The sequence below is a fragment of the Sorex araneus genome, chromosome 6, assembly GCF_027595985.1.
Source record: "Sorex araneus isolate mSorAra2 chromosome 6, mSorAra2.pri, whole genome shotgun sequence".
NCBI lineage: Eukaryota > Metazoa > Chordata > Mammalia > Eulipotyphla > Soricidae > Sorex > Sorex araneus.
The window spans coordinates 102,269,564-102,341,652 of NC_073307.1; the positions used below are offsets into that span (position 1 = coordinate 102,269,564).

General features: G+C 44.9%; 1 protein-coding gene across 1 annotated transcript; it reads right to left on the minus strand.

The window, feature by feature from the left end:
• Positions 1 to 3,367: 3,367 nt before the first annotated feature.
• LOC129405914 (T-cell ecto-ADP-ribosyltransferase 2-like) lies at positions 3,368 to 18,788 on the minus strand. Its single transcript, XM_055143635.1, has 4 exons — positions 18,674 to 18,788; positions 7,287 to 7,366; positions 5,918 to 6,674; positions 3,368 to 3,468 (listed from the first exon to the last, which is right to left on the minus strand). Exons 1-4 carry the CDS (start codon positions 18,786 to 18,788, stop codon positions 3,368 to 3,370), a joined length of 1,053 nt encoding a protein of 350 aa, XP_054999610.1.
• Positions 18,789 to 72,089: the final 53,301 nt, after the last annotated feature.

Consider the following 72,089-nt stretch of genomic DNA (forward strand, 5'->3'; position numbering starts at 1 on the left):
TTAAAGCAATGTTCTTTCTGTATGGACGTAGGAAGACAGTATTATGCTTTGTAACCTGGGAATTGGTTGACTCCAATAATATTTACTACTGGGCGTCTGCTTTCTTGACTCAGTTGCACTTAGTTCCTAGCACCCCAACAGCAGGGTCCCAACAAGGGACGGAATGGACACAGGGCAAGCTGTGAGCTACGCTTGCATCAAAATGGGCCAGGCCAAAGCACCACAACACTCAACTCTAAGTTGAGGGCATGATCATGGACAATGCTGTCATGATCCAAAGGTAATGATGAGATTAGGACCCTGGTGGGTTAGGAAGATTAACCTGGCCTGAGGACTGTGGTCTGGAATACATAGTGAGATGTCCTCAGGAAGAACCAAACTTTAAGGTTTTATCTCTTACTGTGCTGATACAGAATGGCATTGCTAGAAATATTAGAAGTAGATTTACTACAACTATTTAAGTGGATTACTAGTTGAGGAAAGAAGAAAGCGACACACCCTTGTTTGGATCCCACCCTTGAGCAGATCTCCTAGTATCTTCTTAGATGAGATTTTGTCCTTGAGGAGTGGTCTTACCTCTTTGTTGATGTGTTCATGTTCTGACCCACCCTTGTGTCACCACCCTATGTTATTGTTATATAAACTAAGACTGTAGGAGAAGTAAGAGGGAAGACACAGAGTAGGGGAACACACAGAAGGACGGGAGAACACGAAAAAGCACGGGAGAAGACATAGAAACAGAGGAGACACAGAAGGAGAGCTCAAGGCAAAAGAAGTAAGAGTGACCAGGCTTGGGAGAGAAAGAAGTGGGGACGAGAGAGAGACAGAGAGAGAGAGAGAGAGAGAAGCAGAATGGGAACGGAGATTGGAATAAACTGCAACTAATACCGAACAGCCTGGCAATCGAACAGCCTGGCAATCGTTACTTCCTTCGCCTGCCCATCTTCACCACCCTCCCTGGGGTGGGGGAAAGGCCGTGAGACTACCGAACTACTGAACGCAGGCGGCAGGAGGATAGAGCCCCTTGGCCCCCATCGTCTTTTGTGAACACACACAACAGGTTTCTTTCTAGCACCTTCCTCCTCCGCCCTTTATAAAAGCTACCTGGGGAACTTTATTCCTTTGCTGGTAGGTGTCAACTCTCCCGCTGTCATCAGTAGTATTTGAACAGCAGCGGCTTAATACAGTCTAGTGGCCAGTTCCAGGCCTCCCTGTCTCTGTTTGTATTTCAATTTCAAATTACATTCAAATGAGCATTCACACGTGTTCTTAGTGGTCAGTGGCCTACTCAGGTCTTCCTAATTTTCCTTTTGTCATTTCTCACTGATGTGTAGATCTTCCTGTTTTAGTTTGCTTGTCTTATTTTCCCTCCATGGGTGCTGGGGAGCTCTGAGGCTACACCCTGACTCAGAGGACCATGCTGGGGCATATACCTGGTGCCTGGAATGCCAGCAGTGCACTCCCGCCCTCTCAGCCCCCCCAGTCCCATCTACAGATGATCTTTACCTTTTATCTACATCTTGCAAATGTCCATATCCAATCAACTTCTGCAGATCAAGTTTGGGGTTCTTTGGCCATTCAGTAGCTTGGTCATTTGATTATTATGTCTTTGCTTTGTTGAGAATAAAACAGATTCACAGAGACACTTGGGGGGACATGAAAAGAGAAATACTTGATCCCATTACATATGGCGCACCCCTGAGAATGGTGGTAAACATCATGAGCTTTTAACGACTCCTGTATTCAGGACCCCACCTGAGGACTGTGCTCACGTAGGTGGGATTCACGCTCGTCCATGTGTGAGACCCTATGGGGTCTCTGTCCCTCTGTGGGGATGATGTCACTGCCCCCCCAGAGCAGGGCCTCCAGGCCCTGGCACCGAGATATTTCCTGAATGACAGTGTGGTTTCCTCGCAGGTCTACCTCTATATCAGCCTTTCAAAGACAATTATGTCATCTATCAGTTTCCGATGGAAAATTAACAGAGTCACCACAGAGGGTGATTATGCGGCTTTAATGAGTACACATGTAACATGCTTAGGATAATGAGTGTCTAGTGCAGAGTGAGCACTGGGGTTAGTCATTTATAATGTCAAACTTACTGACTTTCATTACAGTTTGTGCTTCTCAGCTTATTCAGGAAATCTGTTCCCAATAAGATTCTCGTACATGTTCTTGCTTTCTTGGGCACTTTTTTGCTCCTTTTGGAGTAAGGTGGGGTCATGTGGCTTCATTTGATAAAGGAAATACCAAGAGCAGAGATCAGTTCTAGGGACAAAGCCATCTTCCATCAAACACCCTTTCCTGCTCAGTGACCTCTGAAGTCTTTTGTGGGCAGAGATCCAGCATCCTGCTACTCTGGGTGATCAGGGGCAGTGCCCCCAGGTGACTGACCATGGCATGGCCAGAAATACTCGGATTTCTTCCTACTGGAAAGTTATACACATATTCCTCAGGTCCAGTGTTTCCCTAAGTGGCTAAGAGAGCCCCCTGGAGGTACTGCAACAACTGTTATGGTGGTGGTAGTCTTGGGTGTAATAGGGGACGACCAAATATGCTCGGGAACCTCTGTCCTCTTTCTTACTCACATTTTGGTCTTCCACCACTTTGGGGTCACTTTACTCCATGTGCTATGTAGGAAACCAGTTCACGACTTCCTGCTCAGGACTGACCTTGGCAGCGCTGGGGGGCCCATCTGAGGTGCTGGTGTTTGGAAACAGAACCTGTCACATGCATAGCAAGTGCCATAAGTCCAGTACGAGCTCTCTGGGCTGGGAACTATTATTAAAGTGAATTTTCAGGGCTTGATAATTGCTGAGATTTCAAAAAGGCTAGTGAAAAAAAGTCCTGGCTTACTCAACCTAGAACTACAAGAATTATCCGTGAGAAGTCTAAGCCAGGAAATATCTCAATTATGAAAAATGCCAACATCAAATTGACAGCCTTGGGATACTTTTTTGTCCCCCAAGCACATAATATAAACTGTTGAAACATCAAGTGGCAGAGAAGCAATTGAAGTGTGATTCTCATCATTTATTTCTTTACGTTAGAGCATCCACCACAATTAAATTGCATTTTAATACCTTTAATATACTTATACAAAATGCGTTTTGAAAACAGTCGGTGTCTGAAAAATGATTTTTTAATCCTAGAAGAGAGTCAGAGATGGAGAATGATCTCACGGAGCAAAACTGGAGAGAGACCATACACTTCTGTGATTCGACCCTGTCAGTAGCTGTCTGGGGATCCTGGGGTCATGAGCACTAACAGAGATCACCCCAACTTCTCATGGTGTTGCGGACGCTGGCTGGCCAGCCCATTCCCAGCCTCTTGCCCCCTCTGACACCCTCCTCAGGAGCCCTCAGAGTCAGGCTCCGACAGAAAGGTCACAGTTCTGCAGGAGCAGCAGCGTCAGGAGGAAGCCTGGAAGAAGCAGCAGGACCTTGGAGCTTCCCCGGATTCCTGTAGCTAGGGGAGAGACAGGAAGGTTACTCACTCTGTGGCAGATCAGGATTGACTCTCTCAAATGTTTCCTAACGTAAAACAAAGGAACAAACCAACCAAGAGAGGGGCTGGAGCGGTAGTGCAGAGGGTGCTGACCTTGCATGTGTCTGACCTGGGTTTGATCCCTGGCACTGCATTTGTTCCCCGGAGGCTGCCAGGAGTGATCCCTGAGCCCAGAGCCAGGAATAAGCCCTGAGCACCACCAGCTGTGGCCCCCAAAACAACAACCAAACAACCAACCAAACAGAAAAAAACCAAGAGGGTGAGCTCAGGGGGGCTTCCCAGGGACAGGCCAGCAGTGAAAATATCCTCCCGCCCCACAGGGACATGTGAGAGAGGACACACATGCTCTTCTGTCTCTTAAGGTCTCCTAGAGTTGTGAATGCTCGAGGTCCAGTGACCCCCGACCTCTGCCCAGTGCTCCTCTCAGGCTTTGCACCCTAAGCATCTAAGCATCAGTGTTTTGGTAAGAAATCTCTCCTCTCAGGCCCACAGCTGCCCAGCTAGGGTGGAGCTGCTCCTGCATTTTTCTCACCTCAGGACGATGTTTCTGGGTCGCTATTTTACAGCAACATCTATTTAAACTCCTTTTGAAAGAAGTCTCTATTTTACAGCAACGTCTATGCTATGCTCTCTGCCCCACTAACAGGTGTTCCGGGTAGGTTTGTCCCTGTGGAATCTGGTTTCCTCCCGTGGGATTCTCTCTCTGCCGAAATCTGAACACGGATCACTGCGCCCAAGACGGAGCCTGCAGTTCTCCCCCGCTGCACAGTTACCCGGCCATGCTGTCCTCAGAAGGCTGGTTCCAGGGCAGAGTTCCTCCGTGGGAAACCCCAGATTCTCTGTGTTTCTATGTCTAGCCTTAACATTTTTCTTACTCCAACACCCTTTCAGAGCACACAAATGAACCTGTAGACACTTTCTGGATACTGAGGGCCTCAGTAGTTCAACCCACTTTTGATTATACCCTGGATCTCAAAACATTTTAGTTCTTGGGACTCTGATGAAAGCTTGGAGAGCAGATGAATGAGGAGACAGACTCTGCTGGAAAGGTCGTACAGCAGGGCAGGGCGCTTGCTTGCCTTACTCAGGTTTGACTCTCAGCACCCCATAAGGTCCCCTGAATCCCATGGAGTGGTTCCTGAGCACATTGCCAGGAGTAAGCAATGTGCTCAGCACTGCTAAGGAATGGCCCCCAAACAAACCAAGAGATAAACAAATGGCTGTGGTCAGCTCTCTAGACTTAAAAAAAAAAATTGTTATCTTAGAGGTGATAAGACTAGGTATGTGGGGCTGGAGAGATAGTACAGTGGGTAGGGTGTTTGCCCTACATGTGGCCAACCTGGGTTCGATTCCCAGCATCCTATATGGTCCCCTGAACACTGTCAGAAGTAATTTCTGAGTGCAAAGCCAGGAGTAACTCCTGTGCATCGCTAGGTGTGACCCAAAAAGCCAGAGCAATAGTACAACAGGTAGGGTGTGAGGCCGACCCCAGATAAATCCTGGCATCCCATGTGGTCCACTGAGCCTGCTAGGAGTTAGTACTGAGTGAAGAACCAGGAGCAACGCCTGAGTACTGCCAGGATAGCCCCCCAAATTAAACAAAGAAACAAATTTGTTTGTTTGTTTGTTTTTGGGTGACACCTGGCTATCTACAGGGATTACTCCTGGTGGTGGTGGGGGGACCACATGAGATGCTGGGAATCGAACCCGGGTGGCCGCAAGCAAGGCAAATGCTCTACCCGCTGTGCTATTGCTCCAGCCACAAACAAATATAAAAAGGCAAAAAAATCCCTTTCCATTCTATGATCTCAATTCTAGCACCTGCTCTCTCACTCCCTCTCCCTCTGCCTCTCTCCCTCCTCCCCCCACCCCTCCAAGCAGCTCTAATGAAATTTCTTCCAGCCTAGCAGGAAGCTGCACATTTCCCACTTTGGAACTCTCAGGGTCCTCCATCCTGCTTTCTGACCACAGCACTCAGTCTCTGCAGCCTCCTCTCACTCCCTGCGAGCATCCCTCCGAGGTAACGCCAGATCCTGACCACCTTCCCTCCCCAGGCTGCCTCTCAGTCCAGGTACCCCTCTTCTCCCAGCATTATTACTGAGGAGGCACCCCATTCTGCTTTTTTTTAGATCTCAGTCCCCCTGCTTTTGACCTATGACCCAGGACACATTTGTAATTTTCATGACTCCTGTTTCCTGGTGCCTGTGGACTTTTCTCACCCCTCTGCAGAGCAGGAAGCTTAGGAGGTTGGCTGGGCCAGGCACTGCCTCAGCTGTTCTCTTTTCCACGTCTGCAGCTCTGAAGTTTTAGGACTCTAATACTTGGCAACACTGTGCCTCTGGGCCCGTTGTTGGTCCTCCTATTTCTGAGAGGTCCCAGCCCTCCCTCCCAGAACACAGACCCGACTCACCTGAGCTGCTGCCAGAGGAAACATGAAAACAATTGTAGGTACTCTTCCCCTTTTTTGGATTTCCAAGAAAAAAATTATTATGGTTTTTAGTAACTTTCTGATACACCTCGTATCCTGGAAGCAGTACTTCCTTTTCATTTCTATACTTAGAAAAAGCTTCAATATACACACCCAAGCAAGTTTCAATGATAAACAGTGTCCCAGAAGGCCCACTAAATTGTAGAGCTATTTCCTTACTCAAAGATGTTGAGGTGAATTGCCCAAGACGCACAGTACTGCTCCCGGAGTACTGAAACTTGATGGGACAACCCCTATAAACCTTGTAACACTTCCCTCTACTAAGAAGCTGAAGAGCTCTTGTCAAATAATAATGGAAGGCTTTGAAGTGAAAGCTCTTTGGATTTTGCCCGAATTCTCTGACAGCTTTGTTAAAGTCTACTGCAATCTCCCCAGTATAGGCCACTAGGGCTATTCCATAGGCATCCCGGAATGATTTTGGAATCATCTCTTTGATCTCTTGGGTGTTCTTTATTTCCTTCCAGTGTTTCTCTGCATTTTTCCATTCTTCTTGAAATTTTTGATTCATTTTCAGTTCTTCTTCCAACAGCTGGGGTGCGATGTTGTCCATTTGTTGGGTACAGCCTTCATACTGGTCATCAAATGCATTGTAAGCCATGTCTAAAATGCCCAGACACGATGTGGGTTGCTGTTCCAGGCCAGTCACCTGCAAAGGAGTAGGTGTCCCTGGGCCCATTTGCTAAGAAACCAGCAGGTAAAGGTTGAGGCCCAGCCCTGGCATGGACTCCTGGCTCACCAAGAAATGTGCCAAGCTCCGATCACAGGGCCCACAGGTGAACCATGTGTGAGTGCAGGCTGATTGCACTCTAAGCAGTATAAAGGGAAAGGCTCCGGGGCTGGAAATAACTTGGGGATGCTCAGGGCCTACTGTTGGCAGTGCTTGGGGACCATAACATGCTAGGATTAAAGCCAGGGAGCCAGCACACAAAACATACACTTCAGCACTTTGAATCATCTCCCTGATCCCCACACTATTAAAAAAATTCAGGGTGTGGAGAAGCCGGTACGATAGTACTGTGAATAGGGTGTTTGCCTTCCACGTGGCTACCCAGGTTCTATCCCCAGCACCTCATAAGGTTTCCTGAATCTGCCAAAACACAGATACAGGAGTAAACCCTGAGCCCTGTTGGGTATGTCTACCCACCCCGATAAAGTAAATTAAAAATATTTTCAGATTTCCTTCTCCAAATGGTTTTTCTACAGACTTACTGTGGACTCACTCTTGTTTCAGAAAGTGAGCGGGGAGCAGGGTGACAGTGTGTGTGGGGGGGGATTGGAGGGTCTGTGTTACCTGCTGCAGTAGACATGCAGTTAGGATCACAAGGTGAACAGTGGCTGTGAGGGCTGCCATCTCCTCCAAAGCAGAAATCCCTACAGGAAAACACAGGGCATAGACTCAGCTTGTGAACACAGATTCCTTGTGCATAGATTGACCCTTTAGTCCTGTGTTTGTGAATCTCTGCTGCAAATACCAATCAGGCTCCTTTTCCTGTTGCTTTTCTTAACATCCAATCAGGGTTTCCTGCAACAGCTCTGCCTGGGTCCCGCACAAGAGACAAGGTCCACTGTAGTGAGCGGGCCTTCAGCATATAGCTTGCAGTCAAGCATTCACATTAACAGGTTGAGAAATCCATTTTACAAGAACCGGAGGACTGGGACATTTTTTTTTTTCTTTTTGGGTCACACCCGGTGATGCACAGGGGTTACTCCTGGCTCTGCACTCAGGAATTATCCCTGGCGGTGCTCAGGGGACCATATGGGATGCTGGGAATCGAACCCGGCTCAGCCGCATACAAGGCAAACGCCCTACCTGCTGTCCTATTGCTCCAGCCCCGGGACTGGGACATTTTTACAAGAACAGGATGGTTAGCAAACAGGAATAGATAGATCAGCCTTCTGGATAACTACTGTTACCTCCCCTACTTGCCCCGGGTGCCATTAGTTACTTCTAGTTTTGCCTTAAGGCCATGATGCAAGTGGATTGAAGCCTAAGCAGACATAAGCACTGTGGAGTTACAGTAAAGTGTCTTTTGCTTTTGCTCACATCTCTCTGTATGTGTGTGTGTGTATTTGTCTCCCCTGTCCCTATCATTCTTGGACCCTCTGTTTGTCAACCCCGTTATCCAGTTCTGCGGGACTGGACAGTCCACTAGGGGGCTGGGATAGAAAAAACCAGCTGTCCTGGTAAAAGGTAGATCTGTGAGTTATGAAGGTATGGAGAGACAGAACAGGTCACTGCAGCCCCCTTCATTGATTCTGACACTGACTCAAAGAAATTCTTGAGGTCCCCTCACCACTATTAAAATCTGTGCTTCTCAAATTAATTGGTTTCACACAGAAGGCAATCCTTCTGTATATCTGTAGATACAGCCTTTGGCTGGGAGAACTAATATGCATTGAGCCTTTGATGGCTTCTTGCTTCAAGAAAGATAAAGTTGGTTGTGCATGGAGCTGGGAGGGAAAGGGGAGATTCATTTTCTTATTCTGGCAGAGCCCTTAGCCCAAGGGTCTGTGTGAAACTCAGGCACCCACAGTACTGCTTCCAGAATCCTCTGCATAATTTCATGATTCACAATAAAGTTTTAAATTTTGAAAGTGGTGGTTGTACTGCATATCTGTGGTTTCCTATATTTCCTGTTTGGCAATTTCTTATTCGTTGTTTGTTTGTTTGTTTGTTTGTTTGGGGACCATACTTATTGGTACTCACAGCTTCTCCACTGTATTAATGCTCCAGTCCTTTTTTTGTAACTTATTTTGGGTCACACCTGGCAATGTTCAGAGGTTACTCAAACTCTATGCTCAGGAACGACTCCTGGTGGCTTCTGAGACCATATGGGGTCCCCATATGGGTGCTGGGGATAGAACTTAAGTAGCCTATATACAAGGCAAGCTTCCTACCCACTGTACTCCACTCCCACCATTTTTGCAAGTTCTTGACCTCACCTCCCTCTCTGTAATATTTCTTTCTTTCTTCTGTTTTGGCTCGGGAGCACAACCAGGAATGCTCAGGGGTTGCTTCTGGCTCTCACTCAGGAATCACTCATGCTCAGGGAAAATATTGGATATCAGGGATCAAACTCAGGTTGGCTGCATGCAAGGACTATAATTTTTCTTTTCCTTTTTTTTGTTTTTTTCCTTTTTGGTTTTCTTTGCTTTTTCCTTTCCTTCTATGAATTTAAAACCCCAGCGTTGCTCAGGGCTTACTCCTAACTCTGTAGTCAGAAATTACTCCTATTAGTGCTCAGGGGGACCATATGGGATGTTGAGGATCAAACCCTCAAAATGCAAGACAAGTGCCCTACCTACCGTATTATTGCTCCGACCCCAATTTCTTACACATTGCTGATTGTGGCTTTTGTTCTTGACATATATCCCACTCCTGCCATCACCCCAAGCTTTAGCTCTTCTTCCTGTCCTATTGAGGTAGGCAGGTAGGTGAGGGACTCCTGGGATTAAATTTCAGACACTAATAAAACCTGGCTCTGGTGTAAAGAAAATAAATTCCTCTCTTGCCAGTCTTAAAGCAGTAGGTCCCCTTTGGAGATGCAAGAACTGAGCCTGAAAAACTATCACTGACACCAGTATCCGCCTAGACAACCTGGAACCCTTCAAAACAGTAAAGTCCTCCTAGACAACCTGGAACCCTTCAAAACAGTAAAGTCCTCCGTAGGAAGAAGAGGCTGTGATAAGACTGAAAGATCTCCAAAGTTCAAAGTTCTTCCCCTTTCACAATACCCTGATAATCCATGTGTGAAGAAAACTCCAGCCCAGGCAGGATCCATGTGTAACCTCCTCCCGAGAACCATTAAAACTTCTCACCCCTCTAGAGAAGCCTTTGTTGTCTCTTTGTATTTATCCACTATACATTCCTTCTTCCATCCATCTTATTTCATAACTTCACCTATTTTGCTTCATTGTCTCCTGAAATACTTTTCCGTGAGAATAAGACCAAGTCTCACACTTTGTAGATCAGGTGCAACTTGATGGTTGCACCTGTGTGCTAAGTGTCTACACCCTGAAGGTGCCCATTCCAACTTTCCTGTCCTAACCCTCCAGGAACTTCCTTGGGGAGCTTGGGCTGGGGTTTGAGCAGGAGGGCAGTGGCAGTCCCTTTATCAAGTCTGAGAACCCCTCTTTTTCCCAACATCTCCCACCTTCCTCCTATATCCTGGCTCCAATATCTCCTTAGGGACTCTCGAACCTTCCTTCACTCAAAGACCCTTCCCTATAGAGGACAGAATTAAGAGTTTTTGAGTACCTGTTTTCCTGTGGCTCCTTGCTGATGCAGTCCTGGTCACCTCAGATAAAACACCTGAGAAGTGAATGCCCTTTTATATTTTGGGGGATGTAGTTTCACTTTCATAGGTTAAATGGAAGGAGGGAACAATCCCATGTATTTTGTTATCATTAACTTTCTTTGATCTGAGATTTAGGATCTCCAGGTCTTTGTGTTTCCTGCCTGTGACCCATGAAATGTGTGTGTTAATACACCTATCTATTTAGGTGTATTAACAAGAAAAGTGTGACCCGTGAAATACACACACACACATATATATATATGTGTGTGTGTGTGTATTTCATATATATATATATATATATATATATATATATATATATATATATTGACTGTACCTGACAAGGCTCAGGGGTTACTCCCGACTCTTCAGTCAGAAATTACTCCTAGAAGTGTTGGGGTACCATATGGGATGATGGAGATCGAACCAGAGTTGGCCATATGGAAGGCAAGTGTCCTATCACTCCAGCGTCCCTACCCCCCACTCCCCGTGCCAAATAATTTTTGTCGAGCAGCACAAAAATTTTCTAGTACCATTCTAGATTTTATAGGTGTGTCTCAGGCAAACACAATATTCGATGATTCACATGACTAGATTTAACTGAAGACAAAAACTCCTACTGGCATGTTAGGAGGAATAAACCATGAGGGCAGATATTGGTAGGGAGAGTTCTGTCAAGGGGAAATGCTGCCTTGGGCAGATGCTGGACATCTGAGCAGAAAGTCTCACCACTGCCATGGAAGCCCTGCCCCAGAGAGGCTGCCAGTCACACTCGGGTACAAGGGGCATTTGAGGGAGGCATCACTAGTCGTTTTAGTCCTCACAGTCAGACTTCTCTGGGTGATGTTGCTCTTAGAAGATTAAATGTACTATTTCTTGGACAATCAAGACCTTTACCAACTGACTGATAAAGGTCAGTTTTTTTTTACACCCTACAGGCCAGACATTTTATTATATTGTATTTATTAATATGCTTTGTGTTTTAGCAAGATTCAGTCATTCTCAGGGATTGCTCCTGACTCTGTGGATTACTGTACGAGATGCTCAAGATTGAACCTGGGTCGGCTGCATGCAAGGCAAGCTCCCTACTACTGTACCTTCTCTCCACCACCAGACCAGGCTGGTGGAAATATCTTCTGTGAGAGATAATTCTTGCATAAAAGTTCATATTAAGAGCCAGAGTTTCTTTTTATTAACATAGCACTAGTGACCAGAGTCATAAATTAGAGGGGTCTTCTTTGTAGAATTCGCTATTTTGTTTTGGGGTCACACCTGGTGGTAGGTGCTCAGGGCTTACTCCTGGGCCTGTGCTCAGTGATCACTCCTGGTAGGCTGGGGGACCATGTGGGGTGTCAGGGATCAAACCTGGGTTGGCATTTTGAAAGGCAAGCACCTTATGTCACGTAATATAGCTCTGGTTCCTAAATATAGGGTTTTTTTTCTGTTTTGATTTTTGGGTCACACCCAGCGATGCTCAGGAGTTACTCCTGGCTCTGTATTCAGCAATTACTTCTGATAGTGCTTGGGGGACCATATAGGATGCTGGGGATCGAACCCGGGTCGACCGTGTGCAAGAGGAACACCCTACCTTCTGTACTATTGCTCCGGCCCAAAATAGTTATTTTTGATGTCTCTTTATGTTTTATTTATTTATGGTTGAATCCCCCTTGGCACTAGAGCCCCATTACTCTTTGAAGCTTGCCCCCAAGATTGGCGGACATCCTTCCCAGCTTAGGTTTTTGCTGATAAAACCTTTCTTGTTTAGTATGTTGTCTCTGTGCTTTTTCAGACGACAGGCAAAATAGATAGGTGTATTAACACGAAAATGAAGAAATCTGCTGAAGATCTTTCACAGTTACCTGGAGGAGGTTAGTTTCTGACGAACATAGCTGAATGATGCCCATGGACAGGTGGATTGTATGAGGAGATCCTGAGAGGCTGAGAAAAGACGAGGAGAAGCGAAGTAGGCTTCTAACACATTGCTTTCGTGTTTATTTGGGGATGGGGGTTGGAGCCACACCTAGAGGTTCTCCCGGCTTATTCCTGGTTATATGCTCAAGGGTTACTGCTGGTAGTGCTCGGGGGACCATATGCCATGCCAGGGATTGAATCAGGGCTGACCATGAGCAAGGGAAGTGCCTGAACCCTTTAGTATATCCTAAGGACTGACCAAGTATTTGAACACATTGTCTAGCAGAGCAATGCCAGAATTTATGGTGAAGAGAATTTCAGAATCACTGAATTTGTGGTGAAAGATTGCCACCTGATTTATGGTCCCTTGTAAGATTTCTCCAGTGGCCTAACTCCATAAACTCTCCCCTCACTGGGACACAGGTACATTGTACGGAGACAGATTCTCTGAAAAGATTGTTCTGTAGACTTCTGTAGAGATAAATAAGCCCTGTGTGCTGCTCAGGACTTGTAGCTCACTCAGTGTGTGTGTCTGGTCTTGTCCTGACACTTCTCTACCCAATCTGCGCTTTTCTAGTCTGAAATCGTGCTGCTGGGTCTGTCTCAGACTGTTCCTCTGCACTGCCCCCTGGGTCTCAGTATTTCTTTTCATTTATTTATTTATTTATTTTTATTTTTCCTTTTTTTTTTTTTATTAGTGAATCACCGTGGGGGTACAGTTACAGAGTTATACATTTTTGTGCTCATGTTTCCCCCATACAAAGTTCGAGAACCCATCCCTTCACCAGTGCCCATTCTCCACCACCAGTAAACCCAGCATCCCTCCCCCCTCCCCAGTCCCATCTCCCCCCACCCCACACTGCCACTATGGCAGGGTATTCCCTTTTGTTCTCTCTCTCTGATTAGGTGTTGTGGTTTGCAATAAAGGTGTTGAGTGGCCATTGTGTTCAGTCTGTAGTCTACATTCAGCACGCTTCACCCTTCCCCCGCATGACCTCCGGCCACATTTTACTTGGTGTTCCCTTCTCTGAGTTACCCAGAATGAGAGACTAGCCTCCAAGCCATGGAGACAGCCTCCTGGTATTTATTTCTACTATTCTTGGGTGTTAGACTCCTACTCTATTATTCTATATTCCACAGATGAGCACAATCTTTCTATGTCTGTCTCTCTCTTTCTGACTCATTTCACTTAGCATGATACTTTCCATGCTGATCCACTTATATGCAAACTTCATGACCTCATTTTTTCTAACAGCTGCATAGTATTCCATTGTATAGATGTACCAAAGTTTCTTCAGCCAGTCATCTGTTCTAGGGCACTCAGGTTTTTTCCAAATTCTGGCTATTGTCAATAGTGCTGCGATGAACATATAAGTGCAGATGTCATTTCGACTATACTTTTTTGCTTCTCTGGGATATATTCCCAGCAGTGGTATTGCTGGATCAAATGGAAGCTCAACCTCTAGTTTTTTGAGATTCGTCCATATTGTTTTCCAAAAGGGCTGAACTAGTCGGCATTCCCACCAGCAGTGTAGAAGGGTCCCTTTCTCCCCACATCCTTTCCAACAGTGGTTGCTTTTGTTCTTTTGGATGTGTGCCAGTCTCTGTGGTGTGAGGTGGTATCTCAGGATTGTTTTGATCTGCATCTGTCTAATGATTAGTGATGTAGAGCACTTTTTTATATGCCTTTTGGCCATTCATATCTCTTCCTTGGGAAAGTTTCTGTTCATTTCTTCGCCCCATTTTCTGATGGGGTTGGATGTTTTCTTCTTGTTGAGTTCAACCAGTGCTTTATACACCATTGATATCAACCCCTTATCTCATGGGTATTGTGTAAATAACCTTTCCCATTCTGTAGATAGTCTTTGTTGTTGGAGACTGTTCAGGACCCTGAACAAAAGAGGGCCCCCCCCCACCCCGCAACCTTTATCCTAGACAAACCAGAAAATTCCATTACCAGCGTTTGCATAACCTGAGGCACAGGTGCCCTTGTGACAAAGGAAATAGCTAAACTCAAGAAGTAAAAGTAGCCCAGGGAGTTAACCACGAGACCCCAAAAGCCCATAAAGTAGATTGCCTTCCTTTACACTGAAAGCCTTGTACATTCCTCCTGACAGATGCTCCTGCCAGATAAACCCTTGTCTTCCCCTCCCCACTATTTCTCAACCGACTCTTGGAGAATATTGTAAGCCCACCAAATAACACCCCGAACCTTTCCTTATTTGGTCTGAGAAGACACTTCCCTGATGATTGACAACTCATGTACCAACCCCCTGCTAAGAAAGGTATAAAACCAGCATGGCTGGTAATAAAGACGCTCTTGATCAGCACGTGTTGTCTTGAGCCCCTTTTTACTAACCTCACCAGTTTTATTTTCAGATCGGGACCGCTCATAGAACCCACCCAATTAGAAACGATTTCCACTGTTGTCTCTCTGCGGGCCGGAGAGATTTTCGGGGGAACGTGCACTTTGTATTTTGGTCACTGTATCTTTTGCAGTGCAGAAGCTTTTTAGTTTAATGTAGTCCCATTTGTTGATCTCTGTTTCTACTTGATTGCTTAGTTCCGTGTCATCTTTGATGATACCTTTATCTTCAATATCGTGGAGGGTTTTGCTGACCTTGTCTTCAATGTACCTTATGGTTTGTGGTCTGATGTTGAGGTCTTTAATCCATTTTGATCTGACTTTTGTGCATGGTGTCAGGTCGAGGTCTAAGCCCATTCTTTTGCATGTGGTTGTCCAGTTGTGCCAGCACCATTTGTTAAAGAGGCTTTCCTTGCTCCACTTCACATCTCTTGCTCCCTTATCAAAGATTAGATGCTCATACATTTGGGGTTGTGTGTAGGGATATTCCACCCTGTTCCATTGGTCTGCGGGTCTGCATTTGTTCCAGTACCATGCTGTTTTAATTGTTACCGCTTTGTAGTAAAGTTTGAGGTTGGGGAGGGTGATGCCTCCCATCGTCTTTTTCCCAAGAATTGTTTTAGCTATCCGTGGACGTTTGTTGTTCCATATGAATTTTAGGATTGCTTGATCCGTTTCTTTGAAGATTGTCATGGGTATCCTTATAGGGATCGCGTTGAATCTGTATAATGCTTTGGGGAGTATTGCCATTTTGACAATATTGATTCTCCCTATCCATGAGCAAGGTATATGTTTCCATTTCCTCATGTCCTTTTTTATTTCATGGAGTAGCATTTTATAGTTTTCTTTGTAGAGGTCTTTTACTTCCTTGGTTAGGCTGATTCCGAGGTACTTGATTTTCTGGGGCATGATTGTGAATGGGATTGCTTTTTTCATGTCCCTTTCCTCTGTCTCATTGTTTGTATATAGGAAGGCCATGGATTTTTGGATATTGATTTTGTAGCCTGCAACTTTACTGTATAAGTCTATTGTTTCTAGGAGTTTCTTAGTAGAGGCTTTGGGCTTCTCTAGATATAGTATCATATCATCTGCAAATAGTGAGAGTTTGATTTCTTCCTTCCCTATATGGATGCCCTTAATCTCTTTTTCTTGTCTAACAGCTATCGCAAGTACTTCCAGTACTATATTGAAGAGAAGTGGTGACAGTGGGCATCCTTGTCTTGTGCCTGATCTTAGAGGAAAGGCCCTTAGTTTTTCCCTGTTGAGGATAATGCTTGCAGTAGGCTTGTGGTAGATGCTTTCGACTATCTTTAGGAAAGTTCCTCCAAAACCCATTTTGGTGAGAGTTTTCATCATGAACGGATATTGGATCTTGTCAAATGCTTTCTCTGCATCTATTGATATGATCATATGGTTTTTATCTTTACTTTTGTTGATATGATGGATTATGTTGATTGATTTCCGGATGTTAAACCATCCCTGCATCCCTGGGATGAATCCCACTTGGTCATGGTGTATGATCTTCTTGATGAGTTGTTGGATCCTATTTGCTAGTATTTTGTTGAGGATCTTAGCATCGGTGTTCATCAGGGATATTGGTCTATAATTTTCTTTCTTAGTGGTGTCTTTGTTTGCTTTTGGTATTAGGGCGTCAGTATTTCTTAGTCTCCAGCCATGTGCTTATGGGCAAGATTACTGTGCTCCATCCCTGTCCTCTAGACACTACCCCAGCAGATCCCTGTCACCCCCGCTTTCCTAGTTTCCAGCCACAGTCACATACACGCACACACGTATGGGTGAGACCTCTGTGCTCAGTTGCCACTGTCTGGGCATAAGATCCTTGCCTAATTTTGCAGTCTGGCTGGGGGTAGGTGAATGTGGGGAGGGAAAGAGAGAGAGAGAGAGAGAGAGACAGACAGACAGACAGACAGGCAGGCAGATAGAGACAGGCAGAGAGACAGAGAGGCAGAGACAGAGAGATGTTTAAGAGAGAACATGGGCTTGAGAGAGAGAGAGTGGGAGAGATGCTCACGAGAGAACATGGGCCTCTCTCTACTGTGGTAAAAGCATGACAAAGCATCTCAAGCAGGAATGTGTGGGCTGTTTCTCCAGAACAGAAAGTATGCCCTCAAGTTGGTTTACACAGTTATTCCAAACTGCCACCTATTCCCAGCTTGCAACTGTTGATGGTTGTTCCCTTGGCCTTGGTTCCAGGGTATCAAGCCACTTCCCATCCCTGGACACCTTCTATTCTGAAATTCTACATATCGATGCTTCTCTTTCCAGCCCCTACCCCATGCTCCGCCCAGCCCCAGCCACCATTCCCTCCCCTTCTCCCCCACCCCCATACACACACAGATGAGTCTTTTCTGTCAAAGACCTTCATGCTTTTGGCTGGTTTATATTCCAGGCTATGCTTTTTCCCCCAATGCCCATCCCCGAACACTCCCCTCCCCCCGCCCCATACACAATCTTCCTGTCTGTAACAAAAAAGACTTATTTTTGCCAACAACCAATCTAAGGTAATTTGGTTTCTATGAAGTTCTGTTTCCACTGTTTTTCTAGGCCAAATCAATGGTGACAGGTGACAGAAGTTAACTGGCAACAAGTCAGCAGGTTGGAAGCTGGTGGACTAAAGACAGTCATCATGTCACAGAAGCATTTTCAATAGGAAAAGAGAACAGGTAAGAACAGTTTTCGGGCAGGTGGATCACAGGCAGGCAGATCATGCAGGAAGATCAAGAGTTTCCTTCCCAGTTGGTCCCTTCACACCTCTCCATGTGACTTCAACTAACGTTTTCTTATTTTAATTTTTTTATTTTAATAAATCATCGTGAAATACAGTTACAGACTTACAAATTTCCGTGATTACATTTCAATCAAGCAATGCTCGAGTACCCATCCCTCCACCAGTGCCCATTCTCCACCAGCGATGTTCCCAGTGTCCCTTCTGCCACCCCCAAACCAACGAAAGTTTTCTGATTCAGTTTCTGTCCTCTTCTTCAAGACAGGAAAGGGGGCTGGTCCACTCTCCAAATTTTCACCCTGATAAGATGGCTTTTTTAATTTTTAATTTTGACTTTAGTCCTCACATTAGAAATATCTCTCTCTGTCTCTCTCTGTGTCTCTGTCTCTCTGTTTCTCTCTGTCTCTCTCTCCGTGTCTCTCTCTGTCTCTGTCTCTGTCTCTTTCTTCTTTTTTTTAATTAATAGTTTATTTTTAATTAGTGAGTCAACGTGAGGGTACAGTTACAGATTTATACATTTTTGTGATCATGTTTCTCCCTTACAAAGTTTGATAACCCATCCCTTCACCAGTGCCCATTCTCCACCACCAGTAAACCCAACATCCCTCCCCCCTCCCCAGTCCCGTCTCCCCCCACCCCACACTGCCACTATGGCAGGGTATTCCCTTTTGTTCTCTCTCTCTGATTAGGTGTTGTGGTTTGCAATAAAGGTGTTGAGTGGCCATTGTGTTCAGTCTCTAGCCTATATTTGGCCCGCATCATCTTTCCCCCACATGACCTCCAACCACATTTTACTTGGTGTTCCCTTCTCTGAGTTGCCCAGAATGAGAGTCTGTCTCTTCTTCACCCACTCTTTCCAGTAGATAGGGCGTCCCTGGCAATAAGAGTTTCTCCGGGAGTATTCAAGCCAAGATGACCAAGGTGAGATCTAAAGAAGTTGCTGCTTCCCAGCCCTCAGGTAGCTCAAAGTCATGAAGCCCGAGCTCCTTTGTAGATGCAGGAACTGAGGCCAGAGAAGTCAGCATCCCCTGGGGAAAGAAGACATTTCAATAGGAATAAAAGACTGTGATAGAACCTGAAAGAAAGCCACCTAAAATCCCAAAGCTTTTCCTCTATTAAAACACACTGATTTACTTTCATAAACTCAGAGAACTCCAGGCCAGGATGGAAACTATCCCCCTATAACGCCTTCCCAAAGGACACTCAGGGCTCTCCTTCCTCCTGAGAAGCCCGTGTTCCCTCTCACTCATGTTTCTCTCCCCCTCACACCCCTCATATTTCCTAAATGAAATGATTTTACATCACTAGTTTTTTCCTCCTGAAAGTCTTTTCTGGGAAAAGAAAACCTAAAACTGGAAAACCTGCGTGGAAATCAGGACCAACTCTCACTTCCCGTTCCTTGTAAAGAGCAATCTCCACTTCCTGCCTTAGACCCTGGTGCCCAGAAAACTCGGTGATGGGGATGGAGCCCTTCATGGTGTAGACCAAGTTGAAGCAGGCAGGCAGATAGGGAAAGCAATAACCTCCCCACCATGACAATGAATTCTTGAGAAGTAATTAAACCAATTAGCCCTAGGCTACAGAGAGTCTCTTGCCCACTGGCCTGGCTATCTTCCCCGGGGGCCCCTCAGAAGGGATGGACTCCAGCTACCCTCCCCACTCAGAGCAGAGCTCCCGCTGCTGAAGACCTCCGGAGCCTTAGCCACAGACATGCTCAAGGCCTCTCTTCGCCGATTTGGACGAGCCTCACGCATGAAGGTACTGGCAGAGGAACACAGGTGTTTGGGACCTCCAAGCCTGCTCAGATTGGGACTGGGCCTCTTCCACCCAGATTTCCCAATTTCCAGTAGCTAGGCTGTCACACCCAGGGACTGCCCCCAGGGCCCTGGAATCCCACCAATGACCAACATCCAGAGACTTAAAAGCAAGCTCACGGAAGCATGCAGCCACAAAGCCTACTTATACCTTACTTCTCCCTCTGTGCGAACCTGGCAAACTATCAAGACTTTCCTGCCCACATGGGAGAGCCTCCTAAACTCCCCAAAGGTCATTCAGGGCTCTCCTTCCTCATGAGAAGCCCGTGTTCACATGGTGTATTCATATGCCAAAACCAGTAACAATGCTGGGTCTCATTTCCCTAACCCTGAAAGAGCCTCCAATGTGGCATCATTTGGAAGGATGAGTAGAGAGGCTTCTAAAATCTCAGGATTAGGACTAATGGAGACGTTACTGAGACCACTTGATAAATTAGACCATCAATGGGATGATATGATGATGATGATGGCTGCTAAAAACCCACCTTGTGGACACAGGAATTAAGGACTTATAAGACCTTTACCTGGTGTCAGCACAGACCCAGAAAAGGCTGGAACCCTCTCCAAGAGAGCTCCAACAGGAACTTAGTGTTCAAAAGTTTTTTTTTAAAGGCCACGGTGGCTCTCTCTCACCGCCTGTGTTTGGTGGTCTCTGGCCGCTTCCCCCACCCCGGGCTGGCCTATTGCTGTGGGTGGACAAAAGAGAGAACGAGGGCCAGGCTGATTGGTGTCAGTTGCAGTTTTATTTCAATATCTTCTCCATTCTCCTCTGATTCATTCTCCTTCTGTTTATGCCTCCCCCAGTCCACTCTTTCAGCCTTAGTTAATTCCCAAAGCATGAGGTTTTGGGGTAATAATTACATGTAGGTGTGGCCATACAATCAACAGAGGTAAAGTCCTTCCCTCAGGGTAAGCTTCTCTAGGGCAGATTCTCATTCAGTAAGAAGACCCACCCAAGAGTGAAATTCCATCTATGGTTGTGCTTCTCCTTTCCTTAGTCCAATATTCATAAAATTAATCATTTTGTATGGACATAGTAAGAGAAACTTAATGTATCTCTTAAATTAAGTTTGTAGGATGGCTCTCCTGGGGGCATCTCACTATAGATCTCAGAGACAGTGCTCAGGCTAGATTTCCTAACCTTAGCAGGGTCCTAATCTAGTTGTTATTTTTTGGATCATGACAGAATTTGTCCATGATCATGCTCTTAACTTATAGTTAAGTATTGTGGCGCTTTGGCCTGGCCCATTTCAATGCCAGGGAAGCTCAGAGCTTGTCCTGGGTTCATCCAATCCCTCTTTGGGACCCTGCTTTTGGGTTGCCAGGAACAAAGGGCAACGAGGCTTAAGTAGAGAAAGCAGATGCCCAGGAGTGAATATTATTCAGAGTGAATTAACTCCCAAGTTACAAGAGCATAATATTAACTATCTTCCTCTGTCTATACAAAAAGGACATTATTCTAAAGTAACTATGCAAAAGACATAAGGAGAGGAGAAAGGCAATATTTAACTTACAATACACGTTCAGTGTGCTTAGAAGGATCGGACCTTACAAATTAAGAGTCTGATTAGGGGGAAAAGGTGATAGATCGATTGGGGAAGAGAGCACAGAGAAGAATTTACAGATAACTTGGTCTGCGGGGGACGGAAACTGAGAGAAATGCGTGCCCACTCAAGCTGAAAAGTTCCGCGCATCCTCTGCCATCTCATCCAGGTATCAGCCTGGGCCAGGGCTCCTTCCTGAGCCGCGTTTTTAGCCAGACCCCAGGAAAGCCATTTTTCAGCCTAGGTCTGTGGGGCACAGGAACTGAGGGACACCACGCGCCCACCCAAGCTGAAACATTCTGCGCATCCTCTGCCATCTCATCCAGGTATCAGACCGGGCCAGGTCTCCTTCCCGGAGCTGCGGCCACATTAGCGGCTGTGTGTTATACTTTTCCCTCTGTATCCCACAAGAACCTTAAGTTACTCTCTTAGCAGGAACTTTCACCAGGATAGCTTAGCCACCAGAAACACATTAGCCAATATCTCATTAAGCCCACCTCAATTAATACTGCATCATAAGCAGAATAGTAACAGTGAGGGTGAAGGGCTGAGCTACATAGGTCACTATGGTAAAGCAATACAGATTCCCACCAAGCTTACTTGTTGAAGAGGCTAGCCCAGAAGAACCCAACAGCAATGAAGTCCTTTACAACCTTTCTGACAAGTAATTTAGGAGGGAGCTATTTAGGATGTTTAGGGAGCTAAAAGAAACAATGGAAAGCAATACCAATAAAATACAAGAGGATTTGAAAGTAGAAATGTGGAAAATACAAACGGAAATGTCAGACCTGAAAAACCTGGTAGGCGAATTAAAAAAGTCACTGGACAGCCTCAGCAGCAGAGTAGCAGCTGCTGAGGACAGAATCAGTGAGCTCGAAGATGAAGTCCAGAGACTCTCCAGAAAAGAACAGAAAATGAAAAAGAGACTGACAATCCGGGAACACATGGCAAGAGAAGATCGTGATGAAGTCAAGAGGAGTAATAGAAGAATTATAGGAGTCCCAGGGGGACAGGAAGAAAACCCTGATGACGAAGAAACTGTCAAAGACATCATTGCTACAATGTTCCCAGAGTTGAAGAAATCATGTGACCACATTCAGGAGGCCCGAAGGGTACCAGTTAGAAGAAATTCAAATAGAAATACACCAAGACACATCCTGATCAAAATGACCAAAACCTTAGATAGAGACAAAATCCTGAAAGCAGCAAGATCCAAGAAAGAAATTGCCTATAAAGGAGCATCCATAAGATTCACAGCCGACTTGTCTGATGAAACCCTCACAGCCCGAAAACAGTGGTGGGATATAATGAAAACACTCAGCAAAATAAATGCCTCACCAAAAAATATTTTACCCGGCTAGACTCTCTTTCATAACAAGGAAAAACACAGTTTCACAGATAAACAACAGCTCAGGAACTTCATAGACTCAAAACCTGGTTACAAAAACACCTGAATGGGCTACTTCAAGACAAGACAGGACCCTAAATACACCAAATTTTAGCAGAAAAATGGGACAAAACCATATCACAATAATCTCTCTCAACTTCAATGGGTTTAACGCACCAATTAAAAGATGCAGAGTGGCAGGATGGATTAGAAAATTGAACCCAACATTCTGCTGCCTGCAAGAAACACATCTCAACAGTCAGAGCAAATACAGGCTCAAAGTCAAAGGCTGGAAAACAATCCTACAGGCAAACCACTCCCATAAAAAAGCTGGGGTAGCCATCCTAGTATCAGACCACATTGATTTCAGACTGAAGGTCACAAGAGACAGTGAGGGTCATTTCTTATTGATAAAGGGATCTGTACAGCAGGAAACATTAACAATACTAAATATATATGCACCTAATGAGGGACCAGCAATGTACTGAAAACAACTACTCCTAGACTTGAAGAAAGACATCGATAGCAACACAATACTAGTGGGAGACTTCAACACTGCTTTATCACCTCTTGATAGATAAACCAGACTCCAGCTTAGCAAGGACGTACTGCATCTGAGGGAAGAAATGGAAGAAAGAGACTTAGTAGATATATACAGGACACTTCATCCTTAAAAAGCTGAATATACATTCTTCTCAAGTGTGCATGGAATATTCTCCAAAATAGACCACATGCTGAACCACAAAACATACCTCCATAAAATTAAGAAGATAGAGATTGTATCAACGATCTTCTCAGACCATGATGCACTGAAATTAGAAATAAATCATACACAAAAACAGAAAATGAAATCAAACACCTGGAAATTAAACAGCTCACAATTGGACAGCAAGTGGCTGAGAAAGGAAATCAAAGAAGAAATCAAAAGATTCCTGGAAACAAACGAAAATGAGGACACGAGTTACCAAAACTTATGGGACACAGCAAAAGCTGTGTTAAGAGGAAAGTTTATAGCTCTACAAGCCTTCCTCAGGAAGAAGGAGCGAGCCCACATAAGTAACCTAACTTCACAGCTTAAGATCTTGGAGAATAACCAACAAAAGGAGCCCAACCCGAACACAAGGAAGGAAATTGTAAAATTCAGAGCAGAAATTAATGAGATGGAAACCCAAAAAACAATCCGAAAGATCAATGAAATCACGAGCTGTTTCTTTGAGAAAATAAACAAGACCGATAGGTCCGACATTTTGTGGGTCCTTTGAGCAGGTATGAACTTTGTGGCGCGGAAAAAAAAATGTGCTTTGAACTTGAAACAGTGGGACACTTGGGCAGTCTCGGGCCGGGGCCAGAGCTCGGGTTCCAGCCGAGATTCGACCCGGGTGGCCATGCCTTTGCACAGCCTCGTGGATATGGAACGAGCAGGAGCCAGAGCCAGCTTTATGACTTGGGGTTCCAGCAAGTGCTTGCAACCATGTATGCAGAGTGTGAACTAAGCTTTTGCTCCATGCTGTTCCAGGAAGGGAAATGATTCAATTTCCAACTTAAATCTCCCTGGACTTAATTACCATAATACAGAAATTGTAAACCACGCGACTTTTTATCTCTTCATTCTCATCAGTGGAAAACTTATTTCCTTGTCAATAGAGCTGTATTCTTGGGGGATAAATTCCAACAAAAATAGTGAGTCTGTGTTGAAACTTCAACAACAATAGTGAGTTTTGTGTTGAAATATGGAATGTAATCAAGGTAAAGAGAAAAGGAAGTGAAATTATCAGTCACGCAGGGGGGAATTTGGGGGGTGAGGGGTGGGATGTATATTGGGGGTTTTTTTGTTGTTTTGTTTTGTTTTTGTTTTTATTGGTGGTGAAATATGGGCACTGGTGAAGGGACGGGTGTTTGAGCATTGTATAACTGAGACATAAGCCTGAGAACTTTGTAACTTTCCACATGGTGATTCAATAAAATAAATTAAAAAAAAAACAAGACCGATAAACCTCTAGCAAGACTCACAAAAAAAGGGAGAGAGAAAACCCTAATAAACCGAATCAGAAATGAAAAGGGGGACATTACAACAGAAATTACAGAAATCCAAAGGATCCTCAGAGATTACTTTGAGAATCTTTATGCCACGAAACACAAAAACCTTGAGGAAATGGATAAATTCCTAGATTCCTAGAGCCTCCCAAGGCTGAACCAAGAAGACCTGGAATACCTAAACAGACCTGTCACCATCAAGAAAATTGAAACAGTAATAAAAAGCCTCCCCAAGCACAAAAGTCCTGGCCCAGATGGATTCACTAGTGAATTCTTCCAAACCTTTAAAGAGGACTTACTCCCAATGCTCGTTAAGCTTTTCCAGAAATTGAAGTATCAAAACCACTTCCAAATAGTTTCTATGAAGCAAATATCACCCTGATACCAAAAACAGACAGAGATATCATAGAGAAAGAGAATTACAGACCGATACTCCTGGTGAACACAGATGCAAAGATCCTCAACAAAATATTAGCAATTAGAATCCAATGACTCATCAAAAGGATCATACACCATGACCAAGTAGGATTCATCCCAGGGATGCAAGGATGGTTTAACATTCGCAAATCAATCAACATAATTCATCATATCAATACAAGAAATAATCCAGAGATGAACCAAGAGCCGCGGCACGAGAAGCAGAGCCTCCCGCCTACTGACTGTGATCCTGAAGTCTCCTGACCCATTTTGGCACCAGAGCAGATTCTTGCAGCCATGCATTTTGACTGCGAACTAAACTACAACCTCGTGCAGCCCGGGGAGGGATTTTTTTCCCTCTCCACCCCATTTTTCTGAGCGAAAATGGCGGCAGCGGCAGCAGCCACGCGGGGAGAGCCACCCTCTAAGACCCCTACACCAGGAGGTAGGACTTTCTTTAGTGACGTAGCCTGTAGGTGATCCTGGGAGGGGAGGTGTTCCCGGCGCGCCTTCCGCCCAGAGATGAACCAAGAGCCGCGGCACGAGAAGCAGAGCCTCCCGCCTACTGACTGTGATCCTGAGGTCTCCTAACCCATTTTGGCACCAGAGCAGATTCTTGCAGCCATCCATTTTGACTGTGAACTGAGCTAAAATATTAGAAACCCAAAACCGCGCGGCCGCGATACAAAGTCTTCACTTTTACCAAGGAAGAGAAATTATTAGATAATGCTTATTCAGCAGGCCTGATTGTTGGGGAAAATTTCCAATCAACAATAGTGAGTTCTGTATGGAAATATGAAATGTACTCAATATATAGAGAGAATAATGGGAATATCATCAGCTACTTAGATGGGGAGTGGGGTGGGAGGGGGTGTATTGGGGTTCTTGGTGGTGGAACGGGTGCACTGGTGAAGGGATGGTGGTTTAATCAGTATTTGACTGTGACTTAAACCTGAAAGCTTTATATTTTTTTTGTTTTCACGGTGGTTCAATAAAATATTTCTTTAAAAAAAAAAAGAAATAATCGAAACCATATGATCATATCAATAGATATTTACCCAATATCTATCGAATAAGGGATTAATACCAAGGATATACAAGACACTAGTAGAACTGTATAAGAAAAAAAAAACTCCAACCCCATCAAAAATGGGGAGAAGAAATGAACATAAATTCACTCAAAAAAGAAATACAAATAGGTCTGCCGCCAAGATGTGATCCCAGAGGCCGCACGTGTGTGCTGCCTCTCCGCAGCTGCACGAGCATGACTCCAGACAGCCAGCTAAAGTTTTCGGCATGGGCATGGCAGCTCCTCGCAGAATGTCTCCAGACTGAGAACTAAGCCTCGATCCCCATGCCCGCCGAGGAGCGGAAAGGCATTTCTCTCTCTCTTGCTTCTTCCTTGCCGGGGGGTGAAGGGTGTGGTGACCGCCATATTATGACAACCACAGTTGGGGTTTACAAGCTTGCAATGATCCAATATCTGGAAGAAATCTCCCTGGACGTAGTTACTAAAGTACAGAAATCCAAAACCTCATTTCTCTTCACAACAGGTCTGAATCTAGTTGGGTACTCCTAACAATAATAGTGAGGTTTGTGTTGAAATATTGAATGTAACCAAAGTAAATAGAAAGTAAAGTGAAATTTATCAGTTACAAGGCGGGGGTGCGGGGGGGGGGCGGGATGGGAGGTGTACTGTGTTTTTTCTTTTTCTTTTTTTTTTTTTGGTGGTGGGATATGGGCACTGGTGAAGGGATGGTTGTTTCAGCATTGTATAACTGAGACTTAAGCCTGAAAGCATTGCAATTTTCCACATGGTGATTCAATAAAATAAAATTCTTTAAAAAAATAAAATATATTAAGGAGATAGAAAAAAAAAGAAATGCAAATACCCAAAATGCTCCACAATGCTAGTCATCAGGGAGATGCAAATCAAAACAACAATGAGATATCATCTCACACCACAGAGACTGGCACACATTCCAAAGAAAAAAAGCAACAGTGCAGGCGTGGATGTGGGGGGAAAGGGAAGCTCTTTCACTGTTGGTGGGAATGTTGACTGGTCCAGCCTTTCTGGAAAACAATACGTACAGTCCTTCATAAACTAGAAAGTGAGCTTCCATATGACCCTGCAATACCACTTCTGGGAAGATATAGCGAGGATGCAAAAAAGCACAGTAGAAATGACATCTGTACCTATATATTCATTGCAGCATTGTTCACAGTAGCCAAAATCTGAAAACAACCCGAGTGCCGTAAAACAGATGACTGGTTAAAGAAACTTTGGTACATCTACACAATGGAATATTATGCAGCTGTTAGGAGAGGTGAAGTCATGAAATTTGCTTATAAATGGATAGATAGACATGGAGAGTAACATGCTAAGTGAAATGAGTCAGAAAGAGAGGGACAGACATAGAAGGACTGCACTCATTTGTGGAGTATAGAATAATATCACATAAGACTGACAGTAGATACAAGGGCCAGGAGGATTTCCCCATAGATCGAAGACTGTTTCATGAGCAGAGGGGAGAAGGCAGATGGAACAGAGAAGGCATCACTAAGGAAATGATGGCTGGAGGAGCCAGTCGAGATGGGAGATGCATGCCAAAACTAAATAATGGACCAAACATGATGACCTCTCAGTGTCTGTGCTGAAGGCCATAAAGTAGAGAGAGAGTATAGGGAATATTATCTGCCATGGAGGCAGGGGGAGGGTGGGAAAGGCGGGGTATACAGGGGATATTGGCGGTGGGGAATTTGCACTTGTGGAGGGATGGGTGTTTGATCATTGTGAGATTGTAACCCAAACATGAAAGCTTGTAACTATCTCACAGTCATTCAATAAAATAAAATTAAAAGAAAAGAAGAGTTTACAGATAAACAAAGGAATGGAACTGACTCGGGAGCCAACTGTGATGTGTGTAAGGTGATAAATTTAAGCTCCCTGTGGCAAAGGAGAAAGGATAAACCAATGATATCCAAGATGTCAAAGACCATCAATTGCTCCCAACTCTTCCCCTTGGCATACTTCTAGCAAAGACTCTTACTTCGGTGGAAATCCCCAGGTTGGGGGAGATTGGAAAAATCCTACAAAATCAACTTGGAACACAGGAAGCTCATATGAGTTGACCAGGCTGCCCATGCCCCCTGCCACCGTTATCTTCCTCATGAGATGTGGACTCTTGCCCTCTCTGCCTTTACAGGAGCCCCTTTCTCTCTCTCTCTCTTTTTAAAAATTTTAAAATTTTTTCATTTTATTGAATCACTGTGAGAACAGTTACAAGGCCTTCAGGATCAAGTCTCAGTCATACAATGATCAAACACCCATCCCTTCACCAGTGTACATGTTCCACCACCAAGAACCCCAGCATACCCTTCCTCCCACACTACCCCACTGCCTGTGTGACAAATGTTTTTCACTTTACTCTCTCTTTACATTCAATTTTCGACAAAAAAAACTCACTGTTATTATTTGGAGTTTGTCCTCCAACAATCAGACATGTCGAAATGGCATCATTAGATTATATATTTTCTATTAATGACAACAAAGAGCATATGATGTTGCATGGTTGCGAAAGCGGCCGTCCAGTTTTGGTATTCTGCTATTTTAGTAATTAAGTCCAGAGGTATTTCTGCCAATAGCTGCTGCATACCGAGATTGCTTTGTGTGTCTCTGGAATCATGGCGGTTCAGTGTCGGAGGAGCTGTTCATGGGCAGCCATTTGGGGTCTCATTTGTACAGGGAGCAGGGCTGGTTCTGCCCACCCCCCCCTCCATCTCGAGATTCCCAATGCGTCCCATCACTGCAGGCTTCTACATCTCTGTCCAATTGGCTCTGAAAGATGGCAGTCACCATACTGCCACAAAGGGGAAAAGGCCGAGGGACAAACACCCTTCCCCTCCCAGGACTGCGTGGGACTGTAGCTTAGTTCACAGTCAAGGAGTATATTTGCCAGGAGCCACTGCATTCCAAGATTGGTTACTGAGCTTCTGGAGTAATGGGCGCTCAAAGGTGGTAGAGCCATTCCTGGGAGGCTTTATGCATATCTGGAAAGGTCCCGTGGCCGCATAAGCAGCTGCGTAGTTTGCAGTTGTCTCAGTCCCACATACTGGAGCTATGTTAGCAGAAGCTCAGTGTTGCCAGAGCTCCATCTGGAGAAGTCAGGGAGATGGCACCTTCTCTGTCTGGCTACCTGGTGTTGTTGGCCCAGTCTGGGGTCTGGAGCATTCTCTGGCGTGAAGCCGCTTACTCTTTTTAGCACATTTCTTACCTTATCTTTCTCCTAGGAGAAAGAGGAGGAAGAGAAGGCGGAGGAAGAGGAGGAGGAGGAGGTGAAGAGGAAGAAGAGGAAGAAGAAGAAGAAGAAGAAGAAGAAGAAGAAGAAGAAGAAGAAGAAGAAGAAGAAGAAGAAGAAGAAGAAGAAGAAGAAGAAGAAGAAGAAGAAGAAGAAGAAGAAGAAGAAGAAGAAGAAGAAGAAGAAGAAGAAGAAGAAGGAGAAGGAGAAGGAGAAGGAGAAGGAGAAGGAGAAGAAGGAGAAGAAGGAGAAGGAGAAGGAGAAGGAGAAGGAGAAGGAGAAGAAGGAGAAGGAGAAGGAGAAGGAGAAGGAGAAGGAGAAGGAGAAGGAGAAGAAGACGAAGAAGAAGAAGAAGAAGAAGAAGAAGAAGAAGAAGAAGAAGAAGAAGAAGAAGAAGAAGAAGAAGAAGAAGAAGAAGAAGAAGAAGAAGAAGAAGAACAAGAACAAGAACAAGAACAAGAACAAGAAGAACAAGAACAAGAACAAGAAGAGAGATAAGGTGATTCATGATTCCTAATTCACTGCTCATCTTCTCCTAAAATTCTTTCCGAGAGGCGAGGACCAGAAGATCCTGGAGAAGGCCTGGTACTGACTTTCCTTTCCTGCAAAGAGCAATCCCTCGCTCCAGTCTGAGTCCACCGCTCCCTGAGAGGTTGTTGGTGGGATCAACATCTGTGCCGAACCAAACAAGTGGATGTTAGGTGCAGCTTGACGGCTGCCTTGTGGGCTGGGCAGGACGGGCGGGATGTGAGGTCCTTGCTGTGTAGGGGCTCATGGTAGACTTTATCAATCCGAGAAATCCTCAGCCACTTCCAGGGTGACAGAGATGGATAAAGATAAAGTGGGACTGCCATCTCTCTACTCCCTGCTTCACCTACCTCGGGAATCTCCACCAGCAACAAAGTGGATCTCAGGCACAGCTTGATGGCTGCCTGTGGGGGCTGGTGGGACACGAACACCAACCTATTTGTGGGGTCCCCAGCACCCTAACTCCTGGGGAGACTGAAGTGCCGCAGTCTGTACTGAGGTTACCACCTTCCTACTTCCCATTCACTTCTCCAGTCCGCATCCGTGCTAAGGATGCAACCCAGAGCTTCATACAGGGAGGCACGTGCCCATCACTGATCCAGGTGCCCGGACTCAAAATGGCACATCTTGTTGTTTGAGGATCGGGCTCCCTGGGGCTTGGGGCTTCTTGGCCAATCTGGGGACTCCAGAGTCATATCCGCTGTGCTTGGAGCTCCAGAGTCATATCTGCTGACATTCAGGGGCCTCCACGGCAACACCCAGCGATGCTCCTAGAGGCCATAGAGTGGGGCGCTAGGAAACTCCTGGCCCCCAAAGTGATGCAGGAGGTGAGGCAGTGCCCATTCCTCATGAAGGTGTTGGCTGTTGGGCCTTGTCCTTTGTAACCACATACTCTCTTACAGCCTTCCAACCTCACATGCAGAGGTCTCATATTTTTCACAGTCTGAGAGTTCTAGAGCAGGTCCACCTGGAAAGATGTCATCTCAGGGCATTTGGAAACACTGAGGTTCACACACACGCTGTGTCCTCATGACTACATGGCCATGTGAGCCCTGATGAGCTGTTTGTGCTGATAGGGACAGTCACTTACTTGCTAATTGGCAAACTGGGTGGCTGCTACATCAGAGGAGCAGCTTGCTCAAGGTCTGAATGACAGCTGGGATCGCCAGAGCAATTTTCCATTCTCTGCACGAATCTGCTTTCTGGCTGGGAATACTTGTACTTCTCTGTGGAACACACACACACACACACACACACACACACACACACACACACACCAGATTCTGTCTCTCATTCATTCTTTCTCACTTTCTCAGGTAATATCTGGTACAGATTTTTCGTGTTGAATTCCAAGAGGAAACTGTGGGTTCTGCTGAGCAGTTCTCTGGACCTTCAACAAGCCGAGCTCTGCCTGTGGCAAAGGGCAAGTGTGTTTCTTCCAGGGGCAGACGGACCCTGGTGCCTGGTGGTGTGACCATATTGATTCTTCCCCAGGAAACTTCCCCTGTGGGGACAGGCAACTAGTGTGGGTCTTATTTCATTGGGACACTCACCTGAATCTTGATATCTGCTTTGCTTCCCGAGGAGTCTGGTTTTCAGGAAGAAGGATGTATTCTGGGTGTAAATGCGCATTTTCTATGATTCTTTCAGTTTTTAGAATTATTTGGGGTTTTGTTTGTTTCTTTGTTTCTTTGGACCATACCTGATGGCACTTAGGGTTTAGTCCTGGCTCTGTGAGCTCAGGGATCACTGCAGGTGTGACTTTTGGTCACACAACCCCAGGGTGTGTTTCTCCTCTATTTGTCCAACAACATATAAACACTCTAATATTAATCATTTTGTATGGACACAGTTAGAGATACATTAAGCTTATAGACTTGCTCTTTTGGGGTCGTCTCGATCTCAGACTAGAGTACTCAGGCCAGATTAGTCTTTCCTATCCTTAGCAGGGTCCTAATCTCGTCGTTACTTTTGGATCATGACAGTATTTGTTCATAACCATGTTCTCAACTTATAGTGGAGCTTTGGCCTGGCCCATTTCAATGCTAGGGTAGCTCACAGCTTGCCTTGGGTCCTCTAAGTCCTTCATCGAGACCCTGCTTTGTGTTTTTTAGTTTTTTTGAGGGTCACACCCGGCGATGCACAGGGTTTACTCCTGGCTTATGCACTCAGGAATTACTCCCGTCGATGCTCGTGGGACCATATGGGATGCTGGGAATGGAACCCGGGTCGGCCGCGTGCAAGGAAAGTGTTCTACCCGCTGTGCTGTGCTATCTCTTCAGCCCCAAGACCTTGCTTTTGGAATACTAGGAACTAAGGGCAACTGAGGCTGAAATCAAGGAAGCAGATTCCCTGGAGTGGGGATTGTTTGGAGACAGTCTACTCCCAAGTTTAACACTCATGATTTCCAAGCACAGTATTAACTGTCTTCCTTTGTCCATACAAAAAGATCATTTAAAAAATTTTTTTAAAAAATAAGATTGCAAAATAAAATAAAGTAAAAATAAAAAACGATATGGCTTTAAACTATTCAAAAGAGATAAGGAGAGGAGAAAGGCAATATTTCACTCATACCTATAAAATCATAGATTTCTTTTGAATCTCACCTTACAAGTTAACAGAACCTGATTAGGAAAAAAAGCTGATTAATTGGTTGGGGAAGAGAGCATAGAGAAGAAGTTAAACATAAACAAAGGGATGGGGTGACTTGGAGCAATGTGATACATCTGAGCTCCCTGTGGCAAGAGAAACAGAACATACCAATGTTATCCAAAAATATTTAGAAGCTACACTCCAATAAAGAGAGAGGATTGGAGGTGCTTCAGGAGCACTGTGATGGGTATCACCCGAAAAACCTAAGCTCCCTCTAGCAAGGGAGAAAGGACAAACCAATGTTATCCTACACAGGTGGACCTTGAGGGGATCATGTGGGGTGCTGGGATTGAACCCAAGGCAGCTCCAAGCAAGGCAAAGGCCCTACCTCCTGTACTGTCTTTGGCTTCCATTCATTCTTTCTTTCTTTGTTCTTTTACCTTCATGTCTTTCTTTTCTTTTTTTTCTTCTTTTCTTCTGACAAATGGAAAATTAGTATAAAATAAATTAAATTTGATGACTGTGTCTTTAATATTCTTAGTTATGACAAGCTCTCTGATACAATAAGTTGAACTGTGACCGAGTTCAATATGTCTGGACCTTCTCCCTGACAGATCACAGAGGGGAGCACAGGCCAATATGGTCATTCAATTCCTGCAAGGTTTCTAATTATTTCCTTTATATGTTTCGGGGCCACTCTGGGTGATGCTCTGTTCAGCTGTGGATCAGTATCAGCCCTTGGATCAAGGGTGTGGGGCCAAGAGGGCCACCCCTGGCAGTGCTGGGTCAGTGCAGTTGCCCGCATTGATCTCAGGGCCTAGACCAGGCAGACATGTGGTCTCTCTACCAACACTCCTAACCCCTAAACACATTTTAATTTCTCAAAAAGCTAAAATAAATGGAAACGTAAAAATTTCTGATGATTATATACAATAATATTTAAGATTTGAAAATGTTAAGGAGTATTTTTAACTGAATTTTAATTCTTTTAGTATTTATATGTGTATATATACACACATATATGTGTTCTGTTTTTGTTTTGTTGGTGCCATTGTTGCAGGTGACTTATATGACATGGGGAGAAGAGAGGTAGTGAATCGACCACTTTCCTCTCTCTATCTACCTTAGTCACCTGATAAATGCGGAACTGATAAAAATCTGTGATGAGCCCCTGCACAGTACAAACCTCGCATCTCAGCAGTCCCATGAGGTAGATGTACCTGATGTCCACTTGTTCTGCACAGTTCAGGGAAAGGAATCCTGAACCCAATATCTTGTGTGGGTAATGCAGGGAGACATTGGTGCCCCAAGAAGCTGGCTCAGATGAGAAATTCCTCTTTGCAGGATCAGACCTGGATTTCTCTGGGTGACCAAGGTAGTTAGAGAGGGATGCGAGAGGTTCCTTTCTACCACCTACCTCCTCAAGCCCTTTACAAAAGCTACTTGTGGAACGTTATTCCTTTGCTGGCAGGTGTCACCTCTCCCGCTGTCATCAGTAGTATTTAAACATCAACAGCCCAATACAGTCCAGTGGCCAGTTCCAGGCCTCCCTGTCTCCGTTTGCATTTCAATTTCAAGTTCCATTCAAATGAGCATTCACACGTGTTCTTAGTGGTCAGTGGCCTACTCATGTGTCCCCAATCTTCCTTTTGTCATTTCTCACTGACGTGTAGATGTTCCTATTTTAGTTTACTTGTCTTGTTTCCCTCCACGGGTGCTGGGGAGCTCTGAGGCTACCCCCTGACTCAGAGGACCAGGCTGTGGCATAAACCTGGTGCCTGGCATGCCAACAGTGCACTCCCGCCCTCTCAGCCCCCCCAGCCCCATCTACAGATGATCTTTACCTTTTATCTACATCTTGCAAAAGTCCATATCCAATCAACTACTGCAGATCAAGTTTGGGGTCTTTTTGGCCATTCAGTATCTTGGTCATTTGATTATTATGTCTTTGCTTTGTTGTGTGAGAAGAAAACAGACTCACAGAGACACTTGGGGAGACATGAAAAGAGAAATACTTGATCTCATCACACATGGCACACCCCTGAGAATGGTGGTAAACATCATGAGCTTTCAACAACTCCCATACTCTGGACCCCACCTGAGGACTGTCCTCATCCATGTGGGATTCACGCTCGTCCATGTGTGCGATCCTGTGGGATCTCTGTCCCTCTGTGTGGGTGATGTCACTGCCCCCAGAGCAGGACCCCCAACCCTTGACACGAAGATATTTCCTGAATGACAGCATGGTTTCCTCCCAGGTCTACCTCTATCAGCCTTTCAAAGCCAATTATGTCATCTCTCATTTTCCTGATGGAAAATTAATAGAGTCACAACACAACACAGAGTGATTATGCGGCTTTAATGAGTAGACATGTAACATGCTTAGGATAATGAATGTGTAGTGCAGAGAGAGCTTTGGTTTTAGTTATTCATTATGTCAAACTTACTGACTTTCATTACAGTTTGTGCTCCTCAGCTTATTTAAGAAATCTGTTCCCAATAAGATTCTCATACATGTTCTTGCTTTCTTGGTCACTTTTTTGGTTTTTTTTTTTTTAGTACAGTGGGATCATGTGGCTTCATTTGATAAAGGAAAAACCAAGAGAGGAGATCAGTTCTAGGGATGAAGCCTTCTTCCACCAAACATCCTTTCCTGCTCAGTGACCTGGGAAGTCTTTTGTGGGCAGAGATCCAGCATCCTGCTCCTTTGGGTGATCATGAGCAGTGCCCCTAGGTGGCTGACCATGGCATGGCCTGAGATACTCAGATTTCTTCCTACTGGAAAGTTATACACATATTCCTCAGGTCCAGTGTTTCCCTAAGTGGCTAAGAGAGCCCCCTGGAAGTACTGCAACAATTCTTATGATGGTGGTAGTCTTGGGTGCAACAGGGGAAGACCAAATACACTCGGGAACCTCTGTCCTCTGTCTTACTTATATTTTGGTCTTCCACTGCTTTGGAGTCACTTTACTCCATGAGCTATGTAGGAAACCAGTTCACAACTTTGTGCTCAGGACTGACCTTTGCAGTGCTGGGGGGGGGGGGCCCATCTGAGGTGCTGGTGTTGGGAAACAGCCTGTCACATGCATAGCAGTGCCATAAGTCCTATATGAGCTCTCTGGGCTGGGAACTAATAGTAAAGTGAATTTTCAGGGCTTAATAATTTTTGAGATTTCTAACAGGCTAGTGAAAGAGAGTCCTGGCTTACTCGACAAAGAACTACAAGAATTATCCATGAAATATCTAAGCAAGGAACTTTCTCAATTAAGAAAAATGCCAACACCAAATTGAAAGCTTCGGGGGACTTTCTTGAGCACATAATGTAAAGTATAGAAACATGGAGTGGCAGAGAAGCAATCGAAGTGTGATTCTCATCATTTATTTCTTTGGGTTAGAGCATCCTTCACAGTTAATTTGCATTTTTAATACATTTAATACAAAATGCATTTGAATACAGTCAGTGTCTAAAAATTGAATTTTTAATCCTAGAAGGAAGTCAGAGAAGGAGAATGATCTCACGGAGCAAAACTGGAGAGAGACCATACACTTCTGTGGTTCCACCCTGTCAGTAGCTGTCTGGAGATCCTGGGGTCATGAGCACTAACAAAGATCACCCAGCTCCTCCTGGTGCTCCTGGCATTGGCTGGCGAGTCTGTTTCCAGTCTCTTGCCCCTCTGACACCCTCCTCAGGAGCCCTCAGAGCCAGGCTCCAACAGAAAGGTCACAGTTCTGCAGGAGCAGCAGCATCAGGAGGAAGCCAGGAAGCAGCAGCAGGACCTTGGAGCTTCCCCGGATTCCTGTAGCTGGGGAGAGACAGGAAGGTTACTCACTCTGTGGCGGATCAGGATTGACTCTCTCAATCCTAACATAAAACAATGGAACAAACCAACCAAGAGAGGGGCTGGAGCAGTAGTGCAGAGGGTGCTGACCTTGCATGTGTCTGACCTGGGTTTGATCCCTGGCACTGCGTTTGTTCCCCCGAGCCTGCCAGGAGTGATCCCTGAGCCCAGAGCCAGGAATAAGCCCTAGCACCACTAGCTGCGGCCCCAAAACCACCAAACAAACAAACAAACAAGCAAACAGAAAAACACCAAGAGGGTGAGCTCAGGGGGGTCTCCCAGGGACAGGCCAGCAGAGAAAATATCCTCCCGCCCCACAGGGAATATGAGAGAGGATGAGAGAGGACACACACGCTCTTCTATCTCTTAAGGTCTCCTAGAGTTGTGAATGCTTGAGGTACAGTGAGCCCTCGAGCTCCGTCCAGTGCTCCTCTCAGGCTCTGCACCCCGAGCATCGGTGTTTTGGTAAGAAGTGTCTCCTCCTCGGGCCCACAGCTACCCGGCTAGGGTGGAGCTGCTACTGCATTTTGATCCCTCAGGACGATGTTTCTGGGTATAGACATGAAAGAAGTTGCTATTTTACAGCAACATCTATGCTGTGCTCTCTGCCCCACTAACAGGTGTTCCCAGCAGGTCTGTCCCTGTGGAATCTGGCTTCCTTACCTGGGATTCTTTTTCTGCCTAGATCTGAACACGGGTCACTGGGCCCAAGACAGAGCCTGCAGTTCTCCCCCACTGCACAGTTACCTGGACATGCTGTCCTCAGAAGACTGGTTCCAGGACAGGGTTCCCCCATGGAAACCCAGATTCTCTGTGTTTCTATGTCTAGCCCCAACACTTTTCTTACTCCAACACCCTTTCAGAGTACACAAGTAAACTTGGTAGAAACTTCCTGGATACTGAGGGCCTCAATTGTTCAATCCACTTTTGATTATACCCTGGATCTCAAAACATTTTAGTTCTTGGGACTGATGAAAGCTTGGAGAGCAGATGAATAAGGAGACAGTCTCCGCTGGAAAGGTAGTACAGTGGGCAGGGCGCTTGCTTGCCTTATTCAGGTTTGACTCTCAGCACCGCATAAGGTTCCCTGAGACCCATCAGGAGTGGTTCCTGAGCACAGAGCCAGGAGTAAGCTCGAGCACTGCTAAAGAATGGCCCCCAAACAAACAGACAAACAAATGGCTCTGGTCAGCTCTCTAAACTTCAAAGAAATGGTTATCTTAGAGGTCATAAAACTAGGTATGTGGGGCTGGAGAGATAGTACAGTGGGTGGGTGTTTGCCCTACACACGGCCAACCCGGTTCAATTTCCAGCATTCTATATGGTTCTATGAGCACTGCCAGGAGTAATTCCTGAGTGCAAAGCCAGGAGTAACCCCTGTGCATTGCTAGGTGTGACCCAAAAAGCCTTCCCCCCCAAATAAAAAAAATAGATATGAAGTTTCAACATGCAACAGAAAGGACAGAGTTTGTGAACCAATGTCTGTGTGCCATGATTTATAAACTGTTCTTCTTTAACCCTCCTTTAATACGACAGAGTTTTTTGTTTGTTTGTTTGTTTGTTTGTTTGTTTGTTTTTTACTGAGGACAGATTATCACCCAGAGTCACAGAGCCCTGGAGTTTGAATCTGGCTACCATTGGGAGGACTGACTCGATGCTTTGGCTTAGAGCTTTATTTGATGTCTAAATTTCCTTGACACTATCAAGGAAGGCTTACCCTTGAAGTCGTATTAGAGCTTGGGTTCAAAAAACAATGACCTGAATCCAAATCAACAATGTCTTAGGTTGATTATTGTAGGAAGCTGAAGACTGCAAGGCCATAGGGAACAGTGAGTGTGAATCAGGGACAGATGGACACCAGGATGCCAGGATGCCTGGGAGATAGTTGGGTAAAGCAGAGGCTGCTCCTGGAGGCCTGTTCCCCTGTCGAGGCTGGAGGCGTTACAGCCTTCGCTCTGCTCTGCCTATTTCCCAACAGTGCTGTTGCCTTCTCTAGGGTCCGTCTCTGATTTTTACTTCTCTAACCTTATTCAGCCAAGCATGTCCAGAAATATGATGTAATGTGTGGCCTACACGTGCAAATGCCTCCCATTCTGGGGCCAGAGCTATAGTACAACAGGTAGGATGTGAGGCCGACCCCAGTTCAATCCCTGGCATCCCATGTGGTCCACTGAGCCTGCTAGGGAGTGATTACTGAGTGAAGAGCCAGGAGCAACCCCTGAGTACTTCCAGGGTAGCTCCCAAATTAAACAAACAAACAAACAAACAAGCAAGCAAACAAACAAATAAATAAAAAATAAGCAAAAAAAAGCCTTTTCATTCTATGGTCTCAATTCTAACATCTGCTCTCCCTCTCTTTCTCTGTCCCTCCCTCCCTCCCTCCCTCCTTCCTCCCCCCTCTCCTCACCCCAAGCAGCTCTAAAGAAATTTCTTCCAGCCTACTCAGAAGCTGCACATTTCCTAATTTGGAACTCTCAGGGTCCTCCATCCTGTTTCCTGACCACATCAGTCGGTGCAGCCTCCTCTCACTTGCTGCCAGAATGCCTCCGAGGTAACGCCAAATCCTGGCCACCTTCCCTCCCCAGGCTGCCCCTTAATCCAGGTACCCCTCTTCTCCTGGAAGAATTGCTGAGGAGGCACCCCATTCTGCTTTTATTTGATTCGAACTCCCCCTTGTCTTTGACCTATGACCCAGGACATATTTGTAATTTTAAAGACTCCTCTTTCCTGGTGCCTGTGGATTTTTCTCACCTTTCTGCAGAGCAGGAAGCTTAGGAGCTTGCTGTGCCAGGCACTGCCTGAGCTATTCTCTATTCCATGTGGCAGCTCTGGATTTTTAGGACCCTAATACTTGGCACGGACTGGAGCGACAGCACAGTGGGTAGGGCATTTGCCTTGCAAGCGGCCAACCTGAGTTAAATTCCTCCATCCCTCTCAGAGTCTGGCAAGCTACCGAGAGTATCACGCCTGCACGGTAGAGCCTGGCAAGTTCCCCGTGATGTATTCGATATGTCAAAAATAGTAACAACAAGTCTCACAATGGAGACATTACTGGTGCCCGCTCGAGCAAATCGATGAGTAATGGGACAACAGTGCTACAGACAGTGCTACAATACCTGTCAGCACTGTGGCTCAGGGCCTGTTGCTCGCCCTCCTACTTCTGAGAGGTCCCAGCCCTCCCTTCTGAAACGCAGACCCAGACTCACCTGAGCTGTTGGTGCTGCTCCCAAGCTGGCTCTCATTATAATTTGCAGTGGAAGCATAAAAACAATTGTAGTTACTTTTCCCTTTTTTTGGATCTCCAAGTGAAATTGTATTATGTTCTTTAGTAACTTCCTGATATACCTCATTTTCTGGAAGCAGTACTTCCTCTTCATTTTTATACTGAGAAAAAGCGTTAATATACACACCCAAACAAGTTTTGATGGTAAACAGTGTCCCGGAAGACTCACTAAATTGATGAGCTACATCCTCCCTCAAAAAGGTTGAGGTAAATTGCCCAAATTGTACATTTGTGCTCCCAGAGTACTGAAACTTGGTGCTACAACCCCTATAAACTATGTAACACTCCCCTCTGCTAAGAAGCTGAAGAGCTCTTGTCAAATAATAATGGAAGGCTTTGAAGTGAAAGTTCTTTGGATTTTGACCAAATTCTCTGACAGCTTTGTTAAAGTCTACTGCAATCTCCCCAGTATAGGCCACTAGGGCTATTCCATAGGTATCCTGGAATGATTTTGGAATCATCTTTTTGATCGCTTGGGTGTTCTTTATTTCCTTCCAGTGTTTCTCTGCATTTTTCCATTCTTCTTGAAATTTTTTATTCATTTTCAGTTCTTCTTCCAACAGCTGGGGTGCCAGTTTTTCCATGTGTTGGATACAGCCTTCATACTGATCATCAAATGTGTTGTTAGACGTGTCTAAAATGCCATGACACGATTCGGATTGCTCTTCCAGGCTAGTCACCTGCAAAGGAGTAGGTGTCCCTGGGCCCATTGGCTAAGAAATCAGCAGGTAAAGGCTGAGGCCCAGCCCTGGCATGGACTCCTGGCTCACCATGAAATGTGCCAAGCTCTGATCACAGGGCCCACAGGTGAACCATGTGTGAGTGCAGGCTTATTGCACTCTAAGCAGTATAAAGGGAAAAGCTCCGGGGCTGGAAATAACTTGAAGATGCTCAGTGCTTGGGGACTGTAAGATGCTAAGATTAAACCAGGGAGCCAGCACACAAAACATGAACTTCAGCCCTTTGAATCATCTCCCTGATCCGCACACTATTAAAAAAATTCAGGGTGTGCATGCACAAAAGTCAGGTCAAAATGGATTAAAGACCTCAACATTAGACCACAAACCATAAGGTACATTGAAGACAAAGTCGGCAAAACCCTCCACGATATTGAAGATAAACGTATCTTCAAAGGTGACACGGAACTAAGCAATCTAGTAAAAACAGAGATCAACAAATGGGACTACATTAAATTAAAAAGCTTCTGCACCGCAAAAGATACAGTGACCAGAATACAAAGACTATCCACAGAATGGGAAAGGATATTTACACAATACCCATCAGATAAGGGGTTGATATCAATGGTATATAAAGCACTGGTTGAACTCTACAAGAAGAAAACATCCAACCCCATCAAAAAATGGGGCAAAGAAATGAACAGAAACTTTACCAAGGAAGAAATATGAATGGCCAAAAGGCACATGAAAAAGTGCTCTACATCACTAATCATCAGAGAGATGCAGATCAAAACAACCACGAGATACCACCTCACACCACAGAGACTAGCACACATCCAAAAGAACAAAAACAACCGCTGTTGGAGAGGATGTGGAGAGAAAGGGACCCTTCTACACTGCTGGTGGGAATGCCGACTGGTTCAGCCCTTCTGGAAAACAATATGGACGATTCTCAAAAAGTTAGATATTGAACTCCCATTTGACCCAGCAATACCACTGCTGGGAGTATATCCCAGAGAGGCAAAAAAGTATAATCGAAATGACATCTGCACATGTATGTTCATCGCAGCACTGTTTACAATAGCCAGAATCTGGAAAAAACCCGAATGCCCCAGAACGGATGACTGGTTGAGGAAACTTTGGCACATCTATACAATGGAATGCTATGCAGCTGTTAGAAAAAAGGAGGTCATGAATTTTGTATTTAAGTGGATCGGCATGAAAAGTTTCATGCTGAGTGAAATGAGTCAGAAAGAGAGAGACAGACATAGAAAGATTGCACTCATCTATGGTATATAGAATAACAGAGTGGGAGACTAACACCCAAGAACTATAGAAATAAATACCAGGAGGTTGACTCCATGGCTTGGAGGCTGGCCTCACATTCTGGGGAAAGGGCAACTCAGAGAAGGGATCACCAACTATAATGCAGTCGAAGGCCATGCGGGGGAAGGGAGTTGCGGGCTGAATAAGGGCTAGAGACTGAGCATAGTGGCCACTCAACACCTTTATTGCGGGCCGTAGAAGCTAAATAGAGAGAGAGAACAGAAGGGAATGCCCTGCCACAGTGGCAGGGTGGGGTGGGGGGGGGGAGATGGTATTGGGGAGGGTGGGAGGGATGCTGGGTTTACTGGTGGTGGAGAATGGGCACTGGTGAAGGGATGGGTTCCCGAACTTTGTATGAGGGAAGTATAAGCACAAAAGTGTATAAATCTGTAACTGTACCCTCACGGTGATTCACTAATTAAAAATAAATAAATTTTAAAAAAAATTCATGGTGTGGAGAAGCCGGTGTGATAGTACCGTGAATAGGGTGTTTGCCTTCCACGTGGCTACCCAGGTTCTATCTCCAGCACCTCATACGGTGCCCTGAACCTGCCAAGACAAAGACAGGAGTAAACCCTGAGCCCTGTTGGGTATGTCTCCCCCACCCCAATAAAGTAAACTAAAAATATTTCAGATTCCCATCTCCAAATGGTTTTTCTACAGACTTTCTGTGGATTCACTCTTGTTTCAAAAAGTGAGCGGGCAGATAGAGAAGTAACCACCAAGTAAAGAGTGCTGGGAGGTCCCACTTGGGATGGGAGATGCGGGCTGAAAGTAGACTATAAACCGAACATGATGGCCACTTAATACCTCTACTGCAAACCACAACACCCAAAAGGAGACAGAGAGCAAAAGGGGATGCCCTGCCACAGAGGCGGGGTGGGATGAGGGGGAATGAGGAGGTTGGGAGGGATACTGGGATCATTGGTGGTGAAGAACGGGCACTCAACCACTGTATCACTGAAACACAAGCATGAAAGTTTATGTCTGTAACTGTACCTCACAGTTATTCACTAATAAAAAAAAAATCCTCAAATGATGACTTTAATGGCATCATTGAGATGTAAAAAAATTCACAAATTTTGTTTTACTGAAATTGTTTTTGATGATTTGCCTACTATTTTGTTGTAACAGGTAATATAAAAAATATTGTGGATTCAACAGAGAAGAGCCCAGGCATTCTGGTGAGCAACGCGGCCGGAGAAATGCTCTGGACCCGAAACCGGGCCAGCAACACCGGGGAGCCAGACGGAGGAGGTGCAGCCTGCACACCTTCTCCAGATGGAGCCCTGGCGACACTGAGCAGCAACTAACACGGCTCCGGCTTGCGGGACTGGGACACATCCGACCTTTTCTAAAATCTGAAAACATACAATCTTTTAATGGAAAACAAATTATCAAATGCTTCCTTAGTAGGGCTGTCTTTCTTGGGAGGAAACTCCAACAACAACAGTGAGTTTTGTTCTGCAATATGGAACGTAATCAAGGTAAAGAGAAAATGAAGTGAAATTCATCAGTTATACAGTTGGGGGTGGGGGGCGGGGGCAGGGGTTATACTGGGGATTTTGGTGGTGGAATATTGGCACTGGTGAAGGGATGGTGTTTGAATATTGTATAACTGAGACATAAACCTGAAAACTTTGTAACTTTCCACATGGTGATAAAATAAAATTAAAAATATATATATTGTGCCTATTAAGGGGGCAGACTTGAGGGTAGGTAGAAATGGAGGGCAATGGAAAAAAGGTCTCACTGGTGGTGAGATTGGGGCTGGAACATTGAATTCTGAAATAGTTGTATTGTGAACAATTATAAAAATCAAGGTGTTTAAATAAAGTTAGAAAAAATAGAAAAAAAAGTGAGCGGGGAACAGGGTGAGCAGTGTAGGGGGTGATTGGAGGGTCTGTGTTACCTGCTGCATTAGCCATGCAGTTAGGATCACGAGGTGAACAGTGGCTGTGAGGGCTGCCATCTCCTCCAAAGCAGTAGTCGCTGCAGGTAAACACAGAGCATAGACTCAGCTTGTGAACACAGATTCCCTGTGCATAGATTGACCCTTGAGTTCTGTGCTCGTGAATCTCTGCTGCAAATACCAACCAGGCTCCTTTTCCTGTTGCTTTTCTTAACATCCAGACAGGGTTTCCTGCAACAGCTCTGCCTGGGTCCCGCACCAGAGACAAGGTCCTCTGCATCATTTCATGATTCACAATAAAGTTTTAAATTTTTTTCTTTTCTTTTTCTTTTTGAGTCACACCTGCCAATGCACAGGGCTCATTCCCTGCTCTGCACTCAGGAATTACCCCTGGCAGTGCTCAGGGGCGATATGGGAATGCTGGAAATCGAACCCGGGTCGGCCGAGTGCAAGGAAAACACCCTACCTGCTGTGCTATCGCTCCAGCCCCAAAGCTTAAAATTTTAAAAGTGGTGGTTGTACTGCATATCTATTGTTTCATATATTTCCTGTTTGGCAATTTCTTATTGTTTGTTTGTTTGTTTGTTTGTGGACCATACTTAGTGATACTCACAGCTTCTCCACTGTAGTAATGCTCCCAGTCCCTTCTTTGCAACTTATTTTGGGTCACACCTGGCAATGTTCAGAGGTTACTCAAACTCTATGCTCAGGAACGACTCCTGGTGGCTTCTGACACCATATGGGGTCCCCATATGGGGTGCTGGGTATGAAACCCAAGTAGGCTACATACCAGGCAAGCTTCCTACCCACTGTACTATCTCTCCACTCCCACCATTTTTGCAAGTTCGTGACCTCACCATCCTCTCTGTAATGTTTCTTTATTCCTTATTTTTCGGTTGGGGGCACAACCAGGGATGCTCAGGGTTTACTCCTGACTCTGCACTCAGGAATCACTCCTGCTCAGGGGAAATATTGGATGCCAGGGATCAAACCCAGGTTGGCTGCATGCAAGGACTACCATTTTCCTTTTCCTTTTTTAGCTTTTTTGTTTTCTTTGCTTTTTCCTTTCCTTCTATGAATTTAAAACCCCAGCGTTGCTCAGGGCTTACTCCTAACTCTGTAGTCAGAAATTACTCCTATTAGTGCTCAGGGGGACCATATGGGATGTTGAGGATCAAACCTTCAAAACGCAAGGCAATTGCCCTACCCACTGTATTGTCGTTCCGAACCCAATTTCTTACACATTGCTGACTGTGGCATTTGTTCTTGACACATATCCCACTCCTGCCATCACCCCAAACTTTAGCTCTTCTTCCTGTCCTATTGAGGCAGGCAGGTAGATGAAGGAATCCTGGAATCCAATTTGGACCTGGATCTGATGTAAAGAAAATAACTTCTGGGGCTGGAGCAATAGCACAGCAGGTAGGGCGTTTGCTTGCATATGGCCGACCCAGGTTCAATTCCCAGCATCCCATATTATCCCCCGAGCACCGCCAGGAGTGATTTCTGAGTGTAGAGCCAGGAGTAACCCCTGAACATTGCCGGTTGTGACCCAAAAATAAATAAACAAATAAATTAAAGAAGAAGAAAATAACTTCCTCTCTAGCCAGCCTAAAAGCAGTAAGTCCCATTTGGAGATGCAAAAACTGAGCCATAAAATATATCACTGACACCAGCATCAGCCTAGACAACCTAGAACCTTTCAAAACAGTAAAGGCTGTGATGAGACTGAAAGGTCTCCATAGTTCAAAGTTCTTCCCCTTTCACAATACCCTGATAATCCATGTGTGAAGAAAACTCCAGGCTAGGCAAGATCCATGTGTAACCTCCTCCCGAGAACCATTAAGAGTTCTCTCCCCTCTGGAGAAGTCTTTGTTGTCTCTTTGTATTTATCCACTATCCACTCCTTCTTCCTCCCCTCATATTTCATAACTTCACCTATTTTGCTTCATTGTCTCCTGAAATAATTTTCCGTGAGAATAAGACCAAGTCTCACACTTTGTAGATCAGGTGCAACTTGATGGCTGCACCTGTGGGCTAAGTGTCTACACCCTGCAGGTGCTCATACCAACTTTCCTGTCCTAACCCATCAGTTACTTCCTTGGGGAGCCTGGGGTGTGGTTCAAGCTGGAGTTCAATAGCAGTCCCTTTATTAAAACTGATAACCCCCCTTTCTCCCAACATCGCCCACCTTCTTTCCCTATCCTGGCTCCAATATCTCCTTAGGGACTCTCGAATCTTCCTTCACTCAGAGACCCTTCCCTCTAGAGGACAGAATGAAGAGTCCTTGGGTACCTGATTTCCTGTGGCTCCTTGCCGATGCAGTCCTGGACACCTCAAATAAAACATCTGAGAAGTGAATGTCCTTTTATATTTGGGGGATGGACTTTCACTTTTATATATTAAATGGAAGGAGGGACCAAGCCCATGTGTTTTTAACCTTCTTTGATCTGAGATTAAGGACCTCCATGTCTTTGTGTTTCCTGCCTGTGACCCATGAAGTGTGTGTATGTGTTGTGTGTGTGTGTATCTGTGTCTGTGTGTGTATCTTGTTGCTTGCAGATAGATCCTATGAAGTAGCAAATATTCCTGGTAGAGCCCTTTCTTTTTATTGTTTTTTTTTTTTTTAGTATCACCATGAAAAAAGTTACAAAACTTTCAGGTTTAAGTCTCAGTCATACAATGATCTAACCCCATTCCTTTACCAGTGCACATGTTCCACCACCAAGAACCCCAGTATACCGCCCATCCCACCGCCCCCCCAACACCTGTGTGGCTAATGATCTTCACTTTATTCTCTCTATACTTTAATTACATACAATATTGCAACAGAAAACTCACTATTATTTGGAATTTCCCCCCAACAATCAAACCTGCTGAAAAGGCATCATTTGATAATTTGTGTTACATTGCTGAGAATGAAGAGTATATGCAGTTTTGGATTTCTGGTATTTTAGTAATTAAGTCTAGAGAAATTTCTGCCAGAAGTTGCATCACTGCATGCTAGTACCTCCGGTTACTGGGCTCTGTAGGATGACAGTCTCCACGTGGCCACCGCTGCCGCCGTAGCCACCATGGAAATGAAAAGCCGAGAGAGAAAAACCTTTCCCCTCCTGAGGTGGTATGGGGTTGCAGCTCAGTTCACAGACTAGAGGCATTTCTGTAAGAGGCTGCTGGGTGCCGAAATTAGTTACTAGGCCTCCGGGATTATGGTATTTTTTTTAATAGTTTATTTTTAATTAGTGAATCAATGTGAGGGTACAGTTACAGATTTATAAGAGCAGAGGAGCCATTCCTGTGCGGCCGATCTGGATCTTGTCTGGTCAGAGAGCCCTGGTAGATCCTTTAACTCCTTACTTTCGATTTTACAGATAGCCTCACCATTTGAGGGGGTAGATCAAGGGAAAGATAGTAGAGGCGAGTGCTTTACTGCTCTCTCCTTACTATGAATCCAATACCTCGAGCAACTTTGCTCATGAGCTGCGAAAATGGTTGTTGATTTTATATACAACTTCCTTTGGTAACCACCCAGTTTCTCTTGTTTCAAAATTCTCTGATGAGATGCTTTCCTGAACTTGGCTAAGAAGTTATTTTGTCATTGGCAGATTTGCAATAGACCTAAAAGGAATGTCGGCCAGACAAGATCCAGTGATTGAACGTGGTATCTAGTCTTTGTAACTAAACTTCCACATGTAAGATGAGGGGGATAAAACCTCTCTGTAGTCCTCTTATCCCGGTATATAAAACCTCATGGCCTTCTAAAGACACTTGACAACTTTTATTGCAATGTATTGCGAACAATCCTTCAATCCTTCAGCCACTCAGTGTTATCAGCAAAGCTATGAAATGCTCTGTATAGGTAACCAGTAAGTGGATCAATACGGTCTCCAACAACATGAACTCTGGCATCTGAAAAATGTCCTGGTGATGTAGATGCTGGTATCCTACTGACCACCTCTTTATAAAAGCTCAGAACAGTTGTTCCGGGTCCATCCCCTGCCCTCACAGAAAAGAATTTCAGGAGGAGGGGAAATAGTAAAGCAAAATAGTTTGAATTGAAAGAAATTCACTTAGAGAAGTGTGAGAGAAGAGAAAGAAGAATTCATGTTCAAGAGAGAACATGGGCTTCTCCTGAGTGAAAAAAGCCTCCTGGTTTATATTTGGAAAAGGTTACTTCTACAGATCTTAAACATAAGCATCCAGGGTCAGTGAGACAGGAAAATGGGCTAAATGTATTTTTGCAGGCAGGATGCCTGGGATTGATCCCTAGCAGCAGTGATTCCCCAATATAGAGCAAGAACAGTGACTCCAGGTGTGGCCCCCGAACAAAGAGGTAAGCAAGTATCCAAAAATAACCCTTACTGCTATAAATTTAGTCTGTGACCAAGGCCTCTTTTTTTTTTTTTTTTGTATTTGGGCCTGACAATGCTCAGTTCTTACTCCCAGCTCTGCACTCAGAAATTACTCCTAGTAGTGCTTGGGGGACAATATGGGATGATGGAGATCGAACCAGAGTTGGCCACCTGGAAGGCAAGTGTCCTATCACTCCAGCGTCCCTACACCCCAATCCCCGTGCCAAATAATTTTTGTCGAGCAGCACAAAAATTTTATAGTACCATTCTAGATTTTATAGGTGTGTCTCAGGCAAACACAATATTCTATGATTCACATGACTGGATTTAATAGAAGACAAAAACTCCTACTGGCATGTAAGGAGGTAAAAACCATGAGGGCACATATTAGTGGAGAAAATTTAAGGGGAAATGTTGCCTTGGGCAGATGCTTGCGGTCTGAGCAGAAAGTCTCAGCCCCTGGCATGGCAGCCCTGCCCCCGAGAGGCTGCCAGTCACAGTTGGGGATAAGGAGCATTTGAGGGAGGTATAACTAGTCGTTTTAGTCCTCACAGTCAGACTTCTCTTGGTGATGTTGCTCTCAGAAGATCAGATGTACTATTTCTTGGACACCCATGACCTTTACCAACTAACTGGTATAGGTCAGTTGTTTTTTTTACACCCTGCAGGCCAGACATTTTATGAGATAGTATTTATTTTTATTTTGGTGTTTGGGTCATACTCAGCAGTGCTCAGGCAGGGCTTGCTCCTGCCTCTGTCGGTTACTGTATGAGATGCTCGAGATTGAACCTGGGTCGGCTGCATGCAAGGCAAGCTCCCTACTACTGTACTTTCTCTCTAGCACCAGACCATGCTGGTGGAAATGCCTTCTGTGAGAGATAATTCTTGACTAAAAGCTCATATTAGGGGCCAGAGTTTCTTTTCTTAATATAGCACTAGTGACCAGAGTCATAAATTGGAGGGGTCTGCTCTGTAGAATTAGCTGTTTTGTTTTGGGGTCACACCTGGTGGTAGGTGCTCAGGGCTTACTCCTGGGTCTGTGCTCAGTGATCATTCCTGGTAGGCTGGGGGACATGTGGGGTGTCAGGGATCAAACCTGGGTTGGCATTTTGAAAGGCAAGCACCTTATGTCATGTACTATAGTTCTGGTTCCTAAATATAGAGGTTTTTTTTCTGTTTTGCATTTTGGGTAACACCCAGCAATGCTCAGGGGTTACTCCTGGCTTTATACTCAGGAATTACTTCTGGCAGTGCTTGGGGGACCATGTAGAATGCTTGGGATTGAACCCGGGTTGACTGCGTGCAAGGCAAACACCCAACCCGCTATGCTATTGCTCTCGCCCCAAAATAGTTATTTTTGATGTCTCTTTATGTTTTATTTCATTATGGTTGTTTCATTTTGGGGACTCTCCTTGTGGTGCTCAGGGCTCACTCTTGGTTCTGAGCTCAGGCATCACTCTCAACAGGGCTCAGGGAACCATATGGGGTGGTGCCAGGGATTGAGCCTGGGTCAGTTGCAGGCTAGGCAAGCACCTTGACCACTGTACTGTCTCCCTGAACCCTGTTTTCTTTGTTCTTTAATTAACTGTTATGATTTGTCACATGTTCATCATACTATTTTGTGGTTTTGAAGTATGTAATTTACCCCCAGAAAGCTGAATTATCTCAATGGCTTATAGGAATGTGAACACAGCTTGTAAGGTTTCTATTATTCATTTGACCATGGAAAGACAGTCTAAATGAGTCACCATATATGGATGCATACTGGCCTGGCCCCATGTCTTGAAGGACCATCCTTCTCCCTCAGATATTGCTTATCTCTCATCTCATGGGGGCATCTGACAAGGGTTTTCCTATAAACATAGATCCTAGGATTTTCTGGCTCTGGTATTGGTGCAGGATGAAGCAGATGTGTTGGCACAGGGCAAATGTCTCCTGGTACCAGATGATAGAGTGTAAAAAAATCTTCCAATTTTGAAAGGAACAAGCTGTCCAAAGACTCTAAAACAATTTTCTAGTTGTATTTAAGGGCTTTGAATCCTCAAAGTAGCGAGGAATCCCCCTTAACCAGCCTGGGCTGGGACATCCCTTTGTCAAGATGCCAGGTGACCTGTGAAGACGTGGAATGGGGTGGGGGTGGAGAGATAGCACAGTGGGTAGAGCATTTACCTTGCATGCAGCTGACCTAGGTTCGATACCAGGCGGCCTAATGATCCTCCAAGCTTCACCAGGAGTGATGGGTACTGCCCCTCCCACCAGAAAAAAGACATGAAATGGGAATGGATGATATTTTTTGTATTGAAGTTAGCAAAAACATTTTAAGCTTTGTATTCAATGAGAAAACATATGATCTATAGGAAATTTTTATATCCAAAGAAGCGGGGTAGTGAGGGGCTGGAGCAATAGCACAGCAGATAGGGTGTTTGCCTTGCACGCCGCTGACCTGGATACAATTCCCAGCATCCCATATGGTCCCCTGAGCACTGCCAGGGTTGATTCCTGAGTGCAGAGCCAGGAGTAACCCCTGTTAATTGCCGGGTGTGACCCAAAAAGCAAAAATAAAAAAGAAGGGGGATTGATAAAGTTGGGGATCATTATTCCAAAGGCCCTCTGAGCAGTGTGAAATGGCCTTGGAGGTCTTTAAGGACTTCTAATCCTAATTCTTAATCATTTGATTCATGGTAGTTTTGAGGCAGTGCAGGATATTGCTCACATCTTATTCAAAGATGTTTTCTGATCAAAATGGCAGGCTTGATTTAATCTATTTTATCCTTTCCTGAGAAACAAACCTTCTGAGGACAAATAATTAGAATCAGCAATGCTTCTCTAGACCCTGAGGAAAGGTCAACTACATGGAATTCCAAATATCAATAAGAATCTGAGCTGTCTGATTTTATTTCAAGATGATACTTAGCCAGGAGCAGAGGATAAAGATTGGGAAGCTCATTTGGAGGGCTGTAATAGGATCTGAGTGAAACTAGAAGAATTGAAAGTTTGGTGAGGGTGATAGTTTGGGCAATGTAATGGTGTGATACATCTCGAGGCTGCCATCTCTCTCCTCCCACTTCACATAAGTCAATGGGGACTCTCACAAGCATTTTTATAGATGGAATTTTCGGAGGGAAAGAGAACAGGGAAGCACATTTTCAGGAAGAGTAAAATCCTGACAAGTGGGTCCAGGCTGATCGATGGTTCCCTCCTTGGCGGACTTGCCTGAGTACACTACAATGTGATTGCCAATGAAGGTCTATGATGACAATTTCCACCCTCTTTTTCTTTTTGTTTTCCTTCTTTGGGTAAATGTTTATTCAATTCCTCTCCTTTTTTTTTTTTTTTTGGTTTTTGGGTCATACCCGGCGATGCTCAGGGGTTACTCCTGGCGTTCTACACTCATGAATCACTCCTGGCACTGCTCGTGGGACCATATGGGATGCTGGGAATCGAACTCGGCTTGGCCGTGTGCAAGGCATATGCCCTATGAGCTGTGCTATCACTCCAGTCCCTCTTCTCCTTTTTTAAAAGAAATTTTTTTTAATTGAATCACCATGAGAACAGTTCCAAAGCTTTCAGGATCAAGTCTCAGTCATACAATGATCAAACACCCATCCCTTCACCAGTGCTCATGTTCCACCACCAAGAACCCCAGTATATTCCCCCTCTCCCCCCCGCCTGTCTAGCTGATGATTTTCACTTTACTCTCTCTTTACTTTGGTTACATTCAATTTTCGACAGAAAACCCTCTATTGTTATTTGGAGTTTTTTCCCCAACAATCAGACCTGTTGAAATGGCATCATTAGACCATATGTTTTCTATTGCTGATAACAAAGAATATATGATGTTGCACGATCTCGGAAGCAGCTTCCCAGTTTTGGGATTCTGGTATTTTAGTAATTAAGTCCAGAGATATTTGTGCCAGCAGTCGCTGCATTCCGAGATTGGTTTGTGTGCCTCTGGGATCATGACTGTTCAGGGGCGGACGCCTGGGGTCTTATTTGGGCTGGGGGCAGAGCTGGTTCTGCCCCCCCATCCCGAGATTCCCCATGCATCCCATCACTACAAGCTCCTACATCTCTGTCCATTGGCTCTGAAAGGTGGTGGTCGCCATGCTGCCGCAAAGGTGAAAAGGCTGAGGGACAAAACTCTACCCCTCCTGGGGCTGCCTGGGGCCATAGCTTAGTTCACAGTTAAGGAGTACATCTGCCAGCAGCCACTGAGTTCCGAGATTGATTTCTGTGCCTCTGGGATCATGGCTGCTCAGAGGCGGGGGAGCTATTCTTGAGCGGCTTATTGTATATCAGGAAAGGATGCACGGCCGCATGAGCATAAGTGGCCATGTGGTTTGGAGAAATAGTTCCATCTGGGGCACCCCGGTGTTGTCAGCCCGGTCTGGGATCCAGAGCATTCTCCGGCTTGGGGTGCCCACCTGCCTGGATTCTTCACTACTGGGTGTGGCAAGATGGTGCTGGGGGGGGGGTTGAGGGGGTGACTTCCGTCACCTCTCCTTTTTTAAAAAAGAAAATTTTAATTTTATTTTAATAAAGTTGTTCACAATAATCAATTACATTCAGTATTTCAACACCAGCCCCACCACCATTACACCTTCCCACCATTATTATTTCTAATTTTCCCAATACCACCCAAGTTTGACCCACAGGTCGATGTTAAATAATTTTTTTGTATTGTTTGTTATGAATAGTATGAGTTGTCGCACAGCCCCCAAAGCAGCCATGCACTCCTGGAATTATAAAATTTTAAATATTTGGGGTCCAGAGGCATCTCTGTGGCATGCTGCTCTCTTCCAAGATTCACTTGTGAGTCTCTGGATCATGGCTGTTAATGCGCTTAAATGGTGTCATGGGTGTGACTGCCAGTGTGAGGCCCAAAAGTAGGCTCTTCAGAAGCCATGACAAACTGCAGCTAACATTAATCTCAACTAAGCCTCGGTTTCTGTTTCCTCAAAGCAGGACTTGCTGTTTCTGGTAAATTCCCAGTTGAGTAATTTGCCGAGATAATGAATTGGGCAGTTGGGTCTGGCCAGTCATGAAGGGTCACTGTACCCTCTTCAGAAACTGTTACTAACCATTTCCTCATTGCTGACCAACATTGTAATAGGGCCAATGCTAAAAATAGATCAGTATAAATTGCTTCTTAATTCTGAACCCTATATAAACTGCTTGTGATTCGGAGTCGGGGTCCTTGTCAAGACTCCACTGCATTGGATGAGACTTGGACCCTAGCTCCAGCTAACGCTGGCTCAGGCTAATAATAAAGTTCCTCTGCTTTTGCATTATTATGTGTGGAACTGGGTCTCTCTGCGGTTGGGGATCTGAAACTTGGACACAACACCAGGAAACCAGAAGGGCGGGGAGATGGGGGGAGGAGTCCATCCCTGACTCCGTGAGGCCTGGAATTTCTGGTTATAAGTCCTGCATACCTGGGTTTTCCAGGGGATTCATTCTTATGTGTGTGGGGGGGTTGGAGGGGTGGGGCTTGAGACAAGCCTGTGAAGGTCGGCCATGAGCATGGTGGTGATTGGGTTCTGGAGGTTCCACTCTCTTATTCTTTAGGAAAATTTCAGGGTGTCCCTCTCCACATTTCCAACCATCTCTGGTAAGACCGTCTAGTTTTGACTTCATTTCTAAGACTCCTTGGACCCATTTCAATACTGTCAATATTTGTTCTTCCAATAGTTATGGGAGTGATCAATGTATCTTGTGAGCCCACAGGTTCTCAGCTGACCTTAGCACAATGTGATCCTGTTGGGAGCCTGTGCAAGTTAAATATTAAGAAAGTTCTTGTCCTGGGAATGTGTTGTCTAAAGGCTGGTTTATTGCAAGAAAGCATTGTCTTGCGGTTACACAATCTAAGGGCAGGCTTTATTTTTCTAGCAGGCTCTTTCCTCATTCTTATGGCAGAACGTGTTGCTAAGTTGTATCAATATATAACCAAGGAAAATATCATGGAAACTATGTCACTGTCACTGTCATCCCGTTGTCATCGATTTGCTTGAATGGGCACCAGTAACGTCTCCATTGTGAGACTTGTTACTGTTTTTGACATATCGAATACGTCATGGGTAGCTTGCCAGGCTCTGCCGTGTGGGCTAGATACTCTCACTAGCTTGCCGGGCTCTCAGAGAGGAGCGGAGTAATCGAACCCGGGTTAGCCACATGCAAAGCTATGTAATTATAGGAAAACATCATTGACATCTAGAAACCCAGTACATTCTAAGCTTATGTATCCTGAACATTCCTGTATATTTTTCCAATGTATGCTTCCTTCTAGAGACCTACAAAAGTCTGTTGCTTGTTCAATAAAGATGCTGCATGAGCGTTGTTTGTCAGCCCTCCTTACTCCGTTGCCCTTCTCCCTTCGCCTTGGGGACCCTTTTATACTTAGCTGTGCGGGACGCGGCATAATCGAACGTCAACAGGACCCACTTGGAGGTTTGTCTAAGGGCACCTTCACCCCTCTGTGGGAAAGCAGTGTCCATTCCTCACAGGGATGCGAGCTGGTGGGTCCTGTCCTTCGTGTTCACACTCTTATATTCTTCCGACCTTCCATAAAGGGGTCTCTGCACGTGAAGTTTCACATAGTCTTCGGAATCTGCTCACAGATCCAAATGAGGTCCCCCTGGAAAGACATGTCAGGGATCTGGAAAAGTCAGGTTCACCCGCACACCGGGCCCTCTGGTGACTACCTGTGGGACTCTTTGTGCTGATAGTTACATCTCCCCCTTTTGTAAAATAATAATAATTTTTCAAAAATTAAAACAGGGGTGGGGGTGATAGTACAGCGGGGAGGGTGTTTGTCTTGCACGCAGCTGACCCTGGTTCAATCCCCCCGCACTCCATATGATCCCCTGAGTAACGCCAAGAGTAATTGCTGAGTGCAGAGGCAGGAACAACTCCTGAGTATAGCCAGTGTGACCCAAAAGGCCAAAAATAAATAGCACTGCACTGTACTGTTGTCCGTTGTTCATTGATTTGTTCTAGTGGGCACCAGTAACGTCTCCATTGTGAAACTTCTTGTTACTGTTTTTTGACATATTGATTACACTACGGGGAGCTTGCCAGGCTCTGGCTTGAGGCCAGGATACTCTCGGTAGCTTGCTGGGCTCTTCGAGAGGGACAGAGGAATCGAACCCGGGTTGGCTGCATGCAAGGCAAATGCCCTATCTGCTGTGCTATCGCTCCAGTCCATAAATAAATAAATAAATATTTAAACTTAAGCATTAATTAATTAATTAAAACAAAGATTAAATGATCATATATTTTATCGCCTGTGTCATGATATTCAACTCTATTCCATCGATATGTGGGTCTGCAGTGGAGCAAGAAAAGCCTCTTCAACAAGTGGTACTGGAAAAACTGGGCAGCTACTTGGAAAAAATGAACTCAGACCTCTAATGCCAGGCACAAAAGTCAGATCAAAATTGAGTAAAGACCTCAATATCAAGCTGAATTCATATGGGACATAGAGGAAAATGCAGGCAGAACCCTCCATGACATTGAAGCTGAAGGCATCTTCAAAGATAAGACACCACTGACCAAGCAAGTGGAAGTAAACATAAACAAACAGGACTACATTAAACTAAGAAGTTTCTGCACCTTAAAAGAAACAGTGACCAAGAAACAAAGACAGCCCACGGAATGAGAAAAATAATTTACCCAATACACTTCTGATAAGGGGTTAGTATTCAAGATATATAAGGCATTGGTAGAATTTTACAAGAAAAAAAAACATCCAACCCTATCAAAAAATGGGGAGAAGAAATGAACGGAAATTTTCTCAAAGAAGAAATATAAATGGCCAAAAGGCACATTTAAAAAAATGCTCTACATCACTGATCATCAGGGAGGTGCAAATCAAAACAACAATGAGATATCAACTCACATCCGAGACTGGCACTCATCAAAAAGAACAAGAATAGAGTGACCCGTCCACCGCTGCCGAGATGTGACCCCGGGGGCCGCACGCGTGTGCGGCTCCTTCGCAGCTGCACGAGTGTGAATCCAGACCCTGCTGAACCAACTTCAAGATGGACTGCTCCTTGCAGATTGTCTCCAGCCAGAGAACTAAGCCATGACCCCATGCCCGCCCAGGAGGGGAAAGGTATTTCTCTCTCTCTCGCCTGTCCCTTCCCGGGGATGAAGGGCGTGGGGACACCATATTATGACGACCACAGATGGGGTTTACAAGCTTGCAATGATCGAATATCCAGAAGAAATCTCCCTGGACTTAGTTGTTAAAGTACAGAAATACAAAACCGCGCGGCTGCTACTCATTTCTCTTCACAACAGGTCTGACTCTAGTGGGGTGCTCCTAATAATAATGGTGAGGTTTGTGTTGAAATATTGAATGTAACCAAAGTAAATAGAAAGTAAAGTGAAATTTATCAGTTACAAGGCGGGGGGAGTGCGGGGGTGGGCGGGATGGGAGGTGTACTGTGGTTTTTTTTTTTTTTTGGTCTTTGGTAGTGGGATATAGGCACTGGTGACGGGATGGTTGTTTCAGCATTGTATGACTAAGACTTAAGCCTGAAAGCACTGTAATTTTCCACATGGTGATTCAATAAAATAAAATTCTTTAAAAAAATAAAATATATTAAGGAGATAGAAAAAAAAAAGAAATGCAAATACCCAAAATGCTCCACAATGCTAGTCATCAGGGAGATGCAAATCAAAACAACAATGAGATATCATCTCACACCACAGAGACTGGCACACATTCCAAAAAAAAAAAAGCAACCAGTGCAGGCGTGGATGTGGGGGGAAAGGGACGCTCTTTCACTGTTGGTGGAAATGTTGACTGGTCCAGCCTTTCTGGAAAACAATACGTACAGTCCTTCATAAACTATAGTATATCTGCATAATGGAATACAAAGGCCACTAGGAAAATGAAGTCATGAAATTAGCTTATAAATGAATGGACATGGAGAGCATCATGCTAAGTGAAATGAGTCAGAAGAAAAACAGATAGAATGACTGCACTCATTTGTAATATATACATAAAAAATAAAACATGGTATGAGATTAATACTAAGGACAGTAGAAACAAGGGCCAGGTAGAATGGTCCATGCTGGAAGCCTGACACGAGTGGTGGTGATGGTGGTGGGAGAGCAGTTAGGATAGAGAAGGGGCCACTATGACAATGATAGTTGGAAATGGTCACTCTGGACAGGAACTGATTGCTGGAAGTATTTAAAGGGGTAAACATGATGACCTTCCAATAGCTGTATTACAAACCATAATGCCCCAAAGGAGAGACAGACAGACAGACAGAGACAGAGAGAAGAATAGTGCCACCCATGAAGGCAGGTTGGGAGGTGAGGGTGGAGGGAAACTGGGGATGTTGGTGGGGGGAAGTGTACACTGGTGAAGGGACTGGCCTTGGAAGGTTGTGTGACTGAAACCCAATCATGAACAACTTTGGAAATCTGCTGTCTACTCTGCATCTGTTCCTGTTCTTGTCAGAAGTCTGCGCCGGTATGTGTTCTCACTCTGCTTTAGAATATCTCATGAGTGTGGACAATGGGGAGAGTGGGAAGGAAAATAACATTTTCCCAGAAATGAGTGAACTAGTATTTCTTTTTTCTTGTTTTTGCTTTTTGGGTCACTCCCAGAGATGCATAGGGGTCAATCCTGGCTCTGCACACAGGAACTAGCCCTGCAGTGCTCAGGGGACCATATGGGATGCTGAGAATTGACTTAGGTTGGCTGCGTGCAAGCAAATGCCCTACCCACTGTGCTATTGTGCCAGAACAACAACAACAACCATATAGATAGATAGATAGATAGATAGATAGATAGATAGATAGATAGATAGATAGATAGATATCTGTCTGTCTATCATCTATCTATATGATAACCTTTAGGTGCCTGTACAGAAAACCATAATTTCCCAAATTTTCCAAAGGAAACAGAGAGGTGGAGAGAGAGAGAGAGAGAGAGAGAGAGAGAGAGAGAGAGAGAGAGGAAAAGTATCTGCTGTAACTGCCATAAAGGAAAGTTTGTGGGAGGGAAAGTAGGGGCCAGCCTGCTGAGTGTGGCTCTTGTTTGACTGGGAACAAGTGAACTCAAGATCTGCTTGGGTTCCTGAGAAGTCCAGTTTTCAGGAAGAAGAATGAGTTCTGTGTAGAAAATTACATTTTCTATGGTACTTCTCAGGTTTGAGAATGCCTGAGGAACTCAACAGAAGTTCTTACCACCCAGATTGAACCAGGCAAGGCAGATCACAGTTTGGGATCAGTGACTGTTGGGGATCTGGAATCAGAGAGTAAAGGCAAAGAAGGTTCAGTGTTACCGATTCCAGCCCCGACAGATTTATTTCATGGCATTCTGACTAGTTTGTTGCACAGCTATTTTCCCTCGTGTGTGTGTGTGTGAGGTTTTTTTAAATTAAAGAACTGTGATTTACAAAGAGCTTGTAGTTTAGGTTTAGGCATCTAATATTTTAACACTAATTCCACCACCAGCACCAATCCCTCCATCAGTGCTTTTATTTTTTTATGTTCTTGTTTGTTTATTTGGGGGTCAGATCTAGTGGTCCTCTGCATTCAGGGATCTCTCCTGGTGGGCTCAGGGCAGCATATTGGGTACTGGCGACCGAAGCCTGGTTAGCTACACAGGCAAGTGCCCTTCTTTTTTGGGGGAAGGCACCCAGAGGTGCTCAGGGCTGCCTCCTGACTCTGCACATAGGGTTACTTCTGGTGGGCGTGGTGGACCATATGGAATGCCAGGGATTGAACCTGGTTCTTATTGAAGCCTTTCCTCCCCAGGTGGGGGGAAATCCTCTCTATTCTGGGCCAGAATGGAGCCAGTTAAAGTCTTATGAGGTTTTAGTTCATTGAATGTCCAGGCGTCATGCCATGGGGTTGCTTCAGTGCTGGTCAAAGAGCAACTTTTCTTTTTCTTTATTCCTTTTTTGTTGTTTTTGTTTTTGTTTTGGGGCCACACCTGGCAGGACTTATTTCTGGTTCTGTGCTCAGGGATGATTCCTGTAGGGCTCAGGGCACCCAGGTACCAAACGTGGTACTTGGACGGCACCTCGGTTGGCCGCAATCAAGGAGAGCACCTGATCCACAGTGATGTCTCTCCAGCACTACATCACATCTTGATTTCATTTATTTATTTATTTATTTATTTATTTATTTATTTATTTATTTATTTGCTTTTTTGGGTCACACCCAGCAATGCAAGTGGGTTACTCCTGACTCTGCACTCAGGAATTACTCCTGGCAGTGCTCGGGGGACCATATGGGATGCTGGTTATCCAACCTGGGTTGGTCGTGTGCAAGGCAAATGCCCTACCCAATTTGCTATCACTCCAGCCCCTCATTTTGATTTTATGACTTGAAGAGAAACCCATGCCGGGGCTGTAGTGATAGCACAGCGGGTAGGGCATTTGCCTTGCACGCGGCCGACCCGGATTCGATTCCCAGCATCCCATATGGTCCCCTGAGCACCGCCAGGGGTAATTCCTGAGTGCAGAGCCAGGAGTGACCCCTGTGCATCGCCGGGTGTGACACAAAAAGCAAAAAAAAAAAAAAAAAGAAGAGAAACCCATGCCAGTCCCCCATACATCCCCCTACCCACCTGTTTTAGTATGACCGTGCTTCCCACCCAACTCTGATCTGATCTCTGGTCAATATTACATGGTGACATTCTGACTTTGGTTAGGCCAAAAAAGACCCTTACAAACATATTTGTACTGATTAGCACCCCAGAACCCAGGCCAGACTGTTCCAGCTAAAGGACACTGTCCAGGGGAGGCCTCCTCTCCCTCTACTCCCTTCGTCACTGCACTGAGATAAAACCCAGGACATCTCTCTGCCACTTTTGTTACATGCAATGTATGTTCATTGTATGTTCAATGTATGCTCATTGTATGTTCTTCAGCTGCTGCCCTCATCCCCTCATGAAGATGCAAGTCTCTTCTGGAAAAACTGCGAGCACACGTAGAGATGTGTCCCCCTTGGCGCCAGAGCCCCACTTCCTCTTCGAAGCTTGCCCCCCAGCTTGGCGGACATCCTTCCCAGCTTTGGTTTTTGCCGATAAAACCCCTCTTGTTTAGTCTGTTGTCTCTGTACTTTTTCAGACGACAGGCAGAATAGATAGGTGTATTAACACGAAAACGAAGACATCTGTTGAAGCTCTGTCACTTACCTGGACGAGGTTGGTTTCTGACAGATATAGCTGAATGATGCCCATGGATAGGTGCATCGTATGGGGAGATCCTGAGGGGCTGAGAAAAGACGAGGAGAAGCAGAGTAGGCTAACACATTGCCTTCGTGTTTATTTGGGGATGGGGGTTGGAGCCACACCTAGAGGTTCTCTCGGCTTACTCCTGGTTATATGCTCAAGGGTTACTCCTGGTAGTGCTCAGGGGACCATATGCCATGCCAGGGATTGAATCAGGGCTGGCCATGAGCAAGGGAAGTGCCTGAACCCTTTAGGATATTCTAAGGCCTGCCCTAGTATTTAAACACATTGTCTAGCAGAGCAACACCAGAATTTATGGTGAGGAGAATTCCAGAATCACGGGTTTATGGTGAAAAATTGCCACCCAGTTTATGGTCCCTTGTAAGATTTCTCCACTGTGGCCAACTCCATAAACTCTCCCCTCACTGGGACACAGATGCAGTTGTATGGAGACAGATTCTCTGAAAAGATTGTTTTATAGACTTCTGTAGAGATAAATAAGCCCTGTGTGCTGCTCAGGACTTGTGGCTCACTCAGTGTGTGTGTCTGGTCTTGTCCTGACACTTCTCTACCCACTCTGCGCTTTCCGAGTCTGAAATCGTGCTGCTGGGTCTGTCTCAGACTGTTCCTCTGCACTGCCCCCTGGGTCTCAGTATTCCTTAGTCTCCAGCCATGGGCTTATGGGCAAGATTACTGTGCTCCGTCTCTGTCCTCTAGACACTACCCCAGCAGATCCCTGTCACCCCCGCTTTCCTAGTTTCCACCCACAGACACATACATGCGCACACGTATGGGTGAGACCTCTGTGCTCAGTTGCCACTGTCTGGGCATAAGATCCTTGCCTAATTTGGCTGGGGGTAGGTGAATGTGGGGAGGGAGAGAGAGAGACAGACAGACAGACAGACAGACACATACAGACAGAGTCAGAGAGACAGAGAGACAGAGACATAGAGATGTTTAAGAGAGAACATGGACTTGAGGGGGGCAGAGAGGGAGAGATGTTTTAGAGAGAACATGGGCTTGCGAGAGAGAGAGAGGCAGAGAGAGAGGAAGAGATGCTCCAGAGAGAGCATGGGCTTCTCTCTGCAGTGGAAAATGCATGACTAAGCATCTCAAGCAGGAATGTGTGGGCTGTTTCTCCAGAACAGGAAGTATGCCCTCAAGTGAGTTTATACAGTTTTCCCAAACTGCCACCTATTCCCAGCTTGCAGCTGTTGACGGTTGTTCCCTTGGCTTTGGTTCCAGGGGATCCAGCCATTCCCCATCCCTGGACACCTTCTATTCTGAAATTCTACATATTAATGCTTCTCTCTCAAGTCCCCACCACATGATCCAACCAGCTCCATTCCCTCTTCCCTTCCCCTCCCTCCCTTCACACACAGATGAGTCTTTTGTGTCAAAGACCTTCATGCTTTTGGCTGGTTTATATTCCAGGCTATGCTTTTTTCACCAATATACATTCCCGAACACTCCTCTCCCCCACCCCGCCCCATACACAATCTTCCTATCTGTAACAAAAAAGACTTTTTTTAGCCAACAACTAATCTAAGGTAATTTGGTTGCTATGAAGTTTTATTTACAATGCATTTCTAGGCCAAATCAATTGTGACAGGTGACAGAAGTTAACTGGCAACAAGTCAGCAGTTTGGAAGCTGGTGAACTAAAGACAGTCATTGTGTCACAGAAGCATTTTCAATAGGAAAAGAGAACAGGTAAGCACAGTTTTCGGGCAGGTGAATCACAGGCAGGCAGATAATGCAGGAAGATCAAGAGTTTCCTTCCCAGTTGGTCCCCTCACACCTCTCCAGGTGACTTAAACTAAAGTTTTCTTTTAAAATTTTTTTATTTTAATAAATCATTGTGAAATAGTTACAGACTTACAAATTTCTGTGATTACATTTCAATCAAACAATGATCGAGTACCCATCTCTCCACCAGCAATGTTCCCAGTGTCCCTTCTGCCCCAGCCACCCCAATGAAAGTTTTCTGATTCAGTTTCTATCCTCTTCTTCAAGACAGGAAAGGGGGCTGGTCCACTCTCCACATTTTTACCCTGATCAGATGGCTTTTTTGATTTTTAATTTTGACTTTAGTCCTCAAGTTAGAGACATTTCTCTCTGTCTCTCTGTCTCTGTCTCTATCCCTCTTTGTGTCTCTGTCTCTCTTGGTTTCTCTCTGTCTCTCTCTGTTTCTGTCTCTCTCTGTTTCTCTCTGTCTCTCTCTGTGTGTCTCTCTCTGTCTCTCTGTCTCTGTATCTGTCTCTCTCTCATTCACCCACTCTTTCCAGTAGACAGCGGGTCCCTGGCAATAAGAGTTTCTCCGGAAGTATTCAAGCCAAGATGACCAAGGTGAGATCCAAAGAAATTGCTGCTTTCCCAGCCCTCAGGTAGCTCAAAGGCATGAAGCCTGAGTACCTTTGTAGATGCAGGAACTGAGGCCAGAGAAGTCAGCATCCCATCGGGAAAGGGAAATTTCAACAGGAATAAAAGACTGTGATGAGAACTTGAAAGAAAACCACCAAAATGCAAAAGCTTTTCCTCTATTAAAACACCCTGATTTACTTTTATAAACTCGGAGAACTGCAGGCCAGGATGGAAACTATCCCCCTAAAACGCCTTCCCAAAGGCCACTCAGCGCTTTCCTTCCTCCTAAAAGCCCGTGTTCTCTCTTGAACATTTTTCTCTCCTACCTCACCCCCCTCACATTTCCTAAATGAAATGATTTACATCACTAGTTTTTTCCCCCTGAAAATCTTTTCTGTGAAAATAAAACCTAAAACTGGGAAACCTGGGTGGAAATCAGGACCGACTCTCACTTCCCATTCCTTGTAAAGAGCAATCTCCACTTCCTGCCTGAGACCACGGTGCCCAGAAAACTCGGTGGTGGGGATGGAGCCCTCCATGGTGTAGAACAAGTTGAAGCAGGCAGGCAGATATGGAAAGCAATAACCTCCCCACCATGACAACGTATTCTTGAGAAGTAATTAAACAAACTAGCCCTAAGGCTGCAGAGAGTCTCTTGCCCCAGCGCCTCCCTGTCTTCCCCGGAACCCCTCAGAGGGGATAGTCTCCAACTTCCCTCCCCACCCAGAGCAGAACTCCCTGGGCCAAAGATCTCCAGAGCCTTAGCCATAGCCATGCTCAAGCCCCTTCTCCACACGTTCGGATGAGCCTCACACATGAAGATAACGGCAGCGGAACCCAGGTGTGTGGGACCCAGGGCTGAGACCTCCAAGCCTGCTCAGATCGGGACTGGGCCTCTTCCACCCAGATTTCCCATTTTCCAGTAGCTATGCGGTCACACTCAGAGACTGCCCCTGGCGCCGTGGAATCCCACCAACGGCCAACATCCAGAGACTTAAAACCAAACTCCGGGAAGCACGCGGCCACAAAGACTACTTAAAACCTACTTCTCCCTCTGGGAGAACCTGGCAAGCTACCAAGAGTTTCCTGCCCATATGGGAGAGCCTCGCAACTCCACAAAGGTCACTCGGGTCTCTCCTTCCACCTGAGGAGCCTGTGTTCATACGGTGTTCATATGGTATATGAATAAACCATATGGTGTACTCATATGCCAAAACCAGTAAAAATGCTGGGTCTCATTCCCCCGACTCTGAAAGAGCCTCCAATGCAGCATCGTTGGGAAGGACAAGTAGAGAGGCTTATAAAATCTCAGGATTAGAACAAATGGAGACATTACTGAGACCTCTCAGTTGCAATTTTATTCCAATCTCATCTCCATTCTCCTCTGATTCATTCTCCTTCTGCTTCTGCCTCACCCAGTCCACTCTTTCAGCCTTAGATAATTCCCAAAACAGGAGGAGTTGGGGTATAGTTACACGTAGGTGTGGTCATACAATCAACAGAGGTAAAGTCCTTCCCTCAAGGTAAACTTCTCTAGGACAGATTCTCATTCAGTAGGAAGACCCACCCAAGAGTGAAATTTTATATATGGTTGTGTTTCTCATTTCCTTAGTCCAATATTCATAATATTAGTCATTTTGTATGGACATAGTAAGAGAAACTTTATGTATCTCAACATTAAGTTTATAGGATGGCTCTCCTAGAGGCATCTCGCTATAGATCTCAGACGACAGTGTTCAGGCTAGATTTCCTAACCTTAGCAGGGTCCTAATCTAGTTGTTATTTTTTGGATCATGACAGAATTTGTCCATGATCATGCTCCTAACTTATAGTTAAGTATTGTTGCGTTTTGGACTGGTCCATTTCCATGCCAGGAAAGCTCAGAGCTTGCCCTGGGTCCATCCGATCCTTTTTTGGGACATTGCTTTTGGGGTGCTAGAAACTAAGGGCAACTGAGACTTAAGTCGAGAAAGCAGATACCCAGTAGGGAATATTATTCAGAGTCAATTAACTCCCAAGTTACAAAAGCATAATACTGTCTTTCTGTGTCTACATAAAAAGGACATTATTCTGAAGTAACTATGCAAAAACATAAGGAGAGGAGAAAGACAATATTTAACTTAAAATACAAGCCCAGTGTCCTTAGAAGAACACAAAAAAACAGAAAACGAAATGAAACACCTGGAAATTAAACACCTCACTACTGGACAACGAGTGGCTTAGAAAGGAAATCAAAGAGGAAATCAAAAGATTCCTGGAAACGAACAAAAATGAGGACACGAGTTACCAAAACTTATGGGACACAGCAAAAGCTGTGTTAAGAGAAAAGTTTATAGCTCTACAAGCCTTCCTCGGGAAGGAGGAGCGAGCCAATATAAGTAACTTAACCTCACAGCTTAAGAGCTTGGAGAATGACCAACAAAGGGAGCCCAATCCGAACAGGAGAAAGGAAATTATAAAACTCAGAGCAGAAATTAATGAGATGGAAACCCAAAAAACAATCCGAAAGATCATTGAAACCAAGAGCTGGTTCTTTGAGAAAATAAGCAAGATCGATAAACCTCTAGCAAGACTCACAAAAAAAGGGGAGAGTGAAAACCCTAATAAACCGAATCAGAAATTAAAAGGGGGCCATTACAACAGAAATTGCAGAAGTTTAAAGGATCCTCAGAAATTACTTTGAGAAACTGTATGCCATGAAACAAAAAAAACCTCGAGGAAATGGATAAATTTCTAGACTCCTATAGCCTCCCAAGGCTGAACCAAGAAGACCTGGAATACCTAAACAGACCTATAACCATCAAGGAAATTAAAACAGTAATAAAAAGTCTCCCCAAGCACAAAAGTCCTGGCCCACATGGATTCATAGTGAATTCTTCCAAACCTTTAAAGAGGACTTACTCCCAATCCTTATTAAGCTTTTCCAGGAACTGAAGTTTCAAAAAACACTTACAAACACTTTCTATGAAGCAAATATCACACTGGTACCAAAAGCAGACAGAGATATCACAAAGAAAGAGAATTACAGACCAATATCCCTGGTGAATACAAATTCAAAGATCCTCAACAAAATATTAGCAAATAGAATCCAATGACTCATCGAAAAGATTATACACCAAGAACAAGTAGGATTCATCCCAGGGATGCAAGGATGGTTTAACATTCGCAAATCGATCAACATAATTCATAATATCAATACAAGAAATAATCGAAACCATATGATCATCAATAGATGCAGAGAAAGCATCTGACAAGATTCAGCACCTGTTTATGAAAACTCTCAGCAAAATGGGCATTGAAGGAACTTTTCTCAATATAGTCAAAGCCATCCACCAAAAGCCCACGACAAGAATAATTCTCAATGGGGAAAAACTAAAAGCCTTCCCTCTAAGATCGGACACAAGGCAAGGTTGCCCGCTTTTGCCACACCTATTAAATATAGTACAGGAAGTCCTGGCCATAGAAGTTAGACAAGAAAAAGATATCAAGGGCATACAGATAGGAAAGGAAGAAGCCATGTTATCGCTATTTGCAGACGATATGATACTATACTTGGAAAACCCTAAAGACTCTACAGAAAAGCTCCTGGAAACAATAGGTCGATATAGTAAAGTGGCTGGCTACAAATTCAACACCCAAAATTCCATGGCTATCTTATATACAAACAATGAAAGAGAAGAAAGAGATATTACAAAAGCAAATCCGTTCACAATAGTACCTCAGAAAATCAAGTACCTTGGAATCAGCTTAACCAAAGAAGTGAAGGAACTATACAAGGAAAATTAAAAAACACTACTTCAATAAATAAAAGAGGACACTAGGAAATGGGGCACATCCCCTGCTCATGGAGAATTAATATCATCAAAATGGCAATACTACCCAAAGCAAAATACAAATTTAATGCGGTCTCTATCAGGATGCCCATGACATTTTTCAAAGAAATAGACAAGACACTCCTGAAATTCACATGGAACAATAAACCCCCACGAATAGCTAAAGCAATCATTGGAAAAATGAAGATAGGTGGCGTCACCTACCCCAACTTCAAACTCTACTACAAAGCACTTAGTATTTAAAACAGCATGGTATTGAGATAAAAACAGACCTGTAGACCAATGGAACAGAGTTGAATATCCTGTCAAAGACTCCCAAATATATGGCCACTTAATTTTTTACAAAGGAGCAATAAATGTGAGTGGAACAAGGAAAGCCTCTTCAAAAAGTGGTGCTGGGAAAACTGGATAGCTACCTGCAAAAAAATGAACTCTGACCTCTGTCTAATGCCAGGCACAAAAGTCAGATCAAAGTGGATCAAGACCTCCATATCAGACATGAATCTATAAGGTACGTAGAAGAAAATGTAGGCAGAACTCTCCATGACATGGAAGCTAAAAGCATCTTTAAGGATGAACCAGCACTGATCATGCAAGTGAAAGCAAACATATACAAATGGGACTACATCAAACTAAGAAGCTTCTGCACTTCAAAAGAAACAGTGACCAAAATACAGAAAGAGCCCACAGAATGGGAAAGAATATTTACCCAATATCTCCCTGATAAGGGATTAATATGCAGGATATACAAGACACTAGTAGAACTGTATAAGAAAAAACCTCCAAGCCCATCAAAAAATGAGGAGAAGAAATGAACAGAAATTCCCTTAAAAAAGAAATACAAATGACCAAAAGGCACATGAAAAAAATGCTCAACATCGCTAGTCATCAGGGAGATGCAAATCAAAATAACTATGAGATATCATCTCACACCACAGAGACTGGCACACATTCCAAAGAACAAAAGCAACCAGTGCTGGTGTGGATGTGGGGAAAAAGAAATGCTCTTTCACTGTTGGTGGGAATGTTGACTGGTCCAGACTTTCTGGAAAACAATATGGACAGTCCTTCAGAAACTAGAAATTGAACTTCCATATGACCCCACAATACCAATTCTGGGAATATATCCCGAGGATGCAAGAAAGCACAGTAGAAATGACATCTGTACCTACATATTAATTGCAGCACTGTTCACAACAGCCAAAATCTGGAAACAACCCGAGTGCCCTAAAACAGGTGAGTGGTTGAAGAAACTTTGGTACATCTACACAATGGAATACTATGCAGCTGTTAGGAGAGATAAAGTCATGAAATTTGCTATAAATGGATAGACACGGAGAGTATCATGCTAAGTGAAATGAGTCAGAAAGAGAGGGACAGACATAGACGGACTGCACTCATTTGCGGAGTATAGAATAATATCACATGAGGCTGACACCCAAGGACAGTAGATACAAGGGCCAGGAGGATTGACCCAAAGCTGGAAGACTGCTTCATGAGCGGAGGGGAGAAGGCAGATGGAATAGAGAAGGGATCACTAAGAAAATGATGGCTGGAGGAACCTGTTGGGATGGGAGATGCATGCCAAAAGTAGATAATGGACCAAACATGATAACTTCTCAGTGTCTGTTTTGCAAACCATAATGCCCAAAATTAGAGAGAGAGTAAGGGGAATATTATCTGCCATGGAGGCAGGTGGAGCCTGGGAAAGGGGGGTATTCCCAGAATACCGGTGGTGGGGAATGTGCACTGATGGAGGGATGGGTGTTTGATCATTGTGAGATTGTAACCCAAACATGAAATCTTGTATCTCACGGTGATTCAATGTAATAAAATTTAAAAACAAAAAGAAGAGTTTACAGATAAAGGAATAAAAAATACTTGGGAGCACTGTGATGGGTGTAACTCGATAAACCTGAGCTCTCTGTGGCAAGGGAGAAACACAGACCAATGTTATCCGAGATGTCAAAGACCATCAACTGCTCCCAACTCTTCCCCTTGGCAACCTTCTAGCAAAGACTCTCACTTAGATGGAAAGCCCCAGGTTGGGGGAGCTTGGAAAAAATCCTATAAAATCAACTTGGAACACAGGAAGCTCATATGAGTTGATCAGGCTGCCCACGCCCCCTGCCACCTTCATCTTCCTCATGAGATGTGGACTCTGGGCCACTCTGCCTTTGCAGGAGCCGCTTCCTCTTTTGAGCACATTTCTTACCTTATCTTTCTTCTTATCTCCCTTTATTTCCCAGTAAACTTGTTATACTTCACTTCTCATCTCCTCCTGAAATTCTTTCTGAGATGCGAGGACCAGAAGACCCTGGGGAAGGCCTGGGACTGACTCTCCTTTCAAGGTCTAGTCTGGGTCCACAGCGCCCTGAGAGGTTGGGTGGAGGGATCAACATCTGTGCTGAGCCAAATAAGTGCTGCTTGACGGCTGCCTTGTGGGCTGGGCACGACGGGCGGGATGTGAGGTCCTTGCTGTGTAGGGGCTCATGGTAGACTTTATCAGTCCGAGATTTCCCCAGTCACTTCCAGGGTGACAGAGATGCATAAAGAGAAAGTGGGACTGCCGTCTCTCTACTCCCTGCGTCACCTACCTCAGGAATCTCCACCAGCAACAGAGTGGATCTCAGGTACAGCTTGATGGCTGCCTGTGGGGGCTGGTGGGACACTAACACCAACCCTTTTGGGGGCTCCCCAGCACCCCCACTCCTGTGGGAGAACTGAAGTGCTGCAGTATGTACTGAGGCTACCACCTTCCTCACTCCGCATTCACTTCTCCAGCCAACATCCGTGCTAAGGATGCAACCCTTCATATGGGAGACACCTGCCCATCACTGATTCACGTGCCCTGACTCAAAATGGCACATCTTGTTGTTTGAGAATCGGGCTCCCTGGGGCTTGGGGATTCTCGGCCAATCTGGGGGCTCCAGAGTCATATCCGCTGTGCTGAAACTCCAGAGTCATATCCGCTGACATTCAGGGGCCTCCACGGCTACACCCAGCGATGCTCTGGAGGCCAGGTAGTGGGCTACTAGCCAATTCCTGGCCCCCAAAGTGATACAGGAGGTGAGGCAGTGTCCATTCCTCAAGAAGGTGTTGGCTGCTGGGCCCTGTCCTTTGTAACCACATACTCTCTTACAGCCTTCCAACCTCACATGCAGAGGTCTCATATTTTTCAATCTTAGAGTTCTAGAGCAGGTCCACCTGGAAAGATGTCATCTCAGGGCATTTGGAAACACTGAGGTTCACACACACCCTGTGTCCTCATGACTACATGGCCATGTGAGCCTGATGAGCTGTTTGTGCTGATAGGGACAGTCGCTTAATTGCTAATTGGCAAACTGGGTGGCTACTACATCAGAGGAGCAGCTTGCTCAAGGTCTGAATGACAGCTGGGGTCGCCAGAGCAATTTTCCATTCTCTGCACGAATCTGCTTGCTGGCTGGGAATACTTGTACTTCTCTGTGGAACACACACACACACACAAACACACACACACAAACACACACACACCAGCCAGTCTAGAGTCTGTCTCTCATTCATTCTTTCTCACTTTCTCAGGAAATATCTGGTACAAATTTTTCGTGTTGAATTCTAACAGGAAATTGTGGATCCTGTTGATTGGTCTCTGGACCTTCAACAAGCCGAGCTCTGCCTGTGGCAAAGGGCAAGTGTGCTTCTTCCAGGGGCAGACGGACCCTGGTGCCTGGTGGTGTGACCATATTGATTCTTCCCCAGGAAACCACCCCTGAGTGGACAGCCCTCTGAGTGTGGGTCTTATTTAACTGGACACTCACCTGAATCATGAGATCTGCTTGACCTCCTGAGGAGTCTGGTTTTCAGGAATAAGGATGTATTCTGGGTGTAAATGCGCATTTTCTATGATTCTTTCAGTTTTCAGAATTATTTGGGGTTTTGTTTGTTTCTTTGTTTCTTTGGACCATACCTGATGGCACTTAGGGCTTAGTCCTGGCTCTGTGAGCTCAGGGATCACTGCAGGTGTGACTTTTGATCACACAATCCAAGGGTGTATTTCTCCTCTCCTTGTCCAACAAACATATAAACATTTGTAATATTAATCATTTTGTATGGACACAGTAAGAGATACATTAAGCTTATAGACTGGCTGTCCTGGGGTCATCTCGATCTTAGACTACAGTGCTCAGGCCAAATTAGTCTTTCCTATCCCTATCAGGATCCTAATCTCATTGTTTCTTTTGAATCATGACAGCATTTGTCCATGACCTTATAGTTGAGTATCATGGCACTTTGGCCTGGCACATTTTGATGCCAGGGTAGCTCACAGCTTGCCCTGGGTCCACGAAGTTCTTCTTCAACACCCTGATTTTGGGATGCCAGGAACTAAGGGAAATTGAGGCTTAAGTCAAGGAAACAGATTCCCTGGATTGCGGATTGTTTGGAGACAATCTACTCACAAGTTACAAAAGCATAATATTAACTGTCTTCCTTTGTCCATACAAAAAAGACATTAAAATTTTTTTTACAAGGACATGGCTTTAAACTATTCAAAAGAGATAAGGAGAGGAGAAAGGCAATATTTCACTCATATATATAAAATCATAGATTTCTGAGGAATCTGACCTTACAAGTTAACAGAACCTGATTAGGGCAAAAAGCTGATAAACTGGTTGGGGAAGAGAGCATAGAGAACAGGTTACAGATAAACAAAGGAATAGGGGTGACTCGAGACCACTGTGATAAATCTGAGCTCCCTATGACAAGGGAAACAGAACATACCAATGTTATCCTAAAATGTTTAGAGCTGCATTTCAATAAACACAGAGGAATGGAGGAGCTTCAGGAGCACTATAATGGGTATCACCCAAAAATCTTAAGCTCCCTGTAGCAAGGGAGAAAAGACAAACCAATGTAATCCTACACAGGTGGACCTTGGGGGGATCATGTGGGGTGCTAGGATTGAACCCAAGTCAGCTGAAATCAGAATATTTCCTGAATGACAGCATGGTCCACTCACAGGTCTTACCTCTATATCAGCCATTCAAAGCCATATATGTCATCCTTCAGTTTCTTGATAAAAAAAATTAATAGACTCAACACATAGGGTGATTATGCGGCTTTAATGAGTACACATGTAACATGCTTAGGATAATGAGTGTCTAGTGCAGAGTGAGCACTGGGTTTGGTTATTCATTATGTCAAACGTACTGACTTTCACCACAGTTTGTGCTTCTTAGTTATTGGAGAAATCTGTTCCCAATAAGATTCTCATACATGTTCTTGCTTTCTTGGGCACTTTTTTGGTCCTTTTGGAGTAAGGTGGGGTCATGTGGCTTCATTTGATAAAGGAAATACCAAGAGTGGTGATCAGTTCTAGAGATGAAGCCATCTTCCTCCAAACACCCTTTTCTGCTCAGTGACCTGGGAAGTCTGTTGTGGGCAGAGACCCAGCATCCTGCTCCTCTGGGTGATCATGGGCAGTGCCCCCAGGTGGCTGACCATGGCATGGCCCGAAATACTCGGATTTCTTCCTACTGGAAAGTTATACACTTGTTATTCAGGACCAGTGTTTACCTAAGTGGCTAAGAGAGCCCCCTGGAGGTACGGCAACAACTGTTATGGTGGTGGTAGTCTAGGGTGCAAGAGGGGAAGACCAAATACACTTGGGAACATCTGTCCTGTCTTATCCACGTTTAGGTCTTCCACCACTTTGGGGTCACTTTACTCCATGTGCTATGTAGGAAACCAGTTCACGACTTCCTGCTCAGGACTGACCTTGGCAGTGCTGGGGGGCCCATCTGAGGTGCTGGTGTTGGGAAACAGAGCCTGTCACAGGCATAGCAGGTGCTGTAAGTCCAGTACTAGCTCTCTGGGCTGGGAACTATTATTAAAGTGAATTCTCGGGGCTTAATAATTTCTGAGATTTCTAACATGCTAGTGAAAGAGAGTCCTGGCTTACTCAACCAAGAACTACAAGAATCATCTTTGAGATGTCTAATCCAGGAACTTTCTCAATTATGAAAAATGCCAACATCAAATTGAAAGCCTTTGGAGGACTTTCTTGAGCACATAATATAAACTATAGAAACATCGGGTGGCAGAGAAGCAATCGATGTGTGACTATCATCATTTATTCCTTTGGGTTAGAACATCCATCATAACTAAATTACAAATTTTAAGATTGTGAATACAGGCGGTGTTTGAAAAATAATTTTTTAATCCTAGAAGAGTGTCAGAGAAGGAGAGTGATCTCACGGAGCAAAACTGGAGACAGAGGATACACTTCTGTGGTTCCACATTGTCAGTAGCTCTCTGGAGATCTGGGGTCATGAGCACTAACAGAGATCACCCAGCTCCTCATAGTGGTGCTTATTCTGACTGGCCAGCCTGA

Excerpts from the sequence above, each read along its gene's own strand:
- LOC129405914 (XM_055143635.1), bottom strand. The coding sequence starts at position 18,788 with ATGAAGGGCTCCATCCCCATCACCGAGTTTTCTGGGCACCAGGGTCTA. Across the intron at positions 7,367-18,673 it reads TGGTCCTGATTTCCACGCAG|GGATTTCTGCTTTGGAGGAG; the intron begins GTTTTCCAGTTT and ends GTTTTCCTGTAG. Across the intron at positions 3,469-5,917 it reads TTCCTCTGGCAGCAGCTCAG|CTACAGGAATCCGGGGAAGC; the intron begins GTGAGTCGGGTC and ends TCTCTCCCCTAG.